This window comes from Teleopsis dalmanni, chromosome 2 (assembly GCF_002237135.1).
Source record: "Teleopsis dalmanni isolate 2A chromosome 2, ASM223713v2, whole genome shotgun sequence".
NCBI lineage: Eukaryota > Metazoa > Arthropoda > Insecta > Diptera > Diopsidae > Teleopsis > Teleopsis dalmanni.
Window position 1 is genome coordinate 45,784,367 of NC_051847.1, and position 72,089 is coordinate 45,856,455.

Genomic DNA, 72,089 nt, shown 5'->3' on the forward strand with positions numbered 1-72,089 from the left:
AAAAATGGTTTTGCTTTTCACATATTTAAAAATTTCCAGAAATTTCCAGATTCTTTTCGTATTAAATACTTCCCTAATTTTCCAGAAAAGTGTTAATGTAATCTGAAAAACCACTTAAAAGGAAACGGAAATTGCATAACATGTGCCACACATTTTTGGCGGATTTCACTTTCGCAGCTCTGACAGTGTTGTTAAGTTTCATATTTTTTCACTTTAGAAAGTTTATTTAACTTTCTCTTTTGAGAATATTTAAATTTCAATTTTGGCATAAAACTTGCATGCATTAAAAATGCAAGATCCTGTGATGCAGTGGGCGGTATAAAGTTTGTTTGTTTGGATTCTAACGCGTAGATGTCGTAAAGACAAAATTTATGTTTTGTTGCATCAGTGAATTTTTGTGAAAATCATTGATACACAACTTTTTTTTTGGTTTTCAGTAATATTTTTGGCTAAAAAAGTACCTCAAGCGACTTAAACGAAATTTGTGCAAATCGCTTTTAAATTGATATTTGAAACACATTACGGTTGTAAAAATAATTTGTTCCATAAAATTAACCATATAATTTTTAATATTAAAAATTTTAATAAAAACTTTAAGAATATTTACGAATATAATAGTATTATTGCTCTAACATATTTTGGACTTAAAAACTTTTTAAATTTTTCTTGAATTAATATAATTCTGTGACTCATTAACTGTCTTTTCGCAATTTTATATTTATTAGTATAGGTCACCGTATTAGACGTGAGCGCATTAACTTGAATACACTTTTGACACATAACGTTAAACACTAGCATTTATCGATTTGCACGTACGTGAGCAACTTATAGGATTCGAGGCGCACACATATAGACGTAACCACATAAAACTATTAAGAGAAACGAAGTAAAATTCCTCTAACAGGATTACGAAAAATTGCCCTGATGAACTGAAACCAGTATTGCGTTTTATGGTACTACTTTCTTGTATTCCCAAACATATTTTCTATTATTTTTTGTTGTTATTACTCTTGCGTCAATTTCCGGAAAGGATGAGCTTGAAATTGAAAAATAAAGTAAAAGCAAGGATAGTTGAAGTTACGCTTTAAATATTTCCTTTATTTTGTAATAGAGTGTACTAGAGGAAGATTAAAGTCGAAAATGGGATGAAAGTTAAAAGGAGTTCTGAAAGAAGACAAATTGAAATTAAAAATAAAGAAAAAATTACCCAAAAATAAATTGAAGAAAAATAGAACAGTGGTTTATCTTACACAAGCTGTAATTAAGTGTAGATTGTCTTCTGAATTCACTTCCATGGAAAAAGCTTATTATACGAACCATAATTACTCACAGATATTAATTAGAATCTGGAAAGTAGATAGCATTACGTGGATGGGATTAACAGAGTTATAAAACTTCATGACAATTTTATTTTTTAAATTACCAAACCAAAAATTACATTATTTTACTACTTCTAATTTATAAAAATAATTTGCAGAACTAGCAAAATTATTTTAATTAACTTTAATATCTATTACTCTCAAGAATAAATGTAACACATAACTTTTTAAATTAATTTTTTTTTATCAAAAAACATTGTGGTTAAATATTCAATTATAGACTTATCGTTTCATTACTGATTTTTTTATTTTTTTTACTGTATCACAAATTAATAATTCACATTTTTCAAGAATTTTTTTTAGAAAGACTAAAATAATAAACCTCTTATAAATATACACTTATAGATATCAATATGCCCTTTTAAAGTTTTTTAAACGTTAACTATTTTACAGATATTTAAAAAAATTTTTTTATAGCTATCATAGTTAAAAAAGTGCTCTCCGAATTAAGCAAACACTTAAAATATATATAATGGGATATAAAATATATATTATGATTAATTATTCTGAACTTCACATTTTGCAGGACCCGAGTTGGATTCTTGGTACTTGCAGTCTCAAAAATAATTATTTACGAATAATTAAATACAAGTATTATTTCCAAGACCACTTATGATGGGTATTTGGCAATAGTCGAAACAGCTGTATGGTCAGCCAAAAATTCAATTAATAAAAATAATATAAAAAATAAAAATTTTTGTTGTTGTATTTCACTACTGTTCAAAAAAAACCTCTTCATTATAATTAATTAAAATAATTTAACCCTTTAATAATATAACCCTTTAAATAATCAAAGGGTTAAAATAATTTAACCCTTTTAAATAATAAATAAATATTGTCAATGTCTCAAAGTTGACTTGACCTCTTTGCGCTATATACATATATAAGTAATCTAGATTGATCTCATTTAAATTAATACAACATTTGTATGCAATATGTTATATACGAAAGTGCAAATTAATTATAATAATTTAGCTCAAAAATACTTGTGAATTTCTTTCGATTCTATATATAACATATACTTTATATGGTTTTTAAGAAAGACCTTATTTCAAACTATCATATTTAGTGTTGAAAGTTTAGTTGATTACCATATATAGTTATAATATAGGATTTTCAGAATTTATTTTAAAGACTGTAAAAAAAAATTAAATATTTAATTATTATGTAAAATATGACTTGATGTTTGTATAAGCATTTGAAAATTGTAAAAATATTTTTAACATATAATATATGTTTAACTTTATATATTAACATAATGCAATTTTTGCTTTAAAAAAGTGATAAAGCTGTTAATTTTTAATAAACAAATATCTATAAAATTTATAGTCCACACTAATAAAATTAACGTATCGGAACAGTTATCGTAATTACATTTTAATAATTTTCCATGACAAAATCAATTAATGTCCAATTGAAACACCACATAAGTAGGATAATTTCACAAAACGTAATTATTTTTTATAGAACTCAAACCCAAAATTTTTGTTTATTTATGTAAAATAGAACTTTTATTTACTGCTCAAATAGTTTTTTTAGTTTTCAATAAAATTCCAATTAAACTGATTTATATAACCTGTTAAAGTGAAAACGTCAACCACAAGCCTCCCCTTCCAAAAATGCTCAACGTTTAAATAAATGCCTGTGGTTCCACAGGTAAATGTTAGCAAAAAAGACACCAACATTGGATCACTTTGAGAGACTACATGGGTGACGTCGACTGTGAAAAAGAAAACCGCAACAATTAAATTGAAAAATTTTGGTATTTATTTAACGTTGAAGTGTTTCGACAATTTGAACGCGTATTTCGTTAGTCGGGCATTTATTTTGGCAGTAAAGAAATAGCAATAAAAACTGTGTGAATAAAATTTGTGGTTTTGGTATGGCTTTTTTGTATCTATTCACATTTACAGTTTGTTTTTATTTCATTGATTGAAAAGTACTTATGCTCTAATACGAATAGGATGAGCTGAAATTTACTGTTTAAAATGGCATGTATCACATTTATTTTGTCACGAAAATAGCACACGCTCGCATTAGTGGTTCTAATGTCTCATGTACGTGCACTTCAGATATTTACTTGATCTCTTCTCACATATTCCCGCACATAAATTTACACTGAAAATTTTCAAAAACAATTTAAATTTATAATATATATATATATATATTTCTCGTTTTTCAGGTTCTAAAAAGTTTTTCGTGTAGCAGTTTCCAGGTTTTCAGTTCCAGCTGTTACTACATCTGCTTTACATTTCGTTACTTATACGTGACTTGGCTTGTACTTAAGTTGAGTTGATTGCCAAGACAATTTAAAATTTGTGACTTGAAGACAAGAGTAAGACGGTGAAAAAAAATAAACAAAAACAAAAAAATGGATTCTGTTGGTGCTGCTGCTGCCGCTGCTAAGCGTGTTCAAATCGAAAAGGCACACAATTTCATGCGCCAATACCGTGATCCAGAATCACGTGAACTTAAGAAGCTCTCTGCAAATCAGTTCATGGATGTTTGGTCGCATTATGATAAAGATGGTAAATATTAAATATTTTACTCTTGCATTTTGTTTATTCTATTTTTATTTTGTGTGTAATAATATTGTATCTTTATTTCGTAAATGGAATTGAGCTTTTCCAATTCAACGACTTTTTAAACAAGTGAAAATTTCTTTCTCAATCTTTAATTAATTTTTCTAACAAAGTAATTTGATTTTTTATTGATGTGTTTTTATTTAATAAAGTAATGAAATAAAAAAATTTATAGTAAATCTAAATGTACTTTTTTCCAAAACTGTGCATTAAAAAAATTGCAAAAATAAAATATATTCTATAAAAGAAAAAGAAAAAACTTAATAATATTGGCATTTGCCATCTTCAGTACTTTCAGTAAATCTGTGCAAATATTCGCACTTAGATATTTGCTCTGACCCGAAATGTAATATTTACACTTTGATAACACTATCGATCCGACCCAATTTCTGTGTTTAAGCGACACCAAAATTTCACACTCGAAATGACAATTTCTTTATTGCATTGCACTGATTTTAATGTGAAAAATTTTAGTTCGAAAATTGCTTACGACAATCAAGCGTACAAACACAATATATCTTCAAATTGCATCGCGGAGCAAATATTTGCACAGCTGATGCTGATAGTGACACTGAGAAGGAGATGCAATGCTGAAATATTCTCATTCTCATTTTTATTTTTATTTCTATTTTTATTTTTATTGCATAAATGAAAAACTTTCAATTGGATATTTGCTATTTGATTCCTTTAGTTTTATGTATTTTGTTGCATATTTTCAGGCAACGGTTATATTGAAGGCACCGAGTTGGATGGCTTTTTGCGTGAGTTCGTGGCAAGTGCAAATGCAACAGATATAAGTCCTGAAGTAAGTATGAATGACATATCTGTAATAAGTTTCTAACACAACAACAAATATTTAACTACACTCTTGTATTTATATTAAAATTTGTTAATATATATGATATGATATATATATTATAGAAAAGAAAAATACTGAGCATATACCACGTACATATATGAGTTTTTTATTGTACATTTATAAAACAACGAAACTTTGAAAAATGGAAAAAAATTGCGCATTCTATGAGTAACCCACGCGCATCTAAACAAGTGTTTACATAATCCATACAATGTACTGCAGATGCACAAGTTCTAAACAAATAAGTAAATAAAAGTAACGACTTATAGACAAACAGACAAGAGGACATACATAAAATAGAGTACTCAAGTAGTGCATAGAAATTTTCCATATTTACCATTTTTTTTAAACAAGAAAGTACCAAGAGCGTATATATGTATGTATCTATGCAAAACAGTGGTATATGCAAATGTCCTTATGTAACTGCGAATATGGTTGTTTATATGCTGAAGCGTTTATGTTGATTTTCTACTGGGATTTAGTAATTTTATTGCTTTTGTGTTCATATAATTCCATATTCCCAACTTGAATTTACTTAGTCTTATTCAAAGTTTGATGAATAGTTTGAAATAGAATCAAAAAATCTGCATTGTATGAAATTTAAATTTTTTATAAACAATTAATTGATATTTGTATTTTGAAAATTTATTTAGATTAAAAGATTAGGTGTTTATTATTAAAATTTATGTCCATTAAATATGAATTTTGTTATTTAAAACTATTTGCAAATATGACTTATTTAATATTATGACTAGAATACTTTGAAGAATATATTCATTAATGACAGTTCCTAAAAGCACTAAACTTACGTTTCCATTCAATCCGACAACTACGATGACCACCAGTTTATAAGTTATATGCAAATACCTTCTACTCAAAATGGATTTTGTTTGTTAACTACTCCTTAAGTAATAGACCTTTTTCAAAAAATTCTTTTTGTTATGTTGGTACACCCTTTCTTGACATATGGTACAAATTTTGACATATGAGCGCCATCTGTCAATTAGTTTGTTTACAGCAGTTGTTAATGTGAGACTACCTCAAGTGCATTTAGCGATTTTTACTATGGAAAATTCTTGTTGTACGTGATTTTTTGAACAAAAACGACACCACTGTCATCGCTCAGGCACCATATTCGCCAGATCTGGATTCGTGCGACTTTTTCCTGTTCCCGAAACTCAAATTGCCCATTCGTGGTAAGCGTTTTGAGTCGATTGAATCGGTAAAAGAGAATTCGCAGCAGGAACTAAAAGCCATACCTTCACGGGCCTACGAAAAGATTGGGTATGGAAGATTGGGTTAAGCGTTGGCATATGTGTATCGCTTCAGAAGGAGCATATTTTGAAGGAGATAAAATAAATTTGGAATAAAATTTAAATTTGTGTGTTTTATTTACAAAATCCGAGTACTTTTTGAGCAGAATGTATGATAGATCAGTAAAAGATAATGAATAATACACTGTGTGTTCGTGCACACAAACACTAAAGGTTCTCCCTGCATGATAGGGACTAGAATATTCCCGTGGTAAGGCATGCTTGTCGTAAAAGGCGACTAAAATCCGGCCAGGCGTCGGAATGTGTGGCTTAAAAGGTCACGAAAACCCTGAGAAGCTACTGAGCTGAACCGAGTAGATGCTGGCTTTACTCGAATGTTAAAAATTCGATTCATGTAAATTACATTTAGTTTGTCACTTCATATTTTTAAATTGATAAATTTGTATTTAAGAGATTTATAGCTTTGTTTCTGCATTTATTGATATAATAACTTTATAATCTCCCATTAAACTATATAAAAAAATTTATAACAGTGTATTATACGATTTAAATTTATTTAAAAACATTCCTTATGATATATACTCATTTAAAATATTTTTAATTTATAATTTATATGATTTTAATTGACTCAATACATATAAAAATATATTTATTTACTAATTTATACAAATGGAAATTTAATTGAAAGTTTTTATATGTTTTATAATTTCAATTGAAAATATTATCAAACTTATAGATTCAAATTACACAAAAAAGTTTATTCCAATGAATTGCAATGATTGAATCCATATTTCTTTTAAAAAAAACCAAAAAGATTAATTTATTTGATGAATATAAGTTATTCAATATATTTTTTATTTAATAAATTTATTAGATAGAATTAAACTATTTGGAAAATGCAAATACCATATCTCAGGACTTCTACTTGACTGAATCACCATAAATAATACTTTTATGAAAGGAATAAAAATAATAAAAAAAGATTTCATATTTAATTGACTATTATGCAAAATAAAAAATAAAATTTAAAAAATAAATTTGAATAGAACATATTCAGAAATTTGTGCCAAGTTTGAAGAAAATATCTTTTTTATATTTATCGCTTTCAATTGTTGAATAGAAATTGCAATATTTGGAAAAAGTTTTAAATAAATGGATTATGAAAGATATTTAAATATTTTATGAAATTTTATTATTATCAGTGAGTTACTGCATTAAAAAAAAAATTATTTAAAAATTAATCTTAGTAAAAAATAAATTATTTTAATTAAAAATAAAATTAAATTTGTATGCATTTGCGGAAGTAAACCGACTATTGTGTGTAGTATTTTACTAAAAAATTCTTAAATATGTATGTAGATATATTGTAAAAAAATTTGTATCTCAAACAATTTAAGCAAATATATAGTATGTAATAGTTTCGCATGACATATTCTATGTTGTACAAATTAAATCAGTAAATATTTATAGTTCAACATTTAACTTTCCTCATTATCGCGTTTGTGTTGAGCATATAAGCCGACTAAGCCTTAGCCAACACGTCAAATATTTGTAAAACAAATATTTTACTTGGTTTGAATTTCAAACTTTTAATTATAAAACAAATATTGAAGTCTAATGTTGCATTTATTTTGTGAACTAATGAAGCTGCCACTTGGCACAAGAGTTGTTTCCTAACTGCACTATGTGTAACTAATGAACCATCTTCTCTCCGGATGGTTGCTTGTTTATGTGCAAATTTACTGAACTCAAACACATCCGCATCCTTGTGGTTTAGAACTTTGGAAACAAATTTCAAGAATTTTTTATAATTATACTTTTGCTTATTTAGCAAAATTTAATACACTGTGGCAGAATTTCGTATCTTGGTAATTTAACTGAAAAACTTTACTTGAACTCGAATTGAAAAATATAACGTTTCAGCATATTTTCTTTTCACTTAAATTTATATTTTCCCTACGAGACGCTCTTAGTTTGAAATTTTATGATAGATAAATAAGGAATAGAAGTGAATATGCATGGAATTCTGCAGTCTTACTAGTAAAAAGTGCAGGTAAAACATTGTAATATAATATAAAAGAAAATTTTTGTTTTGAATTGCTTACATTGCGTTGCATAGTTTGCAGTATAATAAACTGTGAAATCAAATCAAAATAGATACAAATTGAGTTGAACCTGCAATAACTCCAGTTGCAGGTTTTGTATTCAAGTTAATTGCACTTTACAAAGATATGTAAAACATTTAGTAATACAATAGCTAAACTATGTATTGTATTTGGCTTATTGTATTCAATATTTTTTTATAAGTGCAAAGCTCCAAGCATTTTCATGTTGAAATATATTTGTGCATTTGTATCCCTCCCGCTCGAGCAAAGTCATGTTTGTACACTTTATGGTTTTCGTAAATGCAGTAGTTTAGAAGAATAACTAAATAAAATCATATATTATTTACTTCCATATATTATTTATTTAGTTGTTTCCAACTAATTTTAGTTTATTTCCTCTAAAGGTAAAATTAATCAGTTCTATAAGTACAGCAGTTTTATTATGTGAAAATGGAATCCATTTTTCGATGCAAATGGAAACATTTTTAAGAAATTAAATTACCTTTATTGCATTTTATAAATTCTCTATACTTTATGTTACAGCCGTGTTTCCATTTCGCTTGATATCCCTTCAAAATATAACTTTTTAATACATGCAAGGTTTTATCTGTAGACGAAAAACTTACAGGAATAAAAAGTCATTGGGTACCAAATCAGGATTGTACGATGAATATTATATTTATTTAATATTCTGTATATTCATAAATTTGATGTATGAAACTTCACATGATTGTGAAATATTGATCTTCGATAGTTAGTTTGTTCCATTTTTCCTCATACTTCTTGAAAACAAATGTTGGTATACCATTTAGTCGTTTGCTGTTCAGTGTTTGCATCAGGCATAAAGTTTCGTAATTTATCTCCATGACCATAACCTTACATACTTGTTATTAAAACATTGTATTCCTTGTTTTGTTTTCCCTAATCAACATTAGGATTTTTTTAATCTTTGCAAGTTATATGGAAATCAATGAGAGCAAATCATGTTCTTGGTTAAATGAGCACAAAATTTTGAAACTATGGTCAGAGACTTTGATGAAGTCACGAGGGATCGAGATGGAGTTTCTTTATCAATAGTGAAAGCTAGCTTATTGATGCACTCTCGCCTTGATAAACCACATCGTAAATCTTTAGAAATTATCGCAAGAAAATTTTTATATTATAAATTATATTAATTTATTAACGGGCTAAATGGTCAATTTAAATAGAAATAATAACACTATAATTTATTATTTATATTTAAAAGTAGGTTATATTTTATTAAAAATAATTGTTCCAATATTTCGACTATCTTCGATAGTCATCTTCAGTTTCCCGGAAACTGCCAATGTAATTAACACAATAATATTATTATTCTAAAACTTAATCAACTTTAGAATAAAACCATCAAATAATCTTGATTGTCATTATTTAAAATGCAGAATTTTTAAAAATTTTAACGATTTATTTATTCTTTCATCGCTTTTATTAAAATTTTAGTTACTATTTGTAAAAAGCCATACTATTTAGCAATAATACACAAAACAATAAGTCATCGTAATCTTGAAAATTTTATATAAAACTGTCGAGTGAAACACTTTCCGGGTAATTTCTACACATTTTATATTTATTATTATTTAATTCTGTTCGTATCTTAAAGAAAACAAATGCATATAAATTGTAGTGCATGAAGTGCCTCAAATGAAAACAACAACTCAAATCCAAGCTCATAATAAAACAATAAAAACTGTAACTACAAAATGAAAATGAAATAAGTTTATAACCATTTACGGTGACTAGGATGCAGTCAAGCAAATTGTGATATCCCCACAAAGACTTCAACATCCTGCATAATACTGCACTTTGTTTTCCTCCTGGAGAGCTACTGTTTTGTTTGTTCTATAAAATATAAAATGATTTGTATTTTTATTTGACATTTTATTTTATGAGCTCATAGAGGTCTCATACCCATAATAGTGTTTTGATTGCAACTCAAATTGTTAATTTATTGAAATTTATTTTATATTTTGTTGAAATGTTTTGATTTTGATTTTTCTCTGCATTTATGTTAAAATGAATTATCTTCCTCAGTGCCAATGAAAAGTGTAAGTGCGCTCCAGGATATAGTTTCTTTTAGTAAAATAAAACATTTGCTTTGATTCAAAAGATTAAAAAAATTATATTGAATCTGGTAAGGGATCAGTTAATTCAAATGTGAGAAAATTTATATGTTTTTACTTGACTTAAATTAAAATTATTGTTTAAAAGTATAAAATCACAGCAAAGATTTACGCTTGATAAAGTTCATATAAATCTTTTGCCAAATATTTTATACTCATTTTGCATATATACAGCAATAAATTTATAATTCTGCAATTTAAATCAATTGTATAAACTATCTTCAATAACTACAGTAAAATATATTACTCGTAAAGTGAAATATTTTTTCTTGGCCACACACTTGGTTAGCAGCTGAATGCATGTATATCCCTTGAGAATTGAGATTCTCGTCCCGTTGGCATTTCCTTCCAAGCAAAATAACTAAGTTTAATGAATACTATAAAAAATTTTAGTTATTAGAATTTTTGATTTTTACATAGCACCAAACTAATATCTAAAGAATTTTCTAAAATTGATTAAAAGTGTTAAGATTACATTTTTTTGTTCTAACTTAAACACGTTTTTTGTAATTGATGTCACTTTGCTTGCTGACACCGTCAAATAGTTTCACTCGATTACTCTTGAAAAAATTCTTCATTCTTCCTGCTTACAATGTCACAGTTTGAAGCGTACAAATAATGCCACAATGTGTACTTTTTACGCCACTAAAGCGGGTGCATAAGCATCATCAGGGCTCGAAGAATCTAAAAACAGAACTGTGGGTTGCCGTTGCAATTGCTGCTTCAATGCCTCATTGAACTGCTGGTACTTGATGGCATAGTCTCATGGCGTTACTGCAACAATATTGTTATTGCTGCACATTCTCACTGCAACAAATTTTATTGGGATCAAAGTGGATTGAACTAAATGTAGCAATTTAGTTTGTATGAAGTAAAACAATTTTTTAAATTAAATTACTATATTTGTAATCATTATGTTTCGCTGGATCATTATAGAAATGAATTTTAATAGAATTTGTAGTAAGTAGTGGAGCGTTTCCTTTGATGGGAATTTAAGAAGAAGTGAATTAAAATAAATTGCTTTTTAAATTATTTATTTATTTTAGCTAACTCTAGTTAGAAGGATATTATGATATTGGGTGTTTCTTAAGCTGTGTAAGAACTTAAAATAATAATACAAGACTGAAATATTGTTGGATTGAAATGTGTTTTATTATAATCAGGAAAATAATTTCATGGCCTTTTTTTTTAATATGATTTCAGGCATATCTCCGCCGTGGGTACAATTTACATGTTCCACTCGTACAATCCAATTTTTGTCCATTTTTGCAATAGATATGACCTTATGTCATCGATGGTGGTTTCCAATGCTTCAAGGGTTACCGGTTTGTTGGCATAAATTTAACTTGATAATGACAACATAACCCCATAAAAAGTAATCAAGAGTAGGTAAATCGCACAAACAAGGGGGCCAGTTAACAGGACCACTTCTTGAAATAAAGTTGTTACCAAATTGATTTTGTAAAAAATCGATTGTTAAATGCGCTTTATGGCAAGTTGTGTCGTCTTGTTGGACCCAAATCAAAAATGTTGTCGATGTTTGACAGATTAGTTTATGGAGACAAAAATTCAGTCAGCATGGCAAAATAGCGCTCGCTATCCGTCGTAACGACAGCTTCTTCCTCATTTCGAAAGAAATACGGACTGATAATATCGCTAACTTGTAAAAAGCACCAAACAGTCAATTTTAATGGCTGTAATGGTGACCCGTTCACGACTTGAAGATTATCTTTGCTTCATATACGGTAATTTTGCATATTGACATAGCCATTTAACTAGAAATGAGCTTCGATACTAAGCCCAATTATTCGGTTTTGAATTTCGCGAACAGATTAATTTTTTACAAAGTTAATTTTCACAATTTGGAGGCGTTATGGTAATGTTAAACGCTTCATGATGAATTACCAAAACTTAGTGAACAGAAATGTCAATATAGTCAAACCATAGTTATCGATATCGATAGTTCTCATGCAGCTTTGAAAACAACCGATACATTTGTGCAATATATATAAGTATTGAAAAGTTTTTAAACATACAAAATATTCACTATATATAGAATTGCGATGACACAGTAAATTTATATTGTACAATGGTTCATTAATTTTTGTACATTTAATGACTTTTGTCGCGGCTAGGGCGGTGTGGATGAGGGAGAGACCATACTCCATACTCATGTGTCAGTGCCTTCTTTAACTAGGAAAATATCAAAAATCTTCGGGCCCCTTTTTTTACTGACCTGACCGAGCTGTCATATTGTAATCTCTAGTATTACTAACTTAGACAAATTCATAGAACTGTCAGGTTAGTTTACCTTTACCTAATAGGATAGTTGTTACCCTTTTCGGCGTTGGTCGTATATTCACTTTTCAGTTTTCAGGTTTAATATAAAATTTTTTTTTATGTCTGCGAGTAAATACTTTCATATTTTAAGATAAATATGATGAAATTTGTTTTGAAAAATTTAACACAAAATCTCATAAAGACACGCACCAAACCAGATTTAAGTGTGTTGTTTATATGGTGGTAAATAGTAGATTGATTGAGATAAAATTTATTTGGATTCTGTTCAAAAGCTTACCGCACAAACCAACAAATAATAGCTTGAGAGGAGTCCTGATTGCAATTAACTGATTAACTCGTCTCAATAACCAGCAAATCCATTGAGTAATTTGACAAGAATTATATTGATTCCATTGAAACACTCGTAGTACTTCAGTCACCGCTAAATTCCATTACATCCATTGAAGTTCATTTAGGGGCAGCTGCATTTATACAGCTACCTTAAATGTATTTGAAATCTAACCTTGTGTTTGTTATTTAGCTATATATTTTTACATCGTTATCTATTTTTAGCTCTTGGAATGTAAATATAGTTAGTTTTGTTTACCGAATAGAAACACTTGCAGTGTATCTACTCTAAACAAGTAGATACAGGAGCAAAAACGTTTTTTTTTTGTTTCAATTCAACTTAGTTACTTTAGAAAGTCATATGTAACCAGGTATTTTAGACATTAGGCATAAAGGTTTATAGAAAAAGTCAGATGGTTCATTGATGATTTAGGTAGCTTTTAACTAACATAACTGATTGACATATACAAAATTTTTAGTCATAAAATCATGAATGTAGATAAATTTGTTGAATGCTATTTTGATTGAATTTTAAGTGCACCAGATAAACGCAAACGTTATTTTTCATTAGATTAACGTTGTCATACATATCTCATGAATCGATTTATCACATTAGTGATAAAATTTTAAAACTTATTGTTAGTTTCAATGTAAGAGAAGATACAATAAATAAATGTATAAGTATTTAAAAAAAATGTTTAATATAAAAGACCCTAAATTCATTCATGGTTTATTTAATATATTTTATTAGGTTACCAGTGTTCTTAAAATATGCATTATGAATTTATTTTATTATTTTAAATGTTTTTATTTTTCAACTTTAAATTCAATAAAATTAACATGATTCTGTGTCATCTGCCAAATTGATTTTGTCTCAAATGTATTAATTTTTTTGAGTTTCAATTGCGCTTTTATAGGAGAACTCTGTGATGTCATTAGAAAATCACAATGAAATCGTTAAATACATTTTTTTTGTGTGGTAAAAAACTTGAAAGATGTCGAATTTTGTAAATGTCTTGTGCCAAAAACTTTTCTATTCTTCTGTCAGTCTTCTGTACAATTGGTAGGCATTGCAGAAAATCAAAAATTCTTTGGAAATTATTAAAGGACAAGCTATAAATAAAGGATAAAATACAGAAAACAATGAGTTGGCTGGCATTGCTGTCAACGTCAACTTGATCCAATTTTGTGAAAGTTCGTTAGATGGCAAAATTACTGCTGATTCAAATTTAATGAAAATAAAAATAAACAAAATAAACTTTAAAGTTTTTGCCGTACGTAAATATTTTTTTTTAATATACGTTTTGGTATTCTCTTTAAGGCTGTCACCGACACAATGCTGGGGGAGTTGAAATCATGTTTCATGGAGGCTTACGATGATAATCAAGATGGCAAAATTGATATAAGAGAGGTAAGTATTGAGAGGAATACATGAAATATTTTGAACAAAATGAATGAAAAGTGCAGACAAATTAAAATTAAAAATTCAAGTGATTCAATCGAAAGGAATCCACTCCATAAAGCCACGTACTCTGTTACTGAGATTATGTAGGTTATGTACATGAGGCATGAGGCATAAGAAGAATGTGTATGTGAAATGAATTAAAATCAGAATGTATTGAACTGTTCAGAATTACTTGAAATTGTCAAAGACAAATCATTAGTGCTTAGGTAGTCACACATTACGAATACAAAAACTTTTCAAATTACATACACTCTTAGATCTTATTTGGAAGTAATTCTATCTATTCAGGCAGTAGAAGTTCCAACTTTGTTACGCCTGATTTTACACAATTTTCGAAATACTTTTTTGGCTGTTGTTCTTGTAAAGTTGCTAAAATATTTATGGTGCAATTAGAATTTTTCTTTAGTCTTAGCAACTCATTGATGTGTAAAAAACACCTTCAAGTAAAATTCACAATTAATGAGAATTTAATTTCTCTAACCGCAGATAGATGCCTTCTTCTTCTGTTTATTTATTTTTTTGTGCTTAATTGTTTAGAAACTAATTTTCCACTTGACGTACTTCAATTGCGGTCAATTTGTTTAAATTTTTATGGACTCTAACAAAATATTTTTTAACCATAAATTTTGAACTTCTAGTCCGAAAAATGAATTTATATATAAATTAAAAAAATTCAGCACGTTTTAACTAATTGTTATTAATTAATGTAATTGCTTGCTACTATTTACGTTAGTATGAATGGATGCTTAATGCAGAAACATTATAAACAGAAATATGTTTAATATAAAGTTTAGAATTAGAGTACGTAGTGCGTTAGTATGGATTTCATGTAGTTAAAAACGGGATGCATTGATATAGATATTAGATTATTGATCTTATTAATCTCACATTGATATTAAACAAAAAAAGTTATGTAGGAACTAGTGCTGTTCGTATTCGATTTTACAAAAATAAAAAATATGCCTTTTATATAACTTATATTTATAATTTATATTAAAAAAATTATATTTATAAAAATTTTAAATATAATATAAAATACATATGTAAGAATATGAAAATATTGATATTTATGGATTTTATTAGTAATGGAAATTTTATAAAAGTTTTCATTTTTCCTTTAAAAAAAAGTCACAAATTAAAACCTTAAAAATTAGTTTTAGAAAAAATAAGTTTTGCTCGTTAATGCAAAAATAAATTTGCGCAATTTCATGTATTTTATATTATATTAAAAATTTTCATAAATATAATTTTTTAAATATAAATAATAAATATAAGGTATTTAAAATGTAATTTTTTTATTTAATATAAATAATATTTAATAATAATACATATAATAATAAATTTTATATAATAAAATAAATTTTATATAATAAAATAAATTTTATATAATAAAATAAAACAAAACAAACATGTTTTTAATTTTCTGCATAGAATACTAAAAAAAAAAACAAAACCGTTCAAACAAAGCAAATGCTCTCATCCCTCAAATAATTTGTGTGATGCACGTTTGTTTGCATTTTGTGCTCTCACTTCAACTTTTGCTTACTAAGTCTTCGAATTTTCACTGTACTTAAACTTCGAAGACTTCGAGAACAAAAGACTTATTTCCAACTTCGAAGACTTCGTTTAACCCTCCGATAGGCACATGAGTCTGGCCAGACCTTTTTTGAATTCAAACACAATTTAAACACATTTCTAATTTAGCTAGCGATTTGAAATTTCAGGTACCCTCCTACAATTTTATTGACTACAGATCTGCAAAAAATCGTGGCGATAAAGCTTACAGAAGGATAATTATAAGCATGTTTTGGTGTACACATCACATACGGTACTCAAAGGTCTGGCCAGACCCACATACAATTTGTATGAAAAATGATGGCATTTTTAGCATTTTTCACTTTTTCTTAGTATATCTATGCTAAAACTGTCGGTTTAGACTATTGAAAAGCTTATGTTGTTTATTAATAACAAAAAGCAAAAAAAATTGATGTGAACCAAACAATAATTACCAAAATATACGTAAATATATTGGAATATCTGTATCCGAAAATCATGCACGTATTCGCCGAATACATCAAAATCTCAAACGAAATATATTTTGTTAATTTAATAAAAAGAAAAGTTTATTAAAATAATAATTTAATAATATAATATAATTTATAAACATTATATATTTATATATTTATTATATATTCAAAAAAAAAATTTAATTGGATTCACTGTAGACGTGAAATGTCGTGAAAATTCGGCGAATTTTAATCATTTCAGAATTGTGCATTCTATGCCAGTATTCTTACTAACTTCCTAAAAACAGGTGTTTCCCACGATTTTACTAGGAGTAAAATTCGGCGAATTTTAATTTCAGAACTAGGCATTCTATACGAGTATTCTTACTAACTTCCTAAAAACAGGTGTTTCCCACGATTTTACTAGGAGTAAAATTCGGCGAATTTTAATTTCAGAACTAGGCATTCTATGCGAGTATTCTTACTAACTTCCTAAAAACAGGTGTTTCCCACGATTTTAATATGAGCAAAATGCGGCGAATTCTTAATTATTTCATAACGGTGCACTTTTGCGGGTATATTTGTTAAATTAAAATGCAACGTGAGAATCGTTTTTTCAAATGGTACTTTGTTTACTTCAAAAATATTTTTTGCTGTTACCTGCAATGGAATGAATTTTATATAAAAGGAAGCCAAATTATAGTTTCGATCTATTTGAAACGTAGTCTCAGTGGTTGGTTGCAGCAAACATCTTCGAAACATTTGTTTTTACTAAAATTTATTATTTTAAAAATGAGTGATGAAATTGAGTTGCTTTATAACACGCAAAACCTCAGTGATGAGTTCGACCCCTCATTTTATAATCGCCTAGCAGCAGCTTTAGCCAACGATATGGAATTAGAGGAAGCTATAGAGGACCATGAAGAAGTAGATTAGTTTCCCAATGATGAAGCAGATAATGATTCAGATTTCATACCAAATGAGGACGATGCATCTGATATTGAAGACGTATTAATTATCGAACCAAATGAACTATTTGATGTAGAAGATAACGATGAGGAAGTTCCTGCAACACAACAACAAAGTGTTGGCGAAGAATATTTTTATGGTAAAGATGGAACAAAATGGAGTAAAAATGAATTGAATGCTGGTGTTCGCATACGTCAACACAATATTATGCGCTTCCGACAGTATTGCAAAGAATTACAGCCCGCATGAAAACATCACAATTGATGAGCAACTGTTCCCCTATCGTGGCAAAACAAAATTCACGCAATATATACCATCGAAACCAGCCAAATATGGTATTAAAATTTGGTGGACCTGTGATTCTAAAACAAAATATCCTTTACAGGGAAAACTGTATACAGGCCGGGAAGTCGGAGCTACACGTGAAATAAATCAAGGCGAAAATGTTATGCTACAACTCTCAAAAGCATTGGTTAAGCATTCGTTGGAACTATTCGTTCCAATAAGAGATGTATACCAGATGAAATGAAAAGGACCAAACGCTCATTTTGGTCTCATTTTACGACCAAACGCCCAACGAGAAGATGGACTTTTGCTTTTTTCTGCAATATGATAGATGTTGCAGCATTGGCTGCATTTTGCATCTGCAAAGAGGTTGATGGAAATAAAAAATTGGATGCCAGACGGGATTTCCTAGTCACGCTATCAAATACCTTGGCCCTTCCAAATATTTAAGGCCAATGCAAAATGTCCACATCACCAAACAGTTCATCACACGTTCGGCCATGGAATCGTTTTTCGGTAAACAATTACATTTTACAGCACAAGTCCTGACTGGCGTTAGTGGGGCAGATACCCTCGAGAAGAAGAAAAATTGCAACATTTGTTCAAAAGGTGAAAACTATCCCCCAAAACCCGTTTCTTTTGCATCAAATGTTCAAATTCAGTTTGTCAACAACATTCTAAAGTTGAATATATATGTTTTAATTGTTGTAATAATGGCTAAATAAATGTATATTAGTTCTTGTTAAATTTATATTATTTATTTTAATAAAATAATAAAATGCTACTGCATACAAATGTCACTTTTTTTATTTTTTTGATATTTTTTTTAGCAAAAATGTAATAAAATATGAAAATTAATAAAAATCCAAGCTAAAAACAATTTAAAATATATAAATATATCGCATATTAATGCAATAACTCATTAAAGTACTCAGTTTTTACGTACAAATGCATGAAAACGCATAAGGGTCTGGCCAGACCCATGAGTACCGTACGTGACAATCGAAACATGTGCCCATCGGAGTGTTAAATACGAATATTCGAATAATCGAAGAACTTCGGTTTTTAACAAAATTCGAATAATGTAAACAGCACTAGTAGGGACCACGTTATTCATAAGATAATGCCAAAAAGCAAAACACGGGAAATACGATATTCGGCAATCAGAAAGAAGACAATACTTTACCAATCTCTTACAACACTTTCTTGTCTTGTTAAAAGTGCGTTATTATTTATAAATCACTATTTTGGTCACGCAGTTAAAGCAACATTTATTCATTTAATCAAATTATTAGAATTAGAACGTTTTCACCAGTGAATTGAAAATCCTATTTTATAAATATAATGCTAAGAACAACAACGCACAATAAACGCATTATAGGACCACACACTAACACATAAAAACAATAAAAATAAAGAAATAAAAAAATTTTTTGCTTAGCAAACAACAGTGCTCACATGAATGCCAAAACTAATCGAATGGGCAGTTATTTATTTCTGATGAGTACACTCATGGATTCACACCATTCGAGTTTATGCTACGACACTGGCAGTCGATAACGCAAACACTTTGATTCATTTTTGTGGCGAATGTGAATGCGTATGAGTAGCTTATGAGAAAAATATTTATACGCATTTATACTTGGTTTTTATGAGTGTAATGTAAGTGTTAAAATTATAATGTATTGCGTTCTAAAATATATATAATATGTATATATATAATATATACACAATGTGTATATAGAGCATACATTTTTATGCAATATGTATAATAACTTATATTAAAGTAATCACACTTTATAAAGTGTTGTCATTTAAACTAAAAATTTATTGAACACTGTAATTTTAATAAATTACAAAACAAATTTAATTAAACTATTGTTTTAAATTTTTGTTGTACCTTACAAGGTTTTTATTTTTTAAGTTTGACAACTTTGTTACTTGCGTTTAGGTTGTACCATCACCTCAAAACAAAACTTGGAGCACGAGCGTAGTATGCGATATTTTACCAACTGATCTATGTACAAATTTAACATGTACTTGGCATGGAAATCCATTTTAACGCTTTTATACTTCCTCATAATGACGTGTTTGATGGAGGCACGAGAAATTTTTACTTTCCTTTGAATCATCAACATAAGAGCTACATCAATCATTTTCTTCTGAAGACAACGAGTTTTCGCACCCAAAAGCCTTTCAGATTTGCTAAGGGGACGGGCAAACTTCATTAAACGCTTCCTTGGCTTTTTTTTACCACCTTTCCTATAGATCACTTTAGCCTAAAAATATATATGTATATTTAAAATTTATAATAAAATTTTCATGTTATTTACCATAGTTAGGATTCTTTAATTAATGAATACAAATAAATGTTATGAGTATTAGAACCAAGATATAGCCGAATATTGCAACTTCCACTTATCACCAAATTTTTTTATGAAATGAAAACAAATACGCAAGTAAAAAATATTGTCAAAAACATATGACTTGGGTACTAGATTTTTATAAATATCATTTTCAATATAAAGTTGAAATGTCAACGACTGACAACGAATTCGTTGTTCTGATTTGGCAGCACTGTTCTAGTGATACAATAGCGACAGTATATTGTGTAAATAGAATAGCAACAAAATTTAAATGTAGATATTTAGATTAATACTATATTTACAAGAATAGAAATAACCATTGTCTCGAAATGAAGTTTTCCAGATATCATTTTTCATGGGATAGAAATACATGAAAAAAGTTGGGCAAAACAACAGATTCTTTTCCATCTTTTCATTTGATTTTGAAATTGCTGATAAATACATGTAGTAAAATATTTTAAGTTGAAGTTGCTAATCCATCGTGTAAATGTGAATTTTTGAACACAGATTATTTTAACCAGTAATTTTAAACAAAAAGGCATTTAACTGAATGTAATATTATTTATAATTATTTTTAATAGTAAGTATGCACCATAATTACTATGAATACCCAATGAATTTTAAATCATTTAGGGGCTTATTATTACAAAGAATTTTAAGTCATATGGGGGCTGATTTTATCAATTCTATAATTATAGCATTTTTCTGGACATGCCATAAAGGTGAAGATTTTAAAATTTGTGCCTTTTGCAAATATAAAAGCAAAAAGCTTTTATTCTTTAGTTCTAAAAGCTTAAATAACACAACTTTGTTGATTTTTTTTTATTTATAAAAGGCAAACTATATTACCATATCGAGTCCCAAACCGCTCGATGTATGGTTTCATCGCAAAATGACTTCTTCCACTATATCACCTTAGTAACTATTATAAATTTGGAGTCGATAATGTTGGAATTTCTCTATTTTCCGTGTTGCTATATGGTGTTCCATTATGTCTGGATATGTGATTAGACCATATTAATCGTTATGCCGTTATAAACGCCATATGATTACCAATTTGGTTGACATGAAATTGAATATTTTAAATATTTGAATATTTGAAATTAAATAATGTCACAAGCGAATTTGCTGGAACTTTGAAACTGAAAAATCTAAATGTAATCCCAGACTACCAGATAGTTGAGTAATGAAACAAGAATGATTGCCGTAAGTACACTAAACCAGCTAGTGTCAGAGTGTTTTTGGGGGAAAGAAGAAGAGGACGAACTTGAAAAATTGGTGTATTTCCAAGTTCAAAATACAGTGAGAATACAGAATTAAAAAGGGAGGCTTCAAATCATGTTTTAGGTTGGGCAAGTATTGAAAAATAATAATTTATTACCTAAATATATTAAAAAGTAAATATTGGTAAAAATTAAAAAAAACAATCAATTTTCAAACAATGCACTGCATATTGCTATATAATTAGTTTGGTTCGTTTTATTGGTGACAGATCTACCTCTTCTGTACAAGTGTAAAAATATTCTTTTAATATTCTAGAATTTTATGTTTCTTTACATTATTTTACATATAATATAATATTTTTTATATAAAAAATTGTTATGTCTTATCATAACAAAGAAATTTTCGACGAGAAAGGGGGAATAACAGTCCAAAAATAATGCTAAATAAAGGAATTGGTAAATTAACTAATTTATAATACGTGCAAATATTGTTTTGTGTCTGTTTTAATTTTAAAGGAAAAGAAAAAAATTTTTCCTTTAAACTTTATTAGATTTATAATTGTTTTTCGTTTCAAAATGGTATCCAAAATAAATTCAGTGTTTAAATTAAAAAAGAAATTTATTAGTTTAGAAATCATTTTTATTATTCATTACTCAAAGCAATGGAGCCATTGATGAAAGAAAAAGTAAAATTATTTTTGTTAAATCAAATGTAATCATAATATTTCATCGAAAATTGTTGTACTCATACTTCAATTCAGATGAAACTCATAGCATCAGTTGCCAGATATTCTATAGTAATGCGTAAGACCAATGCAATACAGCAAAATATTAAATAGAGAAAAATCATATAAATTTTAGTATTTTCTATTTAACAGCCTCTGAATAGCCAGCAAGCAATAAATTTTGTTAAAGTTAGCAGAAAAGCCAAAAGGGATTTAAAGTGATTTATGCTAAAAGACCGAATAAATGGCTTTCGACAAATAATTTTTCGCACTAAGTAAATTGAAGATACTTCTTACTAATATGCGCCTTATACTTTTTTATATATATATATTTTTTCTTTGCCGATAACATAGAAAGAAAAGTACTTAATATTGCCAATTAAAGGTAACAAGAATTGATTTAGTGTTTTTCGCTTATAAGTTTATTGCATTAAATTAATAAAATGAAGTAAGCATTTGTAATAAAAAAAAAATGCTGTTTAATAAAATACAACGATAGGTGTTTTATTATTTTTATCTATTTTTGTATTTATTATTGCATCTATTTTTTTTTTGTTTTTGTGGAGAGGAGGTTTAAAAATAACTAACACATCGTCACTATGTCATTACAATAGTGGTATGCCCGGTTTGAACTAAAAACAATCCCCTACATGTACCAGAACATTTCTATCCTGGAACTTTATCGGGAATATTTTAGGATAGGGTCCCTATGTTGGCTTTCCATTAAACGTTTTTTTTTTAGTTTTTCTTCGTTAGTCTGCGTCCAGGCCTCGGTTTTATATCTATTAAATATGTATTATATTTAAATAAAATTTGTTTTTATTATGCGTTTTTTAATATGAATTATAGCATTTTATTTTCATTTATTTACAAACATAATTTATTTTTTATATAAAGTGTAGGAATTTAAAATTTAATTCATTTAATATTTAAAATTTCATTAAAATCGATTTCATCAGCTCTCTATAAAAACTACAAAATATCTCATTAAAATGACAGAATACATATAAAATCAAAAATATTAATATTATTTACATAAATGTGCATGTTGGTCATCTGCTTTATTATTAAAATGCAGTGTATCTCAGTTCATGACAACAATAAGTTAACAGCAACACATGAATGCAATACATGGTTATGGTTGATCATCAATAATGACAACACATCCGCAGTGCTTTCATTTTTTTGAGTACTTTTGATTTTTCAAAATTGGTTACGTGGTAGTATTAATGTCAATAACATATTTTATTTAATTTATTCTTTAAATATTTTATGACATTATATTTATGTGTAATTTGTTTGTCAGCACTCTTATTAAGGTAGGTACAGACATTTTTCAATGTAATGGCACTTAATTAATCTGCTAAACAGCAGAACTATATTTTTATTAGGTGATGTTAGACAACTTCTCATATAAAGACTTCGATCTGAGCAATATTCAATTATAAAAATTTATAAACAGTGAGAAACAAATAGCACTTGTTGTGGTTTTTTCTGTTTTTATACTTTCGAATGAAAATCTGACCACAAAGATACGACATTCAACATTTTTTCCTGTTAACATTTTTATTTAATATTTTTATTAAATATTTGTTTATTATAAAACTTATTTTCAGAGTTTTATAAACCTATCCCATGTTACCTTTTGTAACTTAGCTATGACGCACAGAGTGTCCAAATAAAAAATACTACTTACTAACTTAGTTGGCTATTACAGACGTGGGTCGTCCTTGGAGGCGTCGAGTAGCTTTCGCCAATCAGCCCGATTAGTTGCTTTCTGACGCCAGTTGCTAGTACCGAGCGCCCCTAAATGAAAATGAAATGAAAATTAGGCGATCAAAATTTGGCGTTTACTAAATCAGTAGAGATATTAAAATGAAATTTTCGTTATATATAGGTTTTGAAATGAGTGCAACTAGTTTAACTATTATCAGTCTGTTTGGTTTTATTTAATATTGCTAGCAATCTTTAAAGTAACATTTAAAGCTTCTCTAAAGCTTTAATCGTAATGAAAACTGATACTTCATACTGTTTCAATTATTTTTTGCGACCTTTTAAGCCGACTTGTGATTTTTTGATTATTTAAAACATCTCTCTTCAATAATTTATATTAACTCAAGAATAGCTAACTATAATGATACACGTTGTTAGTTTCTTTAGGTTCTTTTCGAAGTAATTTTTGTTTGTTTTAGAACTTAATGCTAGTTGTTAGATAAAAATATGTATTCTTTACATCGCTAGCTATATTCGTTTAGTAAGGAGGTTTTTAAAAAGTAGTGAACTACAGCAACAAAAATTCATTTTATATTATTTTGATTATTTGAATTTTTGGCTGACCATACAGCTGTTTCGAATATTGCACAAATACCCTTCATCAGTAATCTTGGAAATAATTCTTATATTTAATTATTCGTAAACAATTTTTTGAGACTGCAAGTACCAGGAATCGAACTCGTGCCCTGCCAAATTTGAAACTCAGAGTCAGCGCTTCTTAACCAACTGACCCATGCCGCCAAATTCGTTTAAGATATATGCGAGTTTTAATTCTTTATTTTTCGTGTTTATATTATATTATACTCGCATTAACAGATGAATTATAATAACTTGGACCACACATTCTACATTTTAGAAAATAATTAAATGAAGAGCAAATGACTGTTGAATAATGTCAACATTATTGTATTTTATTCAACAGAAACATATTTTTGATGACTTTTTTTACTGTATTTCAAATACAATTGTTTATTTTTAATAATAACATTCAAAAGAAAAAGGGAAGAACATTTTTTTTTCTCTAAAATAATGTTATCCAAAAACTTCGACGATAATTTTAGTATTTTTTTTGTTTCTTATTATCACTTCACTAAAAGTTGCTAATTTGAGTTTAATCAATTTTAAATATTATCAACATTATTGTATTTTATTCAATAGAAATATATTTTTGATGCCGTTTTTTATTTTATTTTAAATACAATTGTTTATTTTTAATAATGGTATTCAAAAGAAAAAGGGAAGGAAAATTTTTTTCCCATAAAATAAAGTCATCCAAAAACCTCGACGATAATTTTAGTATTTTTTGTTTCTTATTATCACTTCACTAAAAGCTGCTAATTTGAATACTTCTCTTTTGCCAAATTTAATAAACCAAAATTTACAAGTTTTCAAAGTAAAATTTTTAAAAATTCTATTTTTCATATTCCTTCTTTTATTTAAAATCATTGAAATATTTTGCAAGTTTTGTTGAATTTCCGCAGCAAATGCATTTGTTAAATTTCAATGTAATGCAGCACAAACCTTTTGCATAAAACTTTCTTAAGAGCATTACGCGGACTTATGCTGAGTAACGCAAGGATACTTAACACACCCAAGAAGGCCAAAACTTTCTTTTTGAAATAGAAAAGAACATTTCCTTACAATGGATCAGCTAAATTCTTAACGCTGAAAACTTGTAAGCTAAGAAAGTGGAAAACTGCGATAAATAAAAATTTATTTAAATAAGTAAACTTTTTGGTAGAATATTTAAAATATTCCTTAAAGATGTATATAGACATATATATATATATATATATATTTAAAAATTATTTTATTACTAGAATATTTTTATATAAATAAATTTTTAATCGTTACAAAGTTATTATGCTTAGTATAAAAAAACTTGCTGTGTATTATATCTTTCCATTATAAAAAGTCAGGAATGTTTAATTTAGTTTTATATGATATGACATATTTTGTATTATAATAAAGAATGTAGTCAAATTTCATGTTTTATAATAAAAAATTTATCTTAGAGTAGAGTAGCTTATAAAGAGTGAAGAAAGTAAGAATATTTCAAAAAACAAAAATTTAATTTTTGATAAAATAAATTTCACAAAGGGAAATCATATGTTTTATATAAAAAATGTAAACAAACAACAGCTGAGCTGTAAACAAAGGCACTGAGGAAGTAAATATTTAATAAAATCTTTGTTTTTATGAATTGAATACTGATATTGATATATAAAATGTATATAAATGATTTAATATATCGATTATATATACAATTCTTTCTTATGATATATTATTAAGCGATGTTTATAAAAATTCTATCAGCTGCATAAATGAGGTCATTATAAAGTGAACGTTCACTAATTAATATAAATTAGCAAGTGCATAAATGGGATAGTATAAATGTACTATTAAGCTGATCATACAGCTATTTCAAATAGTTGATTCGTGGGTTTGAGTGGAGGCAGAGTTTTCGTTCTATCCATGAAGCATAGGGGCTGTACCATACACAGGTTGGTTGCATATAAAAGCATAAAAATACTTTTTTATAAAAATATAATTACTTTACGACCATATGTTATGGTTTATAATTCGCACTTCAATACTTTGATACTTATTAGATTATAAAGTAGTAGAGTATTAAACCATGCTCTCCAGCTTTAACTCAATAACGACATCCGAGAATAGAAGAACGAAAAAGGACCCAAGTAGTTGCGTTGCCTACTTCGGCTAATCCTTCACTTCAATGAGGTCACTTGTTGGACGGTGCGCTGTCCCAACATCTCACCATAAGTAAAACTATACTCTTCGATCTTTGAAAAAGTACATGTAATATAAAAGTTTTTCTAATGAATTGAGTTTCTAGCCTTCATGTACATGAACTTTCAAGGTTGGACCTTATAAATATATAGTTATTTTACATTTTCATGTTAGTTTATAGCTTAAACTTCAATATCTAGTACTGAATACAAAATCATAAGCACTGTTACATATATAATTGACAGGTATATCAAAAAAAATGTGACGAACTATAGATTTATATTAATTGGTAGTTTGGTAATAGCTTCATGTTAGCAAAAACATGTTATTCACATGGGGATCAACCAATATCAACGCAACGAAGAACACCATCGTATTCGTTTAATATCTTTATTAAGCCAACTTAAAATAAACGAGATATTGGAATATTATTACGAGTATATAAGAGTAAGAATGCTTATAAGAGTAAGAATAAAAGAATGAGTGCAATGGATTTTAGTGTTGCTATATTCAAATTATACAACAATTGAGTATATAAAAGCATTATTGTTGTTATTATTGACATGTTTCGAAATAACATTTATGAACTTAAGGTTCAGTTAATCGGTACGTACCGTAAGAACTTAAGTCAAAGCGAAATGCACAACCAAATATATCTGTGTATGACAGGAATGAAACAAACAAACGCGGCGAACTTTATTTAGTTTGTTCCTATCAAATACACAGGTGTGGTTGGTTGTACATTTTGTTTAAGTCCCCTTAAGTTCTTACGGAACGTACCGACTAATTTAGTTTATTCGCAAGAGATTTCCAATTACTACGATCGCGCGCTATTGCTCTTAGCTCACTAAATGATTTGCTGATGGTTCTTTACTGATAGTTCTTTACTGATGGTTCTTTACTGATGGTTCTTTACTGATGGTTCTTCCCCATGTTGTCCTTGGGCAACCGCGATTTCTTCCTCGTGTCGTGAAAGCAATGTGGAGCATTGCTTTCACGACACGAACTAACCAACACCCAATTGATAAAGAAATAATTAAATGCTCCACATTGCTTTCAATTTCAAAATTGAAGTAAGAGAACATATAATACTGCTAACGTATATTGGTATACGGCTGTACAACTTTGGCTTGTAAGAAGTGCTAATTTTATATATTAAGATTCGTATATAATAATAATAATATTAATAATAAGCCTTGCTCGACGTCAATGATTTCGTGCAGCCTCTTATTTTGAGCATAGATAACTTATAAATTCTTTCGGGCCGCAACGCTATGTTCTTTATATCAGTAATGTTGATTATTCTTCCTCTTAGGGGCTAAGGCAAAACTGTATTTATTTCATTCAACGTTGGCTTTGTCCATGTTCTTTTTAGATGAAGATCCGTATATAGTTAAGTAAATATATATAACAATTTTTAAATAGTTAAAGTTTAAAAATATCAAATGCTAAATTAAATATTCAATATTTTTTCCTCAAATTTTCTCAAACTATGGATGGCGGTGTATTTATTGGTCCATAATACCAATAAATATTTTCTTTTCCAAAAAGGTGGGATTATTTCCATTGAGCAAAGTATATAAATGCAAAACAAAATTTAGTGCTTTGCATTGAATTTCAATTTTCGACGGTTTTCTGTTTTTCATTACTTAAAAAGTTTACATACTTCTGATCTAAAGTATTTTTTAATATGTAGCACAGATATATAACACAAATCATAGAAACTTAAAATTCACTTTTCACATGTGTGGAACAAAAAGTTTGCTTAAACAATCCATATATGAGTTTTATTTTTTTAAACTAGAAACGTTTCTATAATGCCATGGCGTTCATGTGACCCCAATTGACTTTGACTAAGCGGGTTTGTGGCAAATGCGAGAGGATACTTCACGCACGAAATAACTTTGCAAACAAATTCTGTGATCCTTGCGTGACTATATTGCATTCGTTTGCTTAGGAGCACTTCTGAGGTGTGTATGTGCTTAAAGCTCAAGTGGCATAATTACCGCATTTGTCGGTACTTTTATGTTGATTTTCACTTCGGAAAACAATAAACCAAGTGTAAACGGTATGCTAAATTCTTTATTTTTTAATTCAAATGACACAAAAAAAGAAACAATATAAAAAATTATGCTAACAATTGCATTATACGGGTTATATTGCATGCCAAAATGAATATTAAATCTAATGAAATATATATAAATATTTAAGAAGGGTGTGGAATCCTTTATCAGAGAGCGAATTTAGTAGTTATACAAAAGCACTAATAAAAATCTGTATTATCTCACAATTATTTTTGGCATAAAATTTGAAAGCTAAATAGGAAGTACAAAAAATTCAAAAAATATTAAAAATATTTAATAATATTGCAACTAGTATAATATAATCATCTGCTTATATATATTTTTTTATATATTGAAATTTCTCATATATGTTTTTATTCATATTTTCAGCTTGCTCAACTTTTACCAATGGAAGAAAATTTCTTGCTACTTTTCCGTTTCGATAATCCATTGGAATCCAGTGTTGAATTTATGAAGGTAAGTTGTGTCAGCATTTGTTGGAAAACACAAATATTTTATAAATTGCAAGAAAATATTCTTCTAAGCTGAAACTAAGCTCTTTACTTGCTGCAAAATTGCTAGTATTTAACTCTAGTAGTTTGATCCTTGACTTCTTAAGGCAAACTTTATTGAGATTATTTTGTTGAATTTATTTGCAAGTTTCATCACAAATAAAAGGAAAAAATTTTAGTATCTTCTGTTGCATTTTAATTATAACCATAAAAAGTTTATTAAACTTTAGTGTAAAATAAAAACATTGAAAAGTGATATGAGTATTTAAATGTTAGTAATTATTTTATAACACATTTTTACTGAAGGTCAAAAAAATCCATGTTATTGGTTATAATGATATGGTGAACAATATAGATATCTTGTAGTAACCGCCCTAATATGACGTTCCAATATATATTGTATATATATTTTTTTAAAAAGTCAAATGTCAAAGTATAGTACAGGGAGTAGCTCATAAAGTTGGATTTAATTAAAATTTGTTATGATGTGTAACAAAAACATTTTTAGAAAGGTAATTATATTAGGTTATATGAATCCCTATAGAAAATAATGACATTTTTAATCACTTTTTTAAAGTATTTAATGTTTAAAAAAATAAACATTGATTTCGATTTTATTTTTATATTTAAAAAATATTTAATACTATTATTTGTGACCAAAAAAAAATATATAATAATTTATTAATGGGGTAATTGGTCAATTTAAATAGAAATAAAAACACTATAATTTCATAATTGTTCCACAATTATTATTTCACAATTATTTTTAATAAAATAATAAACTGTATCAATAAATTATTATATTATTATATTTAGTTTAAACGTCTTAAACAAATTATTAATACAACCTATAGAATGTGCAAATTAATTTTAATCCATTTTTGAGTTTTAATATCTTTAAGAAAATATGTATGAAACTGCCAAATATTTCAATTTGCTTTAAATTTCAAACAGGTGGCAGCTCTATGTCCATTTATTGTCTTATAGCTGATTTTACTGTTTATAAACGTGCAGAAGTATGTATAGTTTAGTTGTTGTGAATTGAATTGAAGTGTAATAGCATGACAGCGGTATAAATAAATAGGCGTAAAACCAGAAGTGACTATAGTTGGAACCCTCAAAGAACGCAATTTGCATAATTCGTTCAAGTCTCGAATCATAACACGTTGTAACAAAAATAGTAGTGCTGTAAAACACTATGGGAGTGATAAAAAAAACTACATTTGTCGCAGTTCGCAATGAACCAAATTAAAAGAGTAGGATACTTAGCTACACAGTTTTAGTTGAATTAAATAATATACATTTATATTAATATGATTTTTAATGTTCGTTTTTACGACAAAATCTAAATTTCTGTTATAAACTATTGTTTTCAATAGAGAGGTTTTTATCGAACAGTAGTGAAACTGCAATAACAAAAATTTATTATTATTTTTAATAAATTGAATTTTTGGCAGACCATACAGCTGGTACAAATATTTATTATTATTTTCAATAAATTGAATTTTTGGCAGACCATACAGTTGTTTCAAAAATTGCCAAATACCATCATCAGCGGTCTTCGAAATATTTTTTTATATCATTATTCGTAAATATATTTTTTCGAATAGTAATGAACTACAACAACAAAAAATTTTGGCTGACCATACAGCTGTTTCGAGTATTGTCAAATACCCATCATCAGTGGTCTTGGAAATAATTCTTGTATTTAATTATTCGTAAATAATTATTTTTGAGACTGCAAGTACCAGAAATCGAACTCGGGTCCAGCTCATTTAATGAAAAATTTTTATATACCTTTGAAATCTTAAAAATAAAGAACTAAAGATTTACACTGGTTATATTTGTTAAATATATATTTTAAAGGTTTCTGCAAATATTTGCATAAATAAATTATTTTGAAGCTTAAAAGTAGTTGTCGGTTCGTTTTCTTTATTTTGTTCGAAGAAGCAATATTTTAAGTCTCCTTAAACATAATATATTTTAATATTAATTTTTTGTTTGCCAAAAAAGACGTGTTTAATGACGACAAAAAAACTATTTAAAAGTTAGAAGAGTTCGAATAATTTACTTTACTTTAGTTAAATTTTACCCTTAAGTTATAATAATATATATTCCTCGTTTTATGGACTGTTTAACCATTTAACCATATTTTAACTATATATCAAGTCTAAATATTTAACCATACCACATGTTGGTTTTCATATCTTCTTTACTACACTAGATAAAATTTTTCTAACAAAATTGATCGGGTCAATTTAACTTGCAAGTGGTTAGAGTATATTTTTCTGAGTGTAGATACAATCTTCTTTTTGATGAAAAACCACATTGAATTTTCACCCGTCTAAAGTCGTGCCTAATTTAATAAACCAACAAGTTTTTAATTTAAAAAAACAATAGAAATAAATTCGGTTTTATTAATTATATGACACCATGATAAACAAGAAGTTTGTGCCTTTTGATCCTTTCGAAACAAAAGAAAATGTGTGCACATATTTTTCACAAATTTCCTTGGTAAATGACTTGGAAAAGCTTCGCGTAAAAAGAAAATTTTAAACATTAAATAATAAATAACGAAGAAAAAAAGAAGAAATTTCAAGAAAGCAGTTTCCTAAACAATGCCTCATTTGCCACCATATTTCTGCAGTTTCCATAACTTAGTTTCCTTTTGCCTTCTGCCTACCCTGACTGATGGTGAAAAGAAGCCGTTGTCATTTCAATGGCGAAACAATAGAGGAAATGTTCGCGCAGCTGACACTGAATGAGTATGAAAGATAAATAAGTAGACCTACAGCCTGACACATATCAACTTCATTATTCCAGTGTTTTGCTCGGAATTCGATAGCAGGCAAAAGCATATTTTATAAATATTTTAATCTGACATATACCCCTACGATACTAGCTCGCTTTTTATTAACCTATTTTTTACGTTTAAAATATTTAAAATATTTCCTTTTTTGCAGATATGGCGTGAATATGATACCGACAACTCTGGCTATATTGAAGCTGATGAACTCAAAAACTTTTTACGCGATTTACTCAAAGAGGCCAAAAAAATTAATGATGTTTCCGAGGATAAATTAATTGAATACACTGACACAATGGTGAGTGAATGAGAGTGCATATATCCGTGTACATCAGATGAATTTTACTATGAAAATATTTTCCAAAAAATGTATTTTAAACTGATTCTGTGGTGTTCATCAAAAGTAAATTAAGTGGAAAAAATATGTTTATGTTTTTAACATTAAGTGGATAGTGATTTTTATAATTTAATTATTAAATAATATTGTGAAATTAATTTTTAAATATTTTGCATTTAAATTGTCACCATAGAAATACAACTTAAATCCTTCCAATTGCTCTTAATTCATAAATGATTTTATTTTAATTAATGCCTTGCATTTAGCGACAATCTAAAATTGTTTAAGCGCACGTGTGCATTAAAGGATTAGCTTTATTTATACTTGTGATGCTTACTACAGCATTTATATGACCATTTACATACAGGGTGTTAACTAACTAATTGACAGAAGTTGAGAAGGCGATTTAATGGTGCAGAAAGTGAAAAATTCGTAATGAGAGAGAGGTCATTTTCAATATTAACCAGCATGCAGGGTGTCAAAATAAAGTCTAGTCATAGTAACCCGCACTAAAAATAAATAGTTCATTAAATTTTTGTTAACTCGAAGCCTAAAATATTTTATATTGAAGTCGGTTCGAAAATTTTTATGGTTTAAGTTAACTTTTATATATAAACATTGCGCCAAATTATCAAAAAAAATTAATAGGACCCTATGCGAGTTCGAATAAATGATGGTAAATTGAGGGACATAGTAAAGTATATAGGGTAAATTAGATAAAAATTAAGTGAAGTAGATGTTACCAACTATTAACTATTAACATTAACCAAAAATAATAAATAAGTGCAATAAGTAATATAAGTGCAGTGCAAAAAATCCCTAAAAAATTTCAATTTACTTTACCTCAATTTACTTGAACTCGCACACGGCCTACATAGTATTTAAAATTTTAAAAATTTTTTTTTTCGTTTATTTTTCATATATCAACCCACAATTATCAAACAATTTTTTTTGTATCTCAACTTATATTAGAAATTAACCTACCCCAACCATACGAGTTTCTGTTTCTGGAATAAAATTATTACCTCCCGTATCTATGTTACTTTGGAAACACCCTGTCTATATATATATGTAGTATATAATTACGAATATCATACACATTGAAAATTTGTCCACAAATTATGCAACTTATACCGCATTTCACAAACGGCATTTGTTTGCAGTGTGGTTTCCATTGCAGCGGAAGGAATGGCGTAATGTTCTGGTGCATAAACCACAAATTGCAGTTATGAGCCAAGTATATGCCAAAATGAAATTTTCCAAAACGTTTGAGTGTAATTCCCTTACAATGGTTAATTAATTTTTGATGTAATGAGATTAAAATTACAAAACTTAGTGTTATACTAAACTAGTATATCCCAACATGTTAACAAATTTTGCTGCTTATTTGATTTGGATGTGAGTTTTCTTGCTAATTATTTGATTTTCGCCATAAATAATGTTAATTGTAAAGTTATATAAACAAAATGAAGGATAACAAGTAGGAAATGATATTAGGACATTAAAAAATATAAATTTCTATTTATGATTTAATTAAATCAAAATGAATTCAGCTTTCTTCAGAAGACATTAGGATGATTGACATTTGTTTTATAACAGATATATAATTTACAGTCAGTGCTGAAAATACTTGAGTGGCTCTATTATTACCACGAAAACTAAAGGCAATTTTTTTTTAAAAATTAATCTTTATTTATTATTTTTATCAAAACAATCTTGAAACAATAACAGCTTCCAATCATTTTCTATCATACGCTACTTTTTTCCAATCCGATATTTTTAGTCTTTTTATATTTGTAAATACTGTATCAAATCATTCTTCTGAGACCACCATTATCTTCCGATTTTACCGATTGGGATTATAGCATAAGCTTGTTTTACTGCTCAGCCGAAATATACTCTTACCACATGGTCCAAACGACTTATGCATAGTCATTCAATATATCTTTTGAGACATTAGTCATTGATTATTCCGTCTATTTAAGCGTTATATCGAATTCAATGAAAAATCAACAACAAAAATTTGATTAATTTATTGAAGTTTATTGGTCAGCCAAATTTCAATAAAATAATAAAATTTTTGTTGTTGCTTCTTCATTATTGTTTAAACCCTACTAGTTTCTTTTTCAACCTTAAAACTATATATATTTTCTGGTTGAGTAGCTCTACATATTTTTCTTGTGATGTAGAAGTTATATATGCGAACCAATCTGATGTTAGAAGTTTTCACTTTTCAGGCTTTCTATACACAAGTCAGATTTGTTATAACTAAGATTTTGAGAATAGTATTAAAATTTATTTTTATGAATATCTTTAATAAAAAAAATCAATAAAATATATTTAATTTGCAGAATGTTAACATTTTATTAAAAGTACTTTAAAAATTAGGTTAAAAGGACCAATTAATTTTAAATTTTTGTTGTTGATTTATGTAACTCATTCACATTATTTTATACCAAATTTTTAAAACTCGTCAGATTGTATTGTATTTCTACTTCACACTGTTTCGAAACTACCTCAAACAACTAAAATTATATTTTTTATGACTTTTTGAAACTTCCTACATAATTGCCATAACGAAAAGTACTAAAAAAATAAAATATTACGAACAGCCGTTGATGCCAACAAGTTTAAATTACAAAACTTTAAAAATAAAATTTGAATTAGGACACCGTGGAAAACACAAAATGTATATAAGCACGTAAGAGTTGTACATAGTTGCATATTGTATAAAATTTTATTTAAAGGAAATTGTTGGGATTTCATAATTTGAGTTTTATAACTCCTTTGAAAGTTCTTTCATTTTACTTTTAAACACCATACGAAAAATTATAGTCTTTTAAATATTAGTCGCAACTTTATTACTGAGAGAATAATGATAGGTGATGATAGTGAGGCATAGATTAGTAGATAGTGTTGACAGTGATAGTCACACCCCTTTAAAAAAGTATAAAAGTACACAAAACAAAGCTTATTGTAGAAAAGAAATATCGCCCAAAAATATATAACATGTGTTTAGATATGTTTATTTCGCTAATAATTTTATTCCTTCCCTATTCTTATTTCACTCTCTTATTTCTTACTTCAATTTTATTGGGTTGCTTTTAGATAATTTATGCTTATCCTATCTTATCTTACATTCCAATTATCTCTATATGACTCATGACAATCATGTCAATGTGGGAACTAGAGTTTCCTTATTTATAATTACATTTCCTTTCTTTTTTCGGATCTACCCTTAGAATATATATGGGACTCTAATTTTATCAGTAACAAATTTTTGTTAGCTTTAGCTTGAGATTTTAATCGTCTCGGTATAACAGACAACAAATTTAATGTGCCTTCAAATTGGGTTTTTATTCGTTTCGATATAACAGTCTGATTATAATTACATTCCTCTTATTTGTTTCTATTCATCTCTAAAATATACATTCAACTTTAATTTCTTTGAAGGCAGACACAATTTTTGATTAAGCTTCGGTTTTCAATCGTCTTAATAAAACAGATAACAATTGTATTATTGATGTGGATACTAGAATCACTTTTATTACGTTTATATTATCCATTTCTATTTCCTAATCCTCGGTAAAGTACAAATGAAACTCCAATTTTATTGTTAGCATATTACAAATAACTTTTGGTTTGCTTTTCTAATCGTCTCGATATAACTGAAAATAAGTGTTCGGATGTAGAAACTAGAGTCTCTTTGATTACGATTACTTTCCTTTTTTCGGTTTCTAATTCTCTCTAAGATATAGATACAAGTTCAATATTCTTGATTGTATATTTTAAGTAACTTAAAACTTTGTTTTTCTAAACCTCTTCGTAATAACCGACAAAATTTGTGTATATATGGAAAACAGAGTTCGATTACAACTTTTTTATCTGTTACTCTTTATCTCTAGAATACAGATGGAACTCAAATTTTCTTGATAATAGATTATAGAGAAGTTAAGCTAAGTTTCTAATCGTCTCTTACAATACATAGCAATTGCGTTTTTGATTAAGAAATTTGGATTCAATTTAGACTTACTCTAGATCTGTCAAATTTTGTTACCCAGTCAAGCATTTTTAGAGTAATCTAACATTATTATAGTAGTGTTAGTAGACATTTATATTTTTCATAAATATGTTACATATTATATGTCGAATCACATCACACTTTATCTGTTTAATGATCTAAAATAGCTGTTAATTTCAGTGTAATCTTGCTATTCTGGCAAAATATCTAAATTATTGTAAATTAATCTGGAGTGTTATACATTTTGCCCCATATTTACCAATCCAAAATAATAATTGCACTAAAAGTGCATCTCGCTTAAAAAAATCACCACAGATTTATCCCAGATCGAAAATGAGGTAACCAGAGTCAGCTTTTTTACGATTATCCCTTTAACTATTCATAGTCAACTTTAGAATATAGATGAGACTCTAATTACCTTGGTGGCAGCTTTGAAATATGTTTTGTATATAATAAAGCGATTAGGATTGGTTGGTTGGCTGCAGTGACAGGCCATTAGATAAATCCGTTTGGCTACCACATTCCTCGCAAGAACCCTAGTATAGGAGAATAAACACTAAATTCATCCCGCCGAATTTAGATAATTTAACACGTCTTTCATCTTCGCCGATGAATATAAGTATCTTCCTAAAAACCTAACATATATCTTCTGGACGTCAAATCCAGGCATTCACAGAAGAAATGTATTATGATTTCTTTTTTCGTGTGGGTTTCCACAACTGCTGCTGTGAGAATTATGAGGAATGCACAGTTTCCAATGATCAGAAAGAATTGTAGTAAGTGATCTCTTTTGATGAGTTCCGTGGATATATTTCTATTATAGGTGGGTCATGTTAACCAGGAAGTTGACTTAAGTGCTTTTCAACTGTTATTAGCAAATTGCAGAAACTAGAAAAAAGTAATGGTCTCTAAGGTAATATAAACCGCTACAGCCAGGGACAAATCCAGGGAAGCACCAGAGCGGGCTAAACTGTCAGCTTTCTCATTCCCTTCGATGTTCCTATCTTGAGGAACCCATATGAGAGTGATGTCAGCCAACTGAGTTAGGCGATTAGGATTACATCCTGCTTTTCTATTTCCTCTTACCTCGAAGGGTTTCTGTGGAGAACAAATATACTTCGCAATTTTACCAAAAAAAAAATCAAAATCTTATTTCGAATAACCCTACAGATTTTTTTTCATAACCACACTTAACATTTGAGATTGTTTACAGTAAGTGCATTCGGAATGACTTTAAATACGATGGATAAAAAAATTATGAAGTAATTTCCACTAAGCAGAACTCACAATTCCCAGCATGCATAATTCTACGTACGTTTAATTGTTCACTGTGTACTTAACAAACTTTTGACATTGACTTTGAGTGTGAGATACATAAAAGTCAAGCACTCAGGTACAAGATAATATAACAGAAAGGGAAATGAGACCTCAACTACTTCGGCATTTAAATTGCTGCAAAACTGTGGGGCTTTCACATTTTTATTTTCAAAGTTTTTGTATTTATGTGCCCACGTGCCATCGCCGTAAAACTGCTTTATTTCAAGCGACATTAATTAGCAAAATTAAGTTGCATGAGTTTTATTCAGTGGAAATAAGTTGTGGGTAATTAAAAGCCTCCCCAACGGCAGGAAGAGTACCCAATTGTACTCGTATATTGTATTTGACACAAAGGATCAAATGTATTTAATTATGTGTATTTATTTGTTCGCATGATGTTTTAGAAATGATTATTTGTTTATGTAGAAATGAGTTTGTTTAATGCTGTTTTTAATTAAAAATTATGTTTTATTATTCAATGTCTTTTTCACTACATGAAATTTGATATAACACAATTCTCTTATGGGATGTGATTAAAAGGTTTTAAATAATTTAAAATAATGTTACCGGATATATTAGACAATATATTTCCAATTTTTTTTTTAACGGTCTTAGAGTGAACATAAAATGACTTAATAAAATTCGATATCTATGTATAAATATCTTTTTTATTTTTATTTAAATTGATATTATTATTCTGTGGCAATTCCTCATATTACAGGGTTAAATATATATAAAATACTTAAATTTCATTCTTGACCAAATGTGCTAAGGCTCTTTGGAGCAGAAATTTTACTTTTAAATTTTCGTGAACATATTTTTGATATTCCAACTCTTAGGGCAATTTTGACATGGGTTGTGTTTATGTAAATTAACCTTAATCACCTCTTTAGTGTTTCGTTTAGTTTGACATAAAAAATTTTCTTGGAAAATAAAAAAAGAAAATGTAATAAAAGAGAACTACTTTCTTTAAAGTTTTCGAGTATGCAAGGCTTAATGGGCTTACAAAATATTGTTAAATTTGTATACAAAACTTCTGTTGTGAAACTTTTTACCTGTTTTCACAGGGGAACACTTAAAATGGCATTTGTGCAAGTGGGGTTTGCATAAAAGTAATTCTACTATATTCTCTTCCATTGTTTGCTACATTTAAAAAGATTTTTGAAACAACATCTACGTTAACGAGATAATCACGGTTAATTAAATATATAAAATTATTATTGTAAATAACGAAAAAGTAGTTTAATTTTGGTGATAATAGAATCTATAATATCCTATTGCTGCAGTTCTTAATCTTAATCTTTCTTAATCTGTCAACAATCTTTATATACACTTAGGTTGTAGATTTCTTCAAGCGATATGAAAAAATAGTTTAGGTAATAATAGAACGCATAATATACTATTGCCGTTCCTAATCTTAATCTTTCTAAACCTTCCAATAATCTTTATATACACTGAGGTTGTAGGTTTCTTAAAGCGATTTGAAATGTGATAGAATTGGTAGAATGCTTCAGTATAGTATTGTCTATTTTTCTACTCTTTTATAGTCATTTCTTTTCTTATTTAATAATTAAAAAAAATTAGTTTTTGTCAGACCACAAAAAGGTTCTTGGCCTACAATTCAAGTTGTTGCTTCTTTCCTTATAAGTTCGTCCAACTGTTCATTACTTTCAATTCGATTAAAACCAGAAATCCATAAAATTTGAATCGATTTCTCCTCGTATGTCTAGTTTTTATGAATTGTCCATCACTAGTTTTGGTATGACCTGATCAGATTCAAATGTTCAAGATTCAAACAATCAGATTCATCAGAGAAGAAATTTTTCAAAAAAAAAGTTTGCATCAAAATTGTAAACTGATTTGAGTAAAATGTGAAAATGATGTTTTACTTCTATTTGTCAATATCCTAACACTATATATCCCATATCCTATAATATCCATATTCTATGTTACATTATCCTTTTCAATAATGTATCACTAGCCAATATCAGTTTATAAGACAGTTCTTGATATATAGTTAAATATTTTTAAATATTCCGATAAAAAAGAGGTTGGCTTTAAAATATTTCGTTAAATAAATTAATTATATATGGTATGTTAGACGCCATTATTACGAGCGGTTAGGTCTGTGTTGTGTGCGCGGATTGGTTTGCGCGAGGGTTGCAGCCTAGTAAGCTCAGTCGTTAGATTCTTAATATTGGTTGGATTCTTAATTGTGGTTTCGAGCTCCATATTTGGCGCCGTTTAGTGTATTTTTACATGTTATTACATATATAGATATATGTATTTAAATTTTATATATATATATGTTTATATATTATATTCGGTTGGCTAGTAAGCTTGTGGCACGAAAGAAAACCCGACATACTTCTCTGTGTTGGGTTTTCTTTCGTGCCACAAGCTAACTGTTCATACAATACAAGCAAAGAATCTGAATATATAACTATATATACTATGTGTTTTGTGAGGCTTCTGATAATATGTACTGAGTACAGTTATATTAATAAATTATGTACGCTCATTTTATTGATCATTTCTGAAACAAACATTTTTTGTCATTGAAAAGTTGTATATATTTCTAATTTTATATTGATTTTAATATTTTATTTTTTCTTTTAATATTTATTTTATCTTCTGTTCAACTACATAAATTGATTAACTTTTAAATTTTTTCCTTTAGTTACAAGTTTTTGATGCTAACAAGGATGGCCGTTTACAGCTCTCAGAAATGGCAAAGTAAGTTTAAGTTTGCAAAAAAAAAATATTACAAAAAATAAAAGAATTCAATTTCTAAACTTTTCATTATACGACAAACTTTAAAAATTGAAATATTTTCACAGATTATTACCAGTTAAGGAGAACTTTTTATGCCGTCAGGTCTTCAAGGTGAGTACAATTACAAACTATTCGTTCTTCATTTTTACATAATTCTAGGAGATAAAAGTTTTGAAACGATATATAAATGAATAAATAAAAATTTACTTATAATATTTTTATATATTATGTTTTTTTACTTTATTTTTTTTTTATTTTTAGAAAAATGTAAGCATTTTGGAACATAGAAATACAGAATAGATATAAAGCTTCTAAATTTTTTTGCATAATTCGAGATAAACTTTTCATTTGACATCATTTCCTTTAAATTCTTATATATAACAAATTAAAATAAAGAGCACAATTTATTCACATTTGTTCTCTCAATGTTGCTTGCATTATACTTCAGCATTATAATAACTAAAATATTTATATAATAACTATATCATTAAGAAAAAAATGGGTCACAATTTTCACAAAAATAGAGTCAAAATTTAGATTTTAACTTTTTAGTTATTATTTTTTAATTTTAATGTAAAAAGAATATTTTATACTAATTTGTAGGTTAACAGTTAAGTTTTTTATCTGTATATATTTGTCTTATATAAGTATATTTATCACATATATATTATATATTCGTAGACATTTAATATAAAATGTATTATATCACCAAATGATATAAATTGAGGAGATGATTCGTAGAAACAAGATATGAAAACTATTTGATATATAATAGTATTCATCCATAATCGATATATATCGGAAAAACTCTATCCTGAAAAAACTTCAGTCACATAAATATCACTATCTTAAAAATAACTTTATCGCATACTATATATCATACATCAGTTAGACAATTTATTTAAAATTATAAATATATAGGTTAATTTGATATCTAATAGGTTGTTAACTTTAATGTACCAAGCAAGACGTCAATAACCGAGCAATGCAATACTCGGAATGTACCTTATTACTGCCAGTTTGACTGATACTAGCTAATTTATCTAATTTCAAAATCTAATCTATTTTTAGTGGAGATTTTAGTAGTATTCAAGCTGATATGAGACGATGGTGTGTCGGGTGCAACCACGAGTCGTAGCACAAAATATTTACAATGGCTACACTGATCTGCTTCACTAGATGCTTCGAACCCTACTATATTCTAATTTTTATTATTAAATTACTGTATAACATTATCAAATTCCATATTAAAATAGCTTAAAACTTTCAATAACTGTCTTAATGATTTTAATAATAATTTTAATACCTGAAATTTTGTATTTTAATGAGTGCATAACACGTTATCCTTCAATATGAAGTACCCTTCGGCATTTATTTTTAGCTTTGGAAAATCAATTAAATTCATAACCATGTGCTGTCTTAAAATAACTGCTAAAGTTGCATATTTATTCACATTTCGACACATTTTCTGAGGCACCTCATTAAACTCAATCGCAAAACTTTTCAAAAGTTTAAGTATAAAAAGTAAATTCTAATAAATTAAATAATTTTATACCATCGTTTTACTTTCATCCAATTTTATATGCATTGATAATTTAACAAAATTACAATTTTAAAGTTTTTGCCGCATTTTATAAATTAAACAATTTCGTTATTCTTTTGCAAATGTTTCACAAATAATTTGGAAACTTTTGTTAAACTTAAACAACTACTGCTTCGCTGACAGGATTTTGATGAGCATCAGCAAGGATTTTTGAAACAAAGTTTGTTGTCACTTCTTTACAAATTCAAAAAAAAAACCAAAAAAAAAGTATTAAAAAGTTTCATATTATTGCTAACTGAGCCTTAAAAATATATTTAAATTTATTTTTTCGTTATGAAAAATTTTAAAGATTAACAGAATTTTAAAGAGTCTGGCTTTATAGTAGAAAGTAAAAAAAAATATTCGAAGTCAAGGAGAAACATTTCATTAAAAATGCATCAACAATAAACGATAAAAATTATTTATGCATATTTCTTAAAGATTATATATAAAGTTTTTGAAGTATTGTAATATATTATAAATTTATTGCTAAGGCTAATATAATAATATACAAAGTCTTGTTGCTTCATTTAAGAGCAAAGAAAAAGCATACCAACAAAAAAACCTTATCAATAATTGATGAAAATTATTTTACGTATTATTATGCTGCATGCCTATTTGGGATTTCCAGTGTTTAAGTAGACTTCAAGTAGATTGGACTATTGAAAGGAGAACATGCATGCACCCTTCTTTGCTATAGAGTCTGCTATTTCATTGCCCTCATGCTCTTAATGTCCACATACCCACATAAGAGTAACATACTTCCTCGATACTATAGTATAGAAAAGTTGAAAGCATTCCCAGACCAACTTTGTTTGGATTAAAATTTTAGAGCTGCTTGGCTCTACATAGCTCTAAGGCATGGACCTTAGCCTGAAAAATGAAAGCGGTTTTGCTCATTGCGATTGGTTTGCGGAATTTCCGTACTATAATTCCTGCTCCTGCCGTGCCATCTTTCATTTTGGACCCATCAGTATGCCATATTTGTGAGCCCTGTTTTAAGATGATTTCGTTATTTCTCTTCTATATATATGTGATATATGTATCACACAATATGTGTAAAATAATAAGTTTTGATGACTCCTTTTTTAAAATATTAAAAATTAAAAATATAAGTTTTATATTAGCAAAGAACAGCAATATAAAAAAACCTTTTATAAAAAAAAATATTTAATTTTAATAATTTATTTTGATTGATGTCTTCATTCAAATGACTGATTATATTACTAAAGTATCAACTAATTTGTACTCAAAATATTCAAGGTACCTTTTTTATACAACCTTGTATATGTACTTCTTAGTACCTAAAAATTTACATATTATTCCCTTAATATAATAAAACCCCATGTATTTAGCTTAACAACTACACGAAAAGGATTATTTCCAAATGCTACATAAGGGATAATATTTTATTCAATATAAAATACTTCAATAGGCACGTTTTCATATATATTTTATTTTTGCTAAAGATATATTAAACATAAATTGCTGCAGGTGTTGGCAATTTTGTTGGCAGTACGTTCTGCCTTTTTTATTACCAAACAAATGGAAATAACCAATTTAGTTACTATAGCATAAACTGGGGTAACAAAAATGCGTTCTACCAGTTATTCAATTTTACTGTTTGCAAATCACAAAAATAAACCAACATAAATTGGTTTCATTTTTGCTAGGTATGAAAAATTGAGAAAACTGCAAGAAGTAAATTTCAGATCTGATATATTTTGATGGCATCTATTGTAACATTCCCAGACGAGAACTGGAAAATCAAAGCAAAAGCTACTAATTGTTCATATTTGTTCCGCTCAAACACAAAAAAATTTATATTTCATATATGACATACTGTGCCTATATGTTATTTGTATAGAAAAGTTAGTCCTGTTGTCACTAAAACCAATCAACCATTACATACTGAGACATAATGCATACCATACCTTATTCATCATTTACGATATCAATTTTTTGCTGATTTTTTTAAGTAAACTTCATGTCGAATAAAACAAACATATTCGATATTTTTTTCTGCCAAATTGATTTGAATTTTATGATAAGTCATAAAAAACAGGTGCTTTTTGTTGACATAGCACTTATAGCAATTTGATACCTTCGTTTATATTTCAGGACATAGTAAACCAATTTCATAGCTGTCATTTTTAGTAGTTTTTTTCATAGCTGCAATGAAAAGCAATGGGTTGTATTAAAGCTGAACAAACTTAACCGTCTAGCATGGATACAGGAATTCAAACTATAAAATACACTTACAGTCTTAATGAAAATTATTAAATTAAAACGTGTTCAATACAACATTATAAGTAATTAAGTTTTAGCTCAAGGATATTTGCTGTTGGCGGTAATTAAAATTATTTTTCAACAGTTATAATTATCTATCGCTTTTATGCTGCATAATGATTATTTTTTTATTTTTTACTTAATAACAGAATATTATAATAATTTAATTTTTAATATAATTAAAAGTTTTAACATAGCAAATTATATTATTTTCATGTAAAAATGTTACTTTAAATAATTGCTCGAGTCTAATGGCGTCAAATCCTTTAACCATAAAACCCAGACATTAATTTAATTATTTTATATACTTTTTTTTACAAACATGATAGCTTGGTGTTATAATTTTTTATTTTTTTTTGTATTTAAATAAAACTGTTGCTATTGTATTTGTTGCTCTTGCGAGTATAAAATTGAAAATGTTTACAAAATACAAGTCCTTGCTACACCCATATTGTTTCCTTTAGTTGCTTTCTTTGTTACGTTATTATCCTTGTTGCTGATGATTTTCATGCTGTCATTTTAAATGAAAAAGGGTCAAGTAGCTATAAAGTTAACAACATTGGTGGTTCTTTTGAATAATTTAAATGCCACAAGATGTATTCATTCCGCTCATATTTACTTAAATAAGCACGTTGTACTCACATTCTATACATAAATATAAACTTACGTTGGCATTTTGCATAATTTTGTTTTTTTTTTTTTGATTTTGTTTTGGAAAGAATATCATTTTATAAAAGTTAACATTTTTTTATCATTCAAATTAGTTACCAAAAACACGAGGAGACTGAGGAAGCTAAGATACTTTTGTATACATCCTTGTATTATCTTAAAATGTTTAGGGTTGTTCTGTAAGGTACATAAAATAATATAAAAAAAAGAGAAAATTATATTAGTGTAAAAGCTGTGTGCGTGGCAATAAGTTATATAGATACTATAAGCATATTAAACATATATATAATATATAAAAATTTAAAATATAATACAATACAAATATGAATAAAAAAGATATAATGTAGGTTTGAATAATGGCAATTTAATTTTGATGAGTTTAAAGAAAATTTCTATAATAATTTTTTTCTGCTTTTTGTATAACTCATTAGAGCCTTTGTTAAAGCACCATTATCACAAAAAATTAAATTTTTTTAGTAGCAAATCTCTATATAAACAAATAAATACACACAATATCTTTAACCCACTAGATAATACTACGAAAATTAAATTTATAGATCTAGGGTCCCATATTGCAAATTTATTGCGTATCTTATTGAAAAAAAACTTAGTTTTATTTTATTAAAATCTATAGAAAGATTCGAATAGCAAAGAATATAATTTATCTTATGTCTTTAAAGTCAATTCTTTATAGAGCAGTAGATAGTTCACTAAATTAGTATATATCTTTAAAGAAGCGAACATTATTGAAGAAACAACAACAAAAACTTAATTAATTTATTAAAATTTGGCTGACCAAACAATGCTGTTTCGAGTATTGCTGAGTACTTATCATCAGTGATCTTAGGAAATATTCGAATTTTTATTTAATTAATTTATAGTCCGTATATAATTTGTTGGACTGTATGTAAGTGACAGGCTTAGAACTTTTTCACAAGTAGCCAAGGTTTCACAAATTGAATATACTGATTTAGTAACAAAATCATACTGATTCTTATTAATTTGGAAAAAATATTGATCAATATTGTCATTTCGAAATACTTTATTACACTTCTTTCTTTAGTTAATTTGAACTAACATATCTATATAGAACATAGATATGTTGAATCAAACCAATATATAATTTCCCAAGTCATTTGTTACGTATGTGGTCCCTTGTAAGTTCTCATGTTTACTATTGTTTTCTTTAAAATATTTTTCAAGTAAAATCTCTTGAGCTATTATTTTTGATTGCCATAAGCTACATGTATACATGATTTTTAACAAATCCATTATTGTGTTCACCTGGCGAGTGCATATAAATTGCAAATGTTGCATGTGTATTTTTAATGTCTGCAAATAAAAGAACATAACATTTTATCATGTGTAAATGTGTGTATATAGTTGACGTGACTGCAAATGAAAATCTTATCCCTACAGCTATATATAGTTATACTGCTATTGGTATGTCACACCTAGTTTTTGATATGTTCATTCAACACGTTTCCATGCTCATGCTTTTGTTGACATAACCGAGTAGTGCGTGAAAATATGTCACTGTCATTTTATTTGCTTCAATCCATTAATGCCACAGTACCAAAAGCTAATACCACACAGCACAACAGTGAAAAGTAAATGGATTTAAATAGCAATGCAGGCAAAAGTAAAACTACAAATGTTACTTAAATCCATTTAACGTGTACAATTTATGGCTTGAAGGCTCAAATTTTCACATGGGTTTCCCTTGTTGTGTAAGAATGGTCTCAGATAAGAATAACGCACGTGTGAATCGAACAATTGCAACTGATTGATGATTACCTCCTACATACTTAAAAGTACTTACAAAAACCATGATTGAAATCTTACTGCCACAAATCTTTCTGTTTCTGCAGAGTTTAAAAGTTTTAAAATGTTCTGAGTGTTAATGATATACCTTCTGCTCATAAAGTATCCGGATTTTTTTGTTTATTAACTACTCCTTAAGTAATAGAGCTTTTTCAAAAGATCGTTTTTGTTATGTTGGTACAGTCTTTTTTGACATATGGTACATATGGTACTAGACTACCTCAAGTGCATTTAGCGATTTTTACTATGGAAAATTCTTGTTGTACGCAATTTTTTGACCAAACACGGCACCACTGTCTTCGCTCAGGCACCATATTCGCCAGATCTGGATCCGTGCGACTTTTTCATGTTCCCGAAACACAAATTACCCCTTCGTGGTAAGCGTTTTGAATTGATTGAATCGGTAAAAGAGAATTCGCCGAAGAAACTAAAAGCCATACCTGCATGGGTCTACGAAAAGTGCTTCAGAAGGAGCATATTTTAAACGAGATAAAATAAATTTGAAATAAAATTTAAATTAAATTTTAAAATATGTTTTATCTATAAAATTCGGGTACTTTTTGAGCTGGAGTTATCCGTATTTAAAATAATAATTAATGTTTATTTTTTTGTGTATATTTTTTTTAACAATATGTAAGTAAAAATTGTCGTGCACATATTTTTAAATAATAATTAAAGTGAATTTAGTACGAGTATTTAAAGAGTTTCTTTATACATTTTGATATAAAACCTTATATTTAATATTAAAATTTTATTTAACTTTAATGAGGTTTAATCCTCATTTAACATTTTTTAATTAAAATCTCTATACATGTAAAATATTATTAAACCAATTTATAATAAAATTTGCTACGAAATAATTTTGAAATTATAATTTATGATATTTTAAAAACCTTTAGCATCATACAGTACACTAATGTGTACTATTTGCACTTATTATTTGTAACTGACATATGAAATTGCAAGTTATTTGCTGGTATAACAGTGCGTATGATTAATTATGATTTGCTACGCCAGTACTCCACTGCAATAAGTTTGTAGTAATTCTATTGACTTGTGGGAAAACTTTCGTCGAATATAATACTGCCTACAATTTGGTTTGAACAACATATTGTAATTATAATAAACATTTTTTTAATTAAAACTTTTACTGCAAATCATTTGAGATATGACTTATGCTGCAAAATATATACACTTAGCTTTTAGCCTAGTTGATATGTTTTGATTTTTGTGTATTCGAAAGTTTTAATTGAAATATCATAAACTGACATGAGTATAAAGTTGGTAGGTCTTAAATCCGGATTAAATAAAAATAATACTAGAAAAATTAAATTTCAATATTTTACGGTAAGATTATAAAACAAATTTTATGTGTAGGTTTTTACCGAGAAGTTTTAGCAAAATAGTTTGGAATATTTCAGTGTTAATAACTATTTTTTATAGTAGGAACTGACATATTTTAACTAAAAGTATCTAATAACTAAATAACTGTGGAATAGTGGTTAAACTGTATATCTTATTGTATTCATAATACATTTTTTCAATATTGAAAAATACACCAACGCAAAATTTTTGGTCATAAGTTCTCACTACTAGTGTATATGTGTAGTACAATAGACCACCGCAGTCTCAATGCATAGTATTCCCTACCTAAAAATGTGTATACCTAAAATGTGTGGGTTGGCTCGTATTTCAACCATTCAAATTAAAAATCAAATGATGCAAAGGATGGAGTATATATCTTAAATTCACACATTTTGTGGTCTGGTCTGAACAATTTGACAGAAATGACATACATTGTGACCGAAAAGTTTCCGGTCATAAATAAATAAAACGCAAAATTCTTAATCTTCATCAATATTTATTTTATCTCCTTCAAAATATGCTCCATTAGAAGCGATACACAAATGCCAACGTTCTTCCAATCATCAAAACATTTTTTATAGGCGCTTTCCGGTATGGCTTTGAGTTCCCTCTGCGAATTCTGTTTTACGTCTTCTATGGATTCAAAACGCGTTCCTCTGAGTGGTAATTTGAGGTTGGGAAACAGGAAAAAGTCACACGGTGCAAGATCAGGTGAATACGGTGGCTGTTCGATGGTATTTATTGAATGTTTGGCCTTAAAATCGTTGATAATGTTGAACAAATTGAGGTGAATCGGAACAAGCCGGGCGTTGACACGTCGCATACACAAATTGTCCACCAAAATCAAACGAGCCATCTCACGACCGATGCCTAGCTCTCGTGCTATCTCTCTAACACTCACATGAGGATTTTTGAACACGATTTCCTTTGCCTTTTCAATGTTTTCGTCGGTGGTAGAGGTCGAAGGTCGTCCAGAACGCGGCATGTCTTCGACGGTCGTACGACAGTCCTGAAAGGCTTTGTACCACTCATAAACTTGAGTTTTCGATAAAACTGATTCCCCATAAGCCTTTTGTAGCATTCGCAACGATTCTGCACACGAAATTTCGTTCGAAAAACAAAATTTGATGCAAACTCTTTGTTCAATATTTTTTTCCATTGTTTTTTTCGCAACGCACTACTGAGGTGAACTGGTTTCAACAGCTGCCGTAAACGAACTGTCCGACAGATCGCGCTCATTTTTGGCATAGTAATTAAGGACAGTGCTGGCAAACTACATAAACTTAAAATATCGAAAAATATACAGCGCGCGAATTTTAAATGAGAACCTCCGAAAACCTTTCGGTCACAATGTATACTTACAAAATATACTTACTTACTGCTGTTCTTCTCTCCCAGTCAAGCATAGAGCCTCATTGCCTCATTTACCAAATTTATCACAATATAATTAGATTTATAAAACAATATACAGTCGATATTTAGTTTAATAAATACCCGATATAATGAACAATTGAATACTTGTATATAACCAAGTTTGCAAAAACGTTTTTTACAATAAACGAATATATTTTATATTGAATTCTTTTGAACTTATGACATCATTTTAATTTTATTTCGAGTATTTACTGCATATACTTTTTAAATTACTTTAATGCTCTTTAAGTGACTTGCTTGTCAATCAAGCCGTTTGATTTGGTTTGTTCAAATAAATCACTTTTTAATACTGTCATCATTATGTGGTTGATGATATGCTATTGAGCTTTGTTTGGCCGGATCATATGTGCTTCAGTGTTGTACTTAAATTACAAATATACTTATATGCAATCAATTTATACTAATAATGTATATTGTGTTCGGTTTTTGTATGCAAGTACCATGAGTTTCTTTATTATGTATTTCTATACTTATTTTTCTTTATTTTCTTGTGCTTTATAAAGGACATAGTTTGATTCAGAGAGAGAATAAAAATGATTAGGTTAATGGTTAAAGTCATTGTTAGTGTTAGTGTTTAAGGTTACATTTTAAATAAATGCAGATAGTAAAAAGAATTGGTTGGGACTGTTGAAAATATATATTTTTCTACTATAAAATAAATTTTATTTATTTTTAACATAACAGCAAACATAAAGAGGTTTTCGAACAGAAGTGAAACAACAACAAAAATTTATTTTTTTTTTAAATTATTTTAATTAATTGAATTTTTGGCTGACCATACAGCTGTTTCGAGTATTGCCAAATACCCTTCATCAGTGGTCTTGGAAATAATTCTTATATTTAATTATTCGTAAATAATTATTTTTGAGACTGCAAGTACCAGGAATCGAACTCGGGTCCTGCCAAATATGAAGCTCAGAATCAGCGCACCTTAACCAACTGATCCAAAGCCGTACTTGACTTTTATGATCGCATATTTTGCTGGAGTTTTGTTACTTTTGCTATGAAAGTTTTTATTAACAATTTTACTTGCTGTATTTATATATTTAGAACGGAATCATAAACCAGCTGTAGAATAATTGAATTAATTAATTAATTATATTTTTTATTTTTAATTGTTAAATTTCAAAACTATTCTATTCGCAAACATTTTATATCACACTTCAAATTTATGCACTTTGCTTAACTTTTTTTCAATTTGAATAAATAATTTTTAAAAAAATAAATGTATAATTTCATTTAAGGATTGTAATATTTTACTTACTTGGGCCACCCTGACGTATGAGTAATTTTATTAAGATTACGCGAATTTGCGCACTAAATGAGCAGCTAATATAAATTTAAATTTTATATGTATCTGTTTATGTATATTTATAGCTGTATATTTTTATATAGTTGTATTTTGACAACGTAGCATAAAAAATAATAAAAGATACATAAAAAAAAATGCTAAAATTCCGAATTTAATTTTCCGCTACATAAAACTATTTCGAGCTTTTTTCCCTCATATGCATTTGTATCCGCAAAGGAAAGAACGCGCATAGTGAGTAAATGTTATTTGCACATGTTGCATGTTGCAAGTCCTGGCAGCTTTGTCAGGAGCTCAAAAACATTTGCAAAGCAATAAATTTGTGTTGATAAAATACGTGAATATTTGAGGTCGTCAAATGAGAATACCTCAGAATATGCATTTACGATTTTCCGCTTATTTTAATTTTATTCGAAATATTTGCAACTAAAATGAAAATTACTTTCTCAGTTTAAAAGTAAGCATTTAAAGTAGTTGCAGTTTTGTATGTGGTCTGTGATGTAGTGCATTTTTTTCTTATCGAAAAACTTAATTAAATATTTGCACTGTAGTGCGTACTCGCATAAAACACACGTATGAAAGTATGTATTTTTGATTACATTATTGCATTTTTTTAAAATAAAATTTAAGTTTTTATCTTTAAATCTTTTTATTATAAAATTGTAAGTGGTACATATATAAGTTAAATCCTTTCCCAAGCAGCATAGAATTCATTTTTATTTCTACAAGTATTATCGATAATAAATATTTAATGATTTCCAAAGCACCTCATGGGTACTATAATCGAAAGGAAATGAGAACGTTTCGCTTTTAAGCATGATTGCCTTTTATCGCACAAGTTGGCGCTTGTTTCCTTTCAAACTTATTAAAATTAAAATTTATATCCATTTTAAATGTGCCATTTGTATGTGCAGATACAATGCAAGGACGCTGGTATTTCTTCTATTATGGTTTATTTTTAATTGAACACGTTTCTCATGTGACTAACGACCTGACAAATGTTTTTCAATGCTAAATAAGGAATATTTTAAAGGTAATGCACACACTAATTACCTCGATAATGTGTAATATGTGTGATAATGCATTTTATGCGTACTTGAAATGGAAAATGTGCACTTATACTCGTAATGTTAGCTTTGATTGATTAATTACAGGAAATTACTTATGTACTTGTTTAAGAAAAAATTTTCTGTTTTCTATATATTTATTAAAAACATTGTATAGATTTTTTGGTGAATAGTTGTGGTGGTGGAGGGAGGATGAGTCCTCCTCCGTTTTGAATCCACAAAAACCTCGTAATAGTAGTGAGTAGTAGAGATAAAGTCAAGCTACAGGTAATCAGAGGCAAGAATCTGGCCAATGCTAATGGTAAAGATATCGCCGAGTGAATTGAAGAAGGGGGCCTTCAGAAACTGAAACCTAGTTCTGACCAGACCTGGATTTTTGGTGAATAGTTATGCTTATTTAAAACACTACAATTTAATGAAAATTATTTAAATTGAATATTTGATATATACCAGTATTGAAATTTATTCGCAAAACTTTTTAAAAACTAAATTAGTAGCCGTTTCAAGAATTACACTATGATCTTTTTCTTTAAATTGATTTATATTTATGTAAATATATATATACATGAATTTAACATTGATTTGATTTATTTGGCAATAGTCAAATAACCTGAAATTAGTAATTTGAAAAGTGATTGAGGAAGAGGAAGCATTGGAACATCTAAGCAATTAAAAATTTGTTATTGCTTAGAAGTTCCGATGCTTTTTCTTCCTCAATTACTTTTGCAAATTTCTAATTCCAGGCAATTTGAACTGTTGTTAGAAATTGGGTTATTAAATTAAAAATCCTAGCAACTTAGTTCTCAATTCCAATTCCTTGTACTTAGTAATTTGGGTTTTTCAATTCCACATCCACTTGTAATCTCGCAAATCTATTCCTAATTCCGATAACCCTGTAATTGTAAAGAAATTGGTTATGGAATTGATTTTGCACAATGGTGTTTACACTAATTTTCAAATAAACAATGTCAATGTCGTAATGATAAATCAATGCGAGTTTATATCAAAGTTAAATAAAAGTATTTTCATATATTAGAAAATGGAACATAAAATCATGACAGATATAACCTTCTGATAAAAAAATGCTCAAAGCTCATTTATCCATAAAAAATAAACTAATTATTTACTAAATCATGAATAACTTTCTTTTTGAGAAGAAATTTACTTTAATTGACTTTAATAACTCATATTCATAAATATTTCATATATGGATAAATGGATTATATGCTTAATCTAATTTTAATTTAAATCTAATCGAATTTATAAGTATCTATTACTGTCACAACAAATATTATATTTTAATTATCAATATTTTCATTTAATATAATTTGCGGTTCAGTATAGTTTGTAGACTTATGCGTACAGATATAAAAAATAAATCAAAAAATTTTATTTTTAAAACTATATATAACACAACAACTATTTCAATTAAATTTAATATAATGAAATCAATTTCCTTGTATTAATAAAAAATTTAAATAATAATAAGTTCAAAAAAAAAAAGGTTATGTGACAAAAAAAGTGCAGAATTCTTTTTGTTATTAGCTTTGATGTATTTTATATTATTTATTTGATATGTTATGATAGATACTATTATATATTTATGAAATATTGATATTTGATATGCTAATTTTACAGGAAAATTTTTTACATTTATATTCAAATTTACTTGATTTGCAAATGCAGAATATATTTTGACAATTTTTTCCATTTAATTTTGAGAAAGGTAATATACGGTTGACTTTTACACTTGATTTACATATTTTGATTATTTTTTCATAACATTTAGTGTTCATAAGTTTTGAGTTTTTGTTTAATATTTTATAGTAAATTACATCGTAATCCAAAATGCCATCAGTATGATTTCATTTACTATGCACTCCGTACTACAATGTTAATAATCGTAAATGTAATTTATTTCTGCTAAAAGAATCAAGTTAAGTGCTTAAAACAATTATTTGATAAATCAATAATAAAACTGAGTCGATAAAAGTATCGATAAAAATTGCCAATATTATTGCCTGTAAAATTAAGTTGCAGATAATTTTAAAATGTTAATAAAATTAGCTTCAAGCGACTATAAATTTTAATATTTATTCCAAATGATTACATTTATGAGGCCAAACAATAAATTGGAAAATTTTGTTGTAAAATGGTATTGTAGTTTTGAATCTAGTAAAATTTTTAATATTTTATGTTAAAGGTCATAATTATAGTTTCAATTTTATACTTCCTTAACTTAAACTGTATCGAAAATTCAAAGAAACTGCAAGCAAAATAAACTCTTTGATAAAACAATAGTTTATAATTCCGAATAGCATAATTAAAAATAGAATTTTCAATTAATTGGTGTTTATTAAATTATATTAAAATTATATAAGCAGAAGTATGTAGTATATGAATATATTTAACAACTCAATATAGAAGTAAATCAACAGAATCGTTAATAACAAACTAAAATATTTTTGCACAAAAATTTTTTAATATTAACTCAAGATATAATATATAAGAAATAATTTTAATATTAATAATAGCTTTAAACACAGTTTCAAATTCTAAGGCATCCTTACGTTTTTCACTGGCGCCCTTTGCGCAATTCAAATTGAAAGTCCTGAGTATAGTACAATCTATATATTAGTTGATCACCCAGCGGGGTGAATATCCTTATCCATGGATAGATAACTATCCAAGGATGCCACCTGGAGGGTCTGAAACAACTTGAATTCAGGCCGGCTTGCGCTTGCATTTTCCAAATGAAATGCATTCAGACAATGGGTTCCCCTATTAAATATATATTGTATATATACATTATAAATGTTTATATTTAAATTTATAAAGTAAAAAATTCAGCATTTTTAAGAAATTTCAAAATTACTGATCGAAAAAGAACTATAAACATTAAAATTGATTGTCAACAATAAGTCGATTAAATATATATCAGAAAAATTTAAAATTCGAACAATTTCGACTTAGTATTAGAATATATTAGAAATAGCAGATGCTATTAAAATAAAAAAGTTCGTTCAAAGCAAAGTAATATATCATAATTTAGATATTGGTAGAATTTAAAAAGTATGCATTACAAATGAGATAAGCATATTACATTCACTACATCATAAATATTACTGCAGTCATTAGAAATAAATTTCACTATTATTAAACATATAATATATATATATTTATATATATAATAAAGATTACGAAATATATTGAAGATATAACTTATTAAATACGAAGAAAAATTAAACAGTGGATCGTTTTCATAGACCATAAATTGGCTGTAAAGATAATCGATAGTAATATCTAATGACCTTGTTAAAAATTAATTTAATAATATTTATCAGATTTAATAGTGTATCAATAAATATTTTAAATTGGTTAAATATAGAAGATATATAAAGAATATTTACTATACGTATACGCGTAGTGATACCTCTAAGTAATTAATATAGTAACACTTCAAAGAGGCCACAACTAACTATATTTCAAGGAAATTAATTTTGTTTTTGGTACTTTACATGTTTCCGTTTTACTCGATTACTAAGCTTATTAAACGGGATCGTGTATACCCTAATGATATTTCAATACAATTTACATTTCGTTTATCTGCACGAAAAATCAACTATAGCCGTGGTGTTCCGATCCGTTGAGAGCTGGTACCCTGTTTATTTCTATTCTGTCTGAATATTTATAAGATTAATAAATAAAAAACTCGAGTATGCGGATGTCTTAAGGATACAACAACCCTCATTACGTTATTTTTTTAGTTTGTTTTTCTAGTGGGAAAACTAAACATCTCTACTAATTATGCACTATTAATCTATATTTTTGATTGCACTGTGTATTCATGTTTATCATTTCTTTTTTAAGAGAGAGCTTATTTTTATTAGTCAGGTAAATCATTTTTTTTTTGTGGTGATTTGATTTCTTATGAAAAAATGATTTTATTTCAAGCATTTCATTATTTTTTAGCAGCTCATATTGAAATAGACAATTCGTTTAGAATTCATCAAACCAAAATATTTTGCAGATTACTTTGCCCTTCGTGACTCCTTATCAATCTTTCATTTTTATTTTTTGCATTGAAAATGCGGGACAGTATTTTTAAAGTCAAGTCATGTAATAGTGAAATATTGATTCTTTCTCTGAATTTGGGCATTCCCAGATGGTTATAAATGGTTTGGTACGGATTATTAAATTGTTTAGGGCTACACAATGATTGCTTTTGTGTTGGTTTTTGTTCAAGACAAAGATTTTACATTACTCAATGATTGAACAGCTTAAGCATCCCACATGGTATTCGTTTTTTAGAAGTTAATTAATTTTGTTCTGTAGAAAAATTTTATTTATTAGAGTATCTAACTCAGATTTTTCACAACCTGAAAAATTCTAGATTTATTAGCAATAATTTTTAATAGCATTGATATTGTATTAATATTAATAATTAATGAGGGGTTTCGAATAACAAAGAAAGAAATAAAGTACAAACACAAAAATTTATTTTTAAATTTTATTGAAGTTCGGCTGACCATACAACGCTGTTTCGAGTATTGCCAAGTACTCTTCATCAGTGGTCTTTGGAAATAATCGAATAATAATTAATAATTTCGTATTAACTTGAAGACAAGTTTAAAAAAAGTTCCAAAAAATTGTGTTATTATTACTTAAGAATATTAAAATATTAGGTAAAAAACTATTAAAAATATTTAATATCTAAATTCTAAAAACTATGAACTTGAACTTAATTAAGAAAACTTAATTTACTCTATTAATTACAAATTCGAAAAAATTGTCTTAATATTGGTAAATAGTATAAAAAATACTTAATATTAAATTATCAAGAATTGAGTATTAATAAATTTTAAATCTATGAAATAAATGGATTTTTAATTGTTTTGAATAGAAATGTATTACAATAACAAAACCTGCATTTTAATTAAATAAATTTTTGTCTAACCATACAGCCTAATACTCATCATCAGATAATAGACCTTGTAAATATTTGTTGGTCTTATGAGTCTATATATAAGGGTTGGACCGCAAGTGCTTGGTTTAGAAGTTTTTTCTGATTTCTCTGAAAAACAAGTGTGACAAGTGTTGTCATTAATTTTTATTAAGAGTAAGTTTATAAGCTCATAACAAACTATAAAAATTTTTGAATTATTTAAAATTTTCTATGATTTCGTACTTTTTCTCATGATTTAGATAATTTAATTAAATACAGAAAATAATATCACTTTAAATTCAAGCACTTAGTTTAGTCACAAAAGATTTCCAACTATTTCTATTATATGCTATAGCTGTTAGTTCACTAAAAAATTTGCTCGATTGTTTGTTGATTGTCCTTTTCCATATAGTCTTCGGTTGACCGCGATTTCTTCTTCCTTGCGGATTTCATTCTAGGGCGGCATATGCGATTTCGCTGAAGAGTTTGCGTAGAGTCTGGCCCAACCAGCCGTACCTTCTTTTTAAGATTTGTTTATTAATTAGCTTTAATTCTGTTATAGCTTAGAACATATATATCATATATATGCATATACTGCATATATTCCATTGTTTATGCTTAATAATATAAATTTTATCCAGTAAGTGTTAAAGTGAACAATAGATAGAATTTTTAGAATATTTTATTAATTCAAAGAAGATAACTGCTAAACCTTATTTACACTTTAATTAAGCAACTGTATTTACGCAAAATCTTTTAAAAATAAAACATGAAAATGATGAGGCGATAGGGCAAATGATGTAGTAGATTATGTAGGTGATTATTAGTTTAATAAATAAAAATTGAAGAAAATGCTTCAATTTATTGTCATAAAAATTTCACAACTATCCTTCATTAAAATAAGTTTTTATTGTAAGAGTAATGCGTTGCTTTTAATATTAAATAAGAGTAGTAACAATGACCTCTTACCTTTATGAGTCTCCTTTCTTAAGAGTATTGATCACTTAGAAGAAGTAAGTGGTTAACCTAACCTAACAACAATATAGAAGTAATGTTTGTCTTAAAATTAATATCATTAATTTTTTTTGCAAATATACTCTTTCAAATCTCTTTAATGATCTTATATATACTTTATGTATACTATATGTCTTACAAATTTGTAAAAATAAGTTATTTTTACTCATGTTAATTAATTCAAAGCAGTGGTAGGGTATGTAATCATCCTACTTAACTAATTCTTTTTAACGTTAATCCTCCTAAATATTTAATGTGCCTTTAACTACTTGCTTTTAGGCTTATAATCTTTACAAATGCTTAGTATTAATTGCTGAAATTATGTATTTCTAAGCATCCATTTTTTTTTATGACCTTGACATACAAAATCATCATCTATTGTTATTTTATTGAAGGACATGTACATACATAATTTAATAAAAATGAACTTCTCCATCGCATTTAAAGAAACCTCATAGAATTTCGGAAACACAAAAGTCAGATATTAAAGTGATTTGTGGTGTTAAATCCTTTTGTCCTTGAATATTAATTTATTTATCTATGATTATATGGCTGCCGAAAACTATATACTTAAGCAAATTTTGTTTACAAACACAACATTCTAAGCATAAAATATGAGAATTATCATAAGGACAAAGGCGGCACACATTCAGTTTACGCTATTAAATAAATACTCGCCGTTTATTTAAGTAAATTATTATGTTTACATAAAATTCGAATTTGTTTTGTTTGGGGAATTTATTTTATTATTTTATTATTGTGTTATTGTACTGCTAAGACATATTGTCATATGTGTATATAATCAAATTATTCATTTGAAATACGTAAATTTTATTGCCATCAACACATAAAATTTAAAAAATTTTTATTTTTTTTAATAAGAAAAAGGATATGAGAATGTAAAAATAAAAAATAATAAATATAAAAATAATAAAAAAATATTATTCCCATATTATTCGGTCAACTTGCCATATTTTATTACCCTAGTGACGATTTTTATAATTTATCTTTAAATATAAAAAGAACCACATACCACAAACCTTAGGGAATACTTTTTTATTTAATAATTTTTTTTAAAGGATATTTCTTATACTAAAACAAATTTAAGTTCGTATTTAAAATAGATCACTAGATAAAATGCTAAATTAGATGTATGTATTATGTATGTACATGTCGTAGATAATAGCTAGCTATTTATTTACTTTTCACTGCATATATTTATTATTATTACCTACATAAATAAAATTTTACTATTTACTGTTAAGTACTATTTTGAAAACTTTTGCTTATGTACTATAACCATTATGTGGTTATTAATTTAAATTTTATTGAAACTTTAAAGTTCATTTAATTAATACTACAATAATCTTACTTTACCTTTTGTAATGAAAATAAATTAGAAAAATATTAATAAAGTTTCTTTCATATCTGAAGTCATAAATTTGACCAAAAGGATTAGTTTGAGTTTTTTTCTTGCATATTAAATTTGCTACAAAGCAGTACTCGTGTTCACATATGTACATATACTTCTGTGCAAGGACATCTATTTGTGTAAAGTCTTCTATAAACAAATATGTACACATTCATAATATATATATGCTATATAGGAGAGGCAAAACTGCATACCATCTTCAACCAAAACCATTACAACCACTTGAAAATGTGAAATATGCTTTTAATGAAATATCAACAAGAATATTTGGACATAGCGAAACGTGCATTAGAAAGCGGAAATATATATATTCCCAGCAGGTACTCTTAAACGAATATTTGCGTCCTCCATTCAAATATTTAATGCCATTCAAAAATTTACTTTTAAAATTATCTAACTGAGTTTATGTTTGTTTTTATTTATTCTTGTTAGTTTTTTTTTTAATTTAAGCCATTAAAGTGAACGTGCAGCGGTTTTCTTATATATGAAAAATAAATTTAAACTCATTATAAAAAATTTTTTAAAGTTAAAATGTACTATTTTTATATTACTTTTTTTATTTAATGTAATTTTCTTTAAGTATGATTTATTAAAAATTTAATAAAGCCTACGCATTTATTGACATGCTGAATTTAAACGCATTTCAAAAGATGTCTATGACATCGGGTACTCTGTTTGCTGAATTGAAGATGTCGATCTAAAAAATAACAAAAAAATATAAAAACTTGTTTTTATGAAAATTGGATGTATATTAACGATGAGTTAAAAAAGAAAGGTGCTAAGAAAATAGTTATCGCATTTCCTCACTCTTCATCTAAAGCAGCATTTGTTTAGATATATTTGAGATTCAGATTTATCTCACTATATTTTTGAAACAAATTAGCAGTGAGCTAAGTAGACATCAAATTTATATTATTTATATTTCAAAGTGCATAAGATATGGTAATTATGGTGTTTCTCAGAGGGCATTATCAGAGTGTTCATTATCATATATCATAAAGTATAATTATTACCTTTTATGGATGAAATTGCAAAGAAATTATTTAAAATGACTAAGAAGGCAATGCTCTTTCAAAAAAATTATGCATCGATAATCCACAATTAATGATAACTATGATGAAATTGAATGGGTAATATTATATGTTCTATATCATTTGAATTAAGGAATCATTAAATTGAATTATTTAAGAACTATTATTTTTGTGATAGGGATTCAATAAAAAATTAACAATAGTAACATAAATAGTACCACAATGGGTCATTATTTGAGCTCAACCGAGCTTTTTAGAAACAAGGCTGACAGTCCTAACTACCTACCTAACATAAATAGCTTCGAGCTATTCTTTTCACAAAATGCTAACAAATTATAACATAAAGTAATAAAAATCAATTAAATTCTTACAAGTACAACAATCGAATCAATTTAGATATATCCATGAGTCTGTAAACTAGTCGTTTAGTTAATAATTTGATTATTGGACAATCAGATTAGTCATTTAATTTACTCTGAAATTGCTGTATTCTATATTTAAGTTCATATTCGTGTTTAATAGATTAAATAAATTTAGATATAGAGAATAGATAATTATTTAGATTAATTAGATTAAAAGATAAAAAATAATTAAAATATTACTGAATAATGGATTGTCATTGTATAAGTAAGAATAAATAAATTCTGCTTTTAGGTGATTAATTACCAGATCCATTTTCTGTGTTTTTCTACTCCCATATACTTATGATGATTTTTCTTAGAGACAGTAAAATTGTACCTATAATATGTATCTAAGTCGTTTACATATGTGTAGTCGTTTGCATACATATGCTAATATTTACCGTGATTTTAATAAAATAGTTTGAAGGTAATTTATGATTTTTAGAATCTCTATTCCAGGGCTAGTTTAAATATATACATTTTTGTGTAGTAATGAAGCTTTACTAAATCACACTGTTTCGAGTATTGTCAAATACCCATCATCAGTTGTCTTGGAAATATTTTTTACATGTTATTATTCATACATATCTTTTTCAGACTGCAAGTACTAGGAATCGAAGTCGTGTCCTGCCAAATGTGAAGTTTAGAATCAACACACCTGACCCAAAGCCGTACTTGACTTTTTATGTTCGCACATTTTTCTGGAGTTTTGTGACTCTGCTATGAAAGTTTTTATTAACAAATTTACTTGCTATGTTATTATTTATTATATGTATAATTATTTAAATAAACTTGAAGTTTGAAAATGAATAAATAAATGCCAAATATAAATTATATGTTATACTTAAATTAATAAATTTTAACATACTATTACTGCTATAATAATTATTTAACTATTCAATAATATTAAAAAGAATTGAATTAGTTAATGTTGACTCACATTAAGAATCTGTTTGACTTTATACCCACACCTAATCCATTATTTTTTTCTCACTTTTTTATAACCAGAAATGTGGCTCCACAGCTTTTGTTACTAGAAATCCTTGTACTGGCGCCGTAGACTTCGATTGAAGAGGAATAACTTTTTGTTTTGGTTTAAGTGGATTCTCGTAAAGCTGAAGTGATTCTTTTTATAATTTTTTTTAATATAATTTTTGGTATTACACGTGTGACATTGCCGTTAGTAAACAAAAATACGAGCTACAATCTCGTTTGTATCCATCCTTCCATGTTTTCATGTACATGAAATACTTTGCATTACTACTTTTGTAGTATTTTTTAGTAAAACTTCCACTATAAGTAAATGTCACTTTTGTCGAAAATATAATAAATTGTGTAAACTTTCTGAGTTGTCAAAACTCCTTACAAAACACAATGGCAAAAAAGTGAAAATTTGAAATAATTTTTTCTGGATTTGTTTTTTTTTTGTTTTGGAAGGATAAAAATGATGTGTAGATGTGTTATTTTATCAAATAAATGTTTAGTGATATGTAATGACTTTTGCAGAGCAAAAACTTATGATATATTACACTCGTTCTGATATAGATGAGATGATTTGTTTTTACCCTGACAAGTAGAATAAGAAATTACTACTTAATAAATGATAATCTAGATATGATGTTTTCTTATTGCTGATTAGGGATGTTTGCAGGAATGCCTAAAGGATCGTTTATTTTTCTGTTCCAACATAAAAAAAATTAACACTGATTTTCAAGAAAAATATTTATATTGTAATAAATATTAAAAGTAATTCATATAATATATATGTTTAGGAATTGAATTATAGAGATACTTATACGCGTAGATGACATTGAAGTTGATATAAAATACGATTAGCCACTTACACGAATAGTAGAACCTGAATGTAAATTTGATCAAATCTTTGATAATAGAATTTAAGAAGGTTAACTGTCTAACCACTGATGAGAAATTAATATTAGAGCTGAAACAAAATAATAGTAGGCTATGAATGCACTCCGACCTAAAAGATTTTTTGTGCGCCTTAAAGACCAATTGAAACGATTCTAGACTATTTATAAATTTTGTAATTGCTGTGGGCTTAATTTTACCTATTTGATTTTACCTATCCCGTTTCCAAGGTAGTCAAGTCTGCCGCTGACCAGTTGTATAGAACATGTTCTGATGTTTTCTTCTCCTTATGACAGAATCGACAGGAATCATTTTTATCGCACCTTTATTCTTAATGTGGTAATTGATTCTACAGTGTTCCGTAAAAAGTTCAGTGAAGATTTTAATATCGTCTCTGCTTCAAGCGATGCTTCTCAGCTTCATAATGATAGCTTCAACTTTGATGTATTCAGGATTAATGAATTTTCTTGACTATAATAATTATTTGAAAATTTTTGACCAAGTTAAAGTATCACATTGCTAATTGAAACAGAAAATAAGTTGAAATTTTTTAATAAAAACCCAATATAAACAATTTTATGACTATTAAAAATAAGGAAAACTTAACCATTTAATATGGTAATAAAATCCAAACTATCGAAAATTGCTCAATTGGCAAGAGAAATTCTAATAAAGTTTCGCATTGAAACATGTTTAAGTAGTTGTTTCATGTCAGATATAGCCATAAATTTGTTAAAACAAATTTAACTTCAGCTTTATTGCCCATAAAATTTTGATAATCCTTTAATTTTAATGTTTATTTAAGAGTATAACAGCACTTAAAACTATTAGGGTTGTCCTAGAATGTTATGGTTACAACCGCACTATATTAGATACCATAAAATTTGTTAATCTCTTGATAAAATTTTGTTGAAAATAAAAAAAAAAAAATTAATTAGAATTAAAAAAGGTTTCCTAACAATATTAATTTCTGAAATTTTTTCATTTGGTATTCAAAACTATATAAAATTTAAGTTTGTAAAGTTTCTGTGGAATTTGCTTAGATAAATTGCAGTACAAAAATATATGAAAAAAGATTATAAGCTTACTCTGCTTAATGAAATATTTGAAAGAAATAAAGTTGTAACTAAATGAACTTGTAAGATATTATTAAAGCAACTTCAATTTTCTTCGTATATTTGAGTAAATTTAAAGTTCACAGCTAATAGGCCAATCAAATTTTAACTAAATTCATGCAGATTGCTAAGATTTATAAATAGACCAAAGGTCAGTTTAATAGCACAAAGAGAAATCTTTGTAGCATCTAGCGCTATATGATAGTCTAGCAACTTATTACTCAACTTTTACTTTAAAAACTTCACAAGGTCTTCATGGAGTTTTTAGAAAACTTTGGCTTCGAATTACTTTTCAAACTCTATCCTTTGTAAGGTTATTCATTTATCGTGATTAATTACTCTATTGGGAAATAAGATAGTTAATTAACTACGAAGAATTATAGGTATTGGAATATCAAGATGCTGTCCTCATCCTAAACTTGCCAACTCATCCTTGATATCGTTTCTGGCTTTACTTATTTTACGTGGTAACTAAGTTACTAGTACTATTACGATCTACTGTTAAATGGTTATAGAACCATTTATGTGCAAACACAATGACATTCTTTTTTACTCAATGTGTCATAAAGTAAACTAGATGCAAATTATATTCATACTAAAATAGCAAAAAGCATACCAATAAATAATTTATTGTGATTAATAAAAGATAACAGAAAAGTATATTAGGTATACCTATATTTCATACATCATGCATCATATATTTCCTACAGCATTATATTGTTATAAACAGACTCCTTGAGTAGTATAGATGCTTGGCATGTAGGTTACCATTTGTGAGCTTTAATAGCTTTTATTTAACTAACAATTTTTCGTTACATTATTATTCTTAGATCATTCCAAATATTTTAATATCTTACTCTAAAAAATAATTTTTGACAACATAAACTATTATTATTTTAGTATGATTGTAGGATCAACTTTTTAAGCAAGCACTATGTGATTGATTAGTATTCTATGAGAATGATAATAATAGTATAAAATAATTTTTATATCAAACTTTTTGCTGCTAAAATCCACATTTATAAGACAGAAATCCGCCTACACATTACTATGTATCCCAGTTATTATTTTTGTAAAAACTACTTACTAAAAGTTTTACCTCTAATACCTATCCATCGACTTTTCTGTCTGCGCTCATGTTCTAGAGTTATATTCGATATATCATGCAGAGATTTGCAAGTGTATGGCCAATCTAGTCAAGCTTTGACAAATTGTAGGTATCGGTATACCGAAAAAGTAGTACCCGCCCTCAACTTAATCTAGGGACATGTGGGTACCATTATCCCTGCTTACTTTACTTTCCTATCATTAAAAATTTGACATCTTTTGATGTTAACATAAGTCATATTTGATGTGGTCCCACCAAAAAAATGTATAGAATTTTATGAGTTTTAATTGATGAAACTAATTATATTCTATTGTACTTACTCTTTAAGTAGGTGCTCTCTTATTTAATCTTATATCTCTGCCAAAAATTAGCATACTTTTCAGATATCGAAACACTCAGTCAGTTAATGCTTTAGTTACTTTGCAGGTACAACAACACTTCTGTTGTTTCAAAAGACCAACATTGATAAATTTATCAGATCATTAGATTATTATATCAAACTTGCTTTCTGACAACTCTAGGTCTATACATATCTAGTTTATGTTTTGTCGTCTGTTTTACTTTGTTCACCTTGGTACAGCATCAATAAGAAGATTAACGATAGCAATGATACATTACTTGTCTTGCATAACTCAGAACTGAAAGAATACTCAAGCCAAAAACTTCCGAAACCTTATCACTATAAATTTTTAATCACTATTCTAAACTTGTAATAAATAACTTATGAGTGCCATTAATCGCGGTTATTTTATTTTGAAGACAATTGAAGATGTTCAAAAAACACATTTTAAATAACTACTAGAAGACATTTCCAAATTCACGTAATAAATGTTGACAAACTCAAAAATTTAACTTTTTCTTGGCAACAGAATATTATAAAGAAACAATTTTTACTTAATAAAACTTATATTAAAATTTTATATCAAAAGAAACTAAAATTGATTGTTGCAAAAAGATGCCAAAACTTTATAAAATTTCTTTTCTTGCACCTTTTGCCAACAATTTAAATACACCTACTTTAAATTTTAATTTAAGTTTTATAAATTGGAGCGAGATACATATTTGTAAATCTACTACAAGACATTTGATGGCAAATATAAAGAATATTTTTTTTTTCAAAAAAATCCGTGCAGAAGAATGCCACGTAGTTTTGCAACAGTTTTTTATTCTGTTAAATATTCATGCTCATACATTGCAGGAAATTCCTTCGTATGAACATGTAAAATCATTTCTATCTTTTATTTAAATACATATATGTAAATATTCTTGTTAACTTGCACATAGGCGATATCATAGTGCCTTACTGAAATTCCATAGGCAGGCAGGTACTTTGTTCTTTGGCCTGACTTTTACACTTGAATAGCCTTAAGTTGTTTGCTTATGCCCGGCCATGTTTCACAGAATATATTAACTTGCTGTTTCAACTGATGCTTTTACTCTCTGCTGGTTTCAAAACGCCCTAACTTACGTCTGTTTCCTCCTTCCTTCCTGTTGGGCTTTACATTTTACACTTTTTTATGGTCTTACTCTTTGTGCTTTATGGTTTCCCATGCGATATTCACTTGGCCTTCCTTGCATTTAGTAGACATGATATATATATTATATATATATAAATGAAAGGATTCATATGTTATTGCCTTTTTCTTGTACAAAATAAATTTTTCGATCCTTTTAGTTTTGCACATATGATTATCCATCAGTGGGTTAGGTTTAAAGTGCAACGTTTTTTTCTGAATATTGAGAGTAGTAAAATTATTTGCTGGTTTTAATATAATGTTTAATTAAAAGCTTTAATTTTTAAAGCAGTTGCCTTTAAATTTCAAAATAATCATATTAAAAATTTATAATTAGCATAAGAATATTAAAATATCAGTATTTTAATACACTGACAACCTTAGAGGTAAAGTTAATAGAATCAATATATACATTGAAGATGATCTGCGAAATAGATCGAAATATTTGTGAAAAATTCATTTAATTATTACTTAAATGTAACAATATATATATTATATTATTTCCATACTCCATTAGGAGCTGAAGGAGTCTACAAGGAGAGAGTCCACTGCTTTCTATTTTGAGCTATTGCTCTCAACTCGTTAAACGAGTAGTCCGTCTCCTTGCTGAATTGTCCTTCTCCAGGTTATTGATGACTAGCCTTTGCGGCTAGTCATCTGGGAGTTCCAAATAAGCGCAGCATGCGCGATATCTTTATAAGACTTACGAAATGAAACAATGGTTTTCATAAAATTAATTTCATTTTCAATTTTAAAATAAAAGATCTTGAAAAGAGCTTGATAGAATTAAATTATATTTATACAAATGTCTTGTATTATTTTATATACACAAATAATCCAAATTTTTAATTTTTATTAGAAAAAAATCAGTAAGTAATAAAATTTTATTATAATAGGGATATATAATTATAAACTTCAGTCACTGAATTCATTATGCAAATAAATTTATATATTAGTTTATATAAAAATAATAAATTTCAATAATTTTTATTAATAAATAACGAATTTAGTTATAACATAAAAGCTTAGTTATAACATTCAGTTACTTAGTTTATTATTCAAAAAATTTCTAAACAGGTTTCGAATAGTAGTGAACTACAACAACAAAATTTGTTTTATTATTTTAATTGATTGAATTTTTGGCTGTCCATACAGCTGTTTCGAGTGTTGCCAAAACCCCTTCAACAGTGGTCTTGGAATTATTTCTTGTATTACTTTTTATATTTATAAATAATACATCAAAATTTTGTTTAGTAAATAATGAATTTTAATTATAACGGAACTATATAATAATAACATTCAGTTACTAAATTGATTATTCAAGTATAAAATTTCATATAATATAAGTTTTAAAAATAAATCTTTCTTAATAGTTATTAAATAAATTTTTATTATTACATATATATTATATTATAACATTCAGTTAATTTATTAGTCAATTAATTTCATATTTTATAAGTAAATAAATTTTTATTTACTACATAAATATTTTATTATAACTTCCAATTACTTAGTTTATTATACAAATAATTTCTAGAAATATTATATACATTTTAGTATGTTTCTTAATATTTATTGGTAAATAAATATATTACATAAATATTTTATTATTTTATTATCCAATTTTAAAAATATTTTATATATATAAATACAAGTCTTTCTTAATTTTTAGTAGTAAATAAAAAAATTGTGACCCATTTTAAAATTTAAAAATAATATTAAAACTAATTTGCATTTATAGCATAAATTAAAAATAAAGCCACAACATTACTTCTAATATATTGTTTAATATAAAAATTAAATTCAATAAAGCATATTAGCCATTTAGTTAAATTTATTTAGCGATTATTCTAACTCATTGTTCATTTTGAAGCACCTCTGTTTGAAATATATAACTTTGCATCGTCACTTCACCATTAGCTTTAAATAACCTGTTAACGATCATATTTTAAATAACATTTTAATTAAATTAGTTCTTTTTCTCTATTTCTACTCCCTATCCTATCTATGGTTCACTATATAACTGCAACTTCCTATCGTAATGCAACACTTTTGCTATGGTCACACTTGTAAAATTCAAAAACAAACTAAATGACATTAAAAAAACTTACTAAAATTGCATAAATATTTAACAAAAATAAAAAACTCAATGCACGTGTATAAAATCGCTTAACAAATTTTAAATAAATTAAATTATCAAACAAAAAAATCTAATTTTTGTTACTAAAAATACTCCCAAAAATTTATGAACAACACAACACTTGCACACTTTTTTACTACAAACCTAATACAACTCTGCCGGCACAACAAAACATCTCAACTTGAAAACTACAATATATTCGTACAACATTTGCAACTGTGCGTCTCTCCTCGCAACACAAACAAATTTGTATTGTAAAATTTGTAAAATAACACAAAATTAAACAAATTCAACAAATTTAAAATATTTAAAGGAGGGCATCGAAGTAAGTACATTTTTGAGTTTCGAGTTGTTTCAAGTGTTTCACTTTATGTTTTCGTGTTAACTTTGTGGCGTTGAAAATCTGTTGTTTCAAAAAATAAAAATAAATAAAACGCTTTGGTATTTAATAAAAATAATAATTTAAGTCAATGTTTGTTCTTTGTGTTGTAATTTAATTAAGTATTTAATTTTATTTATTTTTTTTTTGTTTCTCTCACTTTTCTTCAATTTTTGAAGTTTGGTTTTGTAAGTTCTAAGTTCGACTTGCAGTTCTTATTCAGTTTCACCTTAAAGGAAACTTTTATAAAATAAAGTAAAATTCTATATATCTAAAGCGTTTTTTAAGCGTTTTCAATTATTTAAACTTTTTTAAATGTTAAGTAAACACACATGTAAATGTCTTTTAAGAAGACAACAGTTACTTTTAGCACTAAGCGTTACTGTATTTTAAACACTTTTAATCATTCAAACTTTTTACACGTTTTTCAACACTTGCAGATTCAAAATACTATTCGTTAAAACTTAAATATATTACTTGATTTAGTAAGATAAAGCAACTTTTACTTTAAATTTTATTTAATTGGTATGAACATTAATTAATCATATAGATATATAATATATATTTAAAAAATTTTTGAAATCAAAACTACAAAAATAATTTTAAAAAAATTGTTTCCTAAAATAAATTTCAAATTAACTTTAAATAAATTAAAATTAATTTAATTTCCTTAATAAAAAAAATTTAGTTCAATTTAGTTGTCTTTTAAGTATATGCATTTAAGCATATCCATGTCGTATCGTAGAAATGCATGAGATGGTATTTTATTTAAGCAAAAACTGCACGAAATAAATAATTTATTTTTTTTGTAATAATTATTATATTATTTAATTAAATTACAAAATTTTTTAAATAGTTATAATGTATTTAATATTTAAAATATCTGCACAAAAATTATTTGATTTTTTATATTAAAATTTAAAAAAGCTTTAAATTTTATATAGATAACGTTTTTCATTTGCGTTGTTATTTCGTTTATTTTAAATATAAATAATGTAAATGTCCTTATAAAAGAATATATTTAATTCTTAAAATAATATCAAGTTAAATTAAAAAGAAGTTAAAAAAATATTATGAATACTTATTTTGCTCTATTGAGTATAAAAAAAATTTATGCTCAAGGCTAGCACTTAATGGTTTACGGGGCGTATGAGTAACATTTTTTAGTTTTATAATTTACGAATAATTATGAAATATAAATATTTGCTTTGATTTAGATTAATAGAATATATTAAATAAGATGAGAGCTACCACCACTTACCTTATATGTTAATAAGTCTTAAATAGTGTATATTAGGGATTTAAGCAAAGTTCACAAATTACATGTATTTACTTAGTAAAAGATAGTTTGTTAATTAGGTTTAATCCTACTCTTTAATAAACAAAAATTATACAGTAATCCTTATATATAGACTTATTACAAAAGTTATATGGGTCTTATGCTAATACTGTCCATTAATTTCAAGCTATTACTCAATAAATTCATAGAATAAAATAATTGTTAGACCAAATTTCACTTTTAACTATATAGTCGTATTCGTTTTGGTTACTTTCTTGTATAACAATTTAGCTTTGAATTCAAAATGGGTTTCAATTGCGGTCACCTCTTCCTTCTTGAACCAAAATGTCTTCTTGTTCTGCAAACTAATAGCTGCCATTGGATGCTTAATATAGAGAATACAGTGTATGAACAAACATTTAAAAATACATTTAATACTATTTTATTATAATTGCTGCGGATGGGTGCAGTACTTTGGTAAAACAGCAGTTTTTTTTCTTTTTCTGTTTCGATTGATGCTTTATTGATGCAATCAATGAATTACATACCGAGAAATTTCCGAAATAGGAAAACTTGAACCTTTCCACTTTATATTTATATTTTGGTTATCATTCGTTACTGTGCACCTAGCTTACTAATAATTAAGTTCTAGGAAGTAGTGATATATTCATGTTTCAGAATTATGGGTTGAAAGCTGTCCAGTTAGCCCGCAGAATTATCAACAAATTTATATTTCTAGTATACTGTGAACAAACGTGGTGTCCATTTTGGATACAACTTTTACATGAGAGAATGTGCATGCAAACTAGTGTTTATACTTTGTTCATATATCTTCAATGTACCAGTCACATCTCTAAACTTCAGTTTACGGTGATGTAGATGAATTCCATGAATTTCCTAATTTTTTTTGATGCAATCATCGAATTTGGTTCTTTCAAAGCCTTCAAAATGTTCGATGCCTATTGGTTTCTGTTTCAATAGGCTTCTGGTTTTTGGTTTCAATATATCACCAACAAATGATTAATTTCACTATTTTCGGAATTTGCACAGTATTGTTTCCTATTAAAATGCACGTAATGCAGATTTTTTCATTGTTTTAAAATCACTGCAATTTGTTAGCTATCAATACTCAAGTACCCTGTGAACACTTTTTGCATAGTAATTTTTCATTTATCGCTTAAAAGTGTCATTTAAGTATCGTTTGAAATGCCCAACCTACTGCTTTTTCAAATTTAATCAATTTTCATTCATACAATAAGGAATGCACATATGTGCATTATTAGTCGAAAAAATGCAGTACTTGGCGCGCTTCAAATGACTATTAAAAGAAATTGGTAAGTGATTGAACTTAAATTTTTCAGCAAAGACTACCAAAAATGAAGAAGCACGAATTTTGCGATAAATTAGATTTTTCGCAAAAAATCAATCTTGAATCAATCAATCTTTGTGAATCCATTTAAGTAAAAAAACATATTGAACACATAATTAAAAGATATTTAGTGAGCTAAAAATATACAACTTTAGCTCTATGGAGGAACTTTTTTTGTGATATTAATACTTTTTCAAAAGATGAATTTTGTGTTTAATTTTACGGGAATATAGCACATTATTACAAAACACCCTGTATAGTACATTAGTTTCATATTAAAAAGGATTGAAAAATAATGAGAATATTGACATTTCTAGAGCAGAGTACTACAACCAAGTAGATATTTTATATATTTTAATTATAAAACAATTCTATAAATAAATTGAATTAATAAATAATACATAAGTTAAAAACATTAGTTATTAATTAAAAGTTATTAATTATTAGTAATGCAATCTGTTTAGTTTTCTAAAAATTATTTTAATAAAAATTTATTTGAATTAACATTCTTCCTATATAAATGGCAACAGTTCATATTTACAAATCATCACATTATATATTACTAGATTATGTT

The 72,089-nt window shown here is 27.2% G+C and overlaps 2 protein-coding genes across 2 annotated transcripts; one reads left to right on the forward strand and one right to left on the reverse strand.

The window, feature by feature from the left end:
- The first annotated feature begins 3,566 nt into the window (after positions 1 to 3,566).
- On the forward strand, positions 3,567 to 40,533 carry LOC119674451 (calbindin-32). Its single transcript, XM_038085590.1, has 7 exons — positions 3,567 to 3,907; positions 4,681 to 4,766; positions 14,308 to 14,397; positions 29,003 to 29,089; positions 32,088 to 32,228; positions 40,286 to 40,341; positions 40,446 to 40,533. The coding sequence occupies exons 1-7, from the start codon at positions 3,751 to 3,753 to the stop codon at positions 40,531 to 40,533; spliced, it is 705 nt and encodes a 234-aa protein (XP_037941518.1). The 5' UTR covers positions 3,567 to 3,750.
- On the reverse strand, positions 19,593 to 20,162 carry LOC119678684. Its single transcript, XM_038090655.1, has 2 exons — positions 20,045 to 20,162; positions 19,593 to 19,990 (listed from the first exon to the last, which is right to left on the reverse strand). The coding sequence occupies exons 1-2, from the start codon at positions 20,045 to 20,047 to the stop codon at positions 19,649 to 19,651; spliced, it is 345 nt and encodes a 114-aa protein (XP_037946583.1). The 5' UTR covers positions 20,048 to 20,162; the 3' UTR covers positions 19,593 to 19,648.
- Positions 40,534 to 72,089: the final 31,556 nt, after the last annotated feature.

What these genes read in the sequence shown, in the direction of transcription:
- LOC119674451 (XM_038085590.1), top strand. Translation starts at nt 3,751, where the DNA reads ATGGATTCTGTTGGTGCTGCTGCTGCCGCTGCTAAGCGTGTTCAAATC. An exon ending in GTCGCATTATGATAAAGATG is followed by an intron (nt 3,908 to 4,680) that starts GTAAATATTAAA and finishes GCATATTTTCAG; the next exon opens with GCAACGGTTATATTGAAGGC. An exon ending in GCAAAATTGATATAAGAGAG is followed by an intron (nt 14,398 to 29,002) that starts GTAAGTATTGAG and finishes TCATATTTTCAG; the next exon opens with CTTGCTCAACTTTTACCAAT.